Source organism: Spea bombifrons, chromosome 4 (assembly GCF_027358695.1).
Source record: "Spea bombifrons isolate aSpeBom1 chromosome 4, aSpeBom1.2.pri, whole genome shotgun sequence".
Taxonomy (NCBI): Eukaryota; Metazoa; Chordata; class Amphibia; order Anura; family Pelobatidae; genus Spea; species Spea bombifrons.
The window spans coordinates 100,318,821-100,390,909 of NC_071090.1; the positions used below are offsets into that span (position 1 = coordinate 100,318,821).

Genomic DNA, 72,089 nt, shown 5'->3' on the forward strand with positions numbered 1-72,089 from the left:
CTTTAAACTCCAAATGTCAAGTCCATACTGTGCCTGTTGCAAATAAAATCACATAATAGCTTAATGGCCACATTATTTATCCAAAGGCTCACACAAGTCTCTCTGTCACACTGTTATATTGTGAGAACTCCAAGGTTTGGGTGAAGGTTCAGGCTTTTGACTGATTTGACTATTTTTGATGAGGATCCCATCTCTTCTTCATTTTCTTTATTAGAGTCTGCTACATTGTGGATGAGAGAGAATCACATGTGATATCACCATAAAGAGCTTCAGATCCCTCATTAAGATCTCCCTGATTCCCTTCTCATTATACACACAATGCAGTTATTCAGATACCTTCCATCCATATTGATGGAAACCCATTGGCATTCCATAAGGGGAACCACCAAGCAAGCACCGTCACGTGACTCACATACAGATACATAGGCATATCCATGTGCATCTGTATTTATAATGTGTATAAAATATAATTGGGATCTACTATGGATCTTTAAAATGAATGCACAGGACAGCCTAACACATACTGTATGTACATTTACAGCACACATTCACCCCAACATTACAATGGAAATGCTTTACTGTGCTTTCCATGGGGCAGCTGGGCGCTGGCTGCAGATGGCAGGTCCTTCCTGTCCCCTATAGAGGGCCGCTCTGGGTGGTGCTGAAAGGGACAGCGCCTGGAAGGTAAAGCAAACCCTCTCCTCCCCCACCGTCTGTGTGCCCTCCGCATGCTGACAGCCACAGCCCACGGTCCTGCTGAGTCCTGCAGAGCTCGTTCCTTTTGTTCCTCGTCAAGGATCTGATCAGCACCAAGAGTTAATCCAGCACCGCAGTGCAGAGAGCTCACCCCCCACCCTAAGCCTCTGCTTCTGCAGAACTGCTTGCTTCCGTGATATTGTGCAATAATCCCATAGATGATCTATGACAGCAGATGCTTAGAATCCATAGTCATCAATACTGGCTATTGCCCTGATTGTTACAAAAACGCCTTAAAAATAACACAATGCGTGTTGATTTTATTTAATTATTCACACACGCTTATAGGTTAAATCATATCATATACACAATTTATAATTCAAAAAAGGACATTGTTTTTTGCATCTTTCTTCTTCTTCTTCATTAAGACACAGGGGTAACAGTTACAGCCAGTGACAGATCACAGGATCACCCTAACCACACATAACCCAGGATCACCTTAACCACACATAACCCACTCACCATCTGAATCATTCAGGCAGGAAGCTATAGAATGTTATCAGCAACTTGTAGAATCCATTCTCAATCATCTATTTGTCAATTGCTTGCTCACATCACTTCCGGGTCCATCTCTTTTTTTTCTGCTGCAGATCTCCCCTCCCTGCTCCTTAATTCTATGAACTTGGATAGCAGGCTGTGCACTAGTGATCTGTAAGGAGGTTCTTAGCAGAACCTCTTGGTGAAGTATAGAGAAGACCCAGCATGGTGTAAGGAGCAGTCGCTTCTATTGTTCCTTCTGAACCTGCAGTGCCTTCTCCTCCCACCTCATCACAGTCCTTCCCCTGCAGCTTTATTTTTTCCCCCACATTTTTTGATCTTTTTTTTTTGTCTGTAATAACTGGTCCATCCCCAGGGGCTTGGGATGGCTGACAAGAGGCAACCTGGCCGGCAGAATGAAGGGGAAGATGTCCCAGCTTTCTTCAAGAACATGGGATCAGGGAGCCCCAAGCCCAGGCAGAAATTCTGTGGCATGTTCTGTCCAGTGGAAGGGTCTTCTGAGAACAAGACCATAGATTTTGACTCTTTATCTCTAGGAAAAGGGAATGGGAAAGTCATTGCCCAGCAGAAAGATGTGACAGGGTCTCAAAAACCAGGTCCTAGAACGGGTGAGACACCTACTGACTTTGGAAAGAAGGTAGAAATCAAGTGCCCATCTGGGAAGGAAGCCCTTCAGTATCTCAATGATAAGGTGAGTGATCAAAAAAGGGGGCAGGTGACATGTATGGAAGGGTTTTAACCCTCCCCAGAGCCTAAAAGAGGCTCATTGTATTCAAAGTTTGCAGGAGAAATGGTGGTAGTCTCTTTGTGTCTCCTGTATTAATTGTTAACCTGGTGCATTTGTACTTGAAGGACTGTGATGGGGTTATTTTTTTTTTGTATATGTAATGCTATGATGTCATGACTTTTGTATCTATCCCTGCTTGAACACAGGTGGATTAATGTATTGCTGATTCTCCTCATCTCAAATGTATTCAAAAGCCAATCTTTTTGGGATTCCATGCAGCCTTTGATCATGTGTTTCTTTAACTGAAACCCTTTTCTTGGACACTAGCTATTTCCTAAGGACCCCACCCTGTATATGGAGCTGTTGTTATGCAGGTCTGGTATATACAGCATGTCCATCTCCTGGTGATGTGTACTTTCAAAGAGAACTGATATTGTGTTCTCATGTGTTGAATATGATGACCAGGCTTATTTATATGAGGCTTTGGGAATGGCAGTAGAAGGTGCAAATGTGTAGAAAGCACCAATTATAGAATGTAGAAAAAATAAATGGACTTGTCACTTGTTAGGCTGCTCAATAAAGAGTCTGTTGGTAAAGCCATGATGATCTTAAACATAGGTATTAAAGAAGATTCTACAAAAGAATGGTAAGGATGGGTCCAGTTATTTCATGAAGAAAGGTGGCAAGTTTATTGGAAGTCGCCAACTTTATAGAGTGGGTACTATAGCATTTCCGTGTGCTTTCAAATCAAGATCAGTACAAGTTTAAGAGGAAAGATTATTTAATATGTAAAAAAATTCCATGAATATTAATGGTTACTAATATCTTCAAATATCATTTAATATAATAAGTCCCAAACCTAATTACACCTTGCAGATGCGTCTACTAAAGTCTAAATGCTGGGTTCTTCTTAGATACATATTATTGATTAATCTCCTAATTCTCCCATGAGATACACGAATACCATACAGAAATAGGGGTCAACTCATCGATCACTCACATTTTTGATGCAAAAAAGTATTTACGTATAGTAGACCGGCATATACTATTTTGAGGGTACTTTATATTCAAGTAGATGCCTGAGGTCTAACAATTAAATTATGCTGAGTCCATTACTGGGATGCTCTTTGGCACTAGTTATTCTACTAAACTCAATGGAAAATCAATTTACTGCTACCATGAGTAACTTAGGACCAACTCCAGGAATGGTAGGTCACACCTATTTCCACAATATCACCAGGAGACCTGTTTGGACACTTTTTTTTTTATCTAAACACATTCAACGGTGGTTTTAGTTGCTTGTAGTGGATTCTGGTTTTACCTTAGAATCTCAATTATTATACATTCCCATATTAAATAGCCCTGGGAATTTCAGAACTAAACTTGAAGGAAACTTTATATGCAAGTAATGTTGTTACATAGATTTTACAGTAAATATGTAACCATTAGTCTGCACTGTTGAAACATTTTTAGTGGTGGATGAAGCAGCCCCATATTGGGACACAAGGCGAGCCAGAACCCATCCAGAAACTTCTTTGAATCATCATGCTTGTGCATGAGGCAAGGTGGACCACTTTTGGAGAGACTGGTCTTAAGATACATCCAGATGGATGTGAGCCATGACCCAAGTTTCCTTGCTTATACCTTCTCACTTGGTTCTGAATGATGTCCCTCCTTCTTTGTGGGCCTGACTTCAGTTTGTTGAAGCATTTCAACTCATGGTCTTCTCTATGCTTTATAAAAGGAGAAACCCAGTGTGTTTATCCTGCATGAAGAACCCTGCACAACACATTTAAATGGTGACTTGAGATTGCAAAGCTCTCTTTTTACTTTATGGTGGGTCAAGCCTGACAAGCGAGTTGGGGTGCCCTCTATAATACACAGTTAACTTGAGGAGAAATCTCAGTGATATACCTATGCCCTATATAGGGCAAAATGCAAGCAAGATCGTTTGGGTACGCCACCAACTGCCCTAGATATCAACTTCAATTAAGTAAACTAGACCTGTATGTTCAATCCAAATATCCCCAATTGATTGGAAAAAAAAAGAAATGGGAGCTGGCAGAGAATTGAAGAGAAACAGCTTTTTGGGTGGCTTGGCAAAAGTAGCTTCCTCCATCTATGAGGCTGGTCTTTGTAGAAGAAGGAGAAACTTAAGCACTTAAGCTTCCTTCAGGGTAACCATTTTTTTCAAATATACATTTTGCTCTAAACGTTTTATAAAAATATCAATGTAATGGACTTCTGTTAATTCTGGTTAAAAGGTCACGGCTCTGACCAACTCTGTCCAAATTTATCAAACCATATGTTTATGGACACCAGTATATGAACAAAAGTATTGGGACACACCGCTTAATTATTGAAATCAGGGTGAAGGACAATCTTAAGGATTCAGAATACCAAGACATTTTGGACAATGCTATACTTCCAACTTTGTGGGAACAGTTTGAGAGAAGGCCCATTTCTATTCCAGCATGAGTGTGCCCCAGCGCACAAAGCAAGGTCCGTAAAGACATGGTTGGATGAGTTTGGTGTGGAAGAACTTGACCAGAGCCCTGACCTCAACCCCATCAAATACCTTTGGGATGAACTGGACAGAGATTGTGGGCCGGGCCTTCTTGTCTAACGTCAGTGCCTGAAACACAGAAGCACTCCAAAATCTTGTGGAAACCCTTCCAAGTAGAGAGGAAGCTACTATAGCTGCAAAGGGGGAGAACCAACTACATATTAATGTCTATGTGTTTAGAATGTGATGTCATCAAAGTCCCTGTTGGTGTAATTGTCAGGTGTCCCAATACTTTTGTCCATATAGTGTATATTTTCATGAAGACATAGAAAACGGTAAAGGTTGATCCCACCAGCAGATAGAGCTGGCTTTGGAAGCTAGTCGGCCTTGCTTGTGGCTAGTGACTTCAAAGATCATATATGAGGCAAAAAGAGGCTTCCCTCCAGGGTTTGTAGAACCTGTCCTGTTTTCCCTAGTTTAGTCAGCATTCAGCTGGCATAAGAAAGCATCCTGGCAGCAGGATTTCAGATGTGTCATGTAAAGTGAGCCCACAATACTAGTAAGGTAGCACCACCAAGCTCTGATAGGACAGTAGCACAGGATGGTTTGGTTACTTTCTGTTACACTAGTTTATCAGCAGGTCATTTTAAGGATATTTGCTGTTCCTCAGTGCTTGCAGTGTGTAACGCGTGGTTTTAGGGTATGTGTTTCTAGAAGAGGAAATTGTGACTGGGGATACTGGCCTTTATGTTGGGCTTAACTCTTCTGAATGCGTTGCAGTCCTGATGACAGATAGGAGAGTACATTTTGCGGTGTGTGTCGTGTGTGTGTCTGACAAATGTTTTTATACCACTAAACCCCATTGTTACCTTGCACTAACAGCACATTGGGATTGATCCACATCCACCTATATAATACATATGCAAAAGCACACACAATTTAGTTTCAAGGGTAACCAGCACACATTTGATTTCACTTTCATTTCCCATTTGGCTTTTATAAAATATAAAAAATTTGATTAACTATAAATTGGCCTTAAATTCTAACTACTAAAACGCTTGAAACAGAATGTGCAAGCAAGAGGCCTGGTGCCCCCACAGTTATAGCTCCATGTTTAACTTGAACCTTCTGTATCCATGCCAATGCAGCTGTTTGCAATGGTAGAGTAAATCTTGTGGTGCGTTGTGGTGCAACTGAAATGTGTGATTTATATCTTTGGGTGTCACTTGGTTGAGATTGAGAATAATGAACGCATTAGTTTGAATTTGTGTTAGTTTGGTTGAGGGTTTCAAGGAGTTTGCTTTGTTGTAGAGCCCTGCGTGGGACTGTTTTCTAAATCCCGCTCCTGCCCGCTTCTGCTGAATTTCTGACCATTACCGCCTGCCAGATCCCGCAACATATATGTTCAACCCCGCCCACTCCCGCAAACATCATTCACAAACATTCATTCACTCTTTCATATACTCATTCCCCCACCGCCTTACCTGAACTGCAGATTTCCTGTGCACTCCCACAAGGCTGTCTTCGCGTTGCCCGCGCACAGCGTCTCTTCTCTTGTCAGAGTCATGTGACGTGACGTAAATTCACGTGACTCTGCTGGGTTCCTGGGCGGAGAAGCTAGGTGCGAGCAACGCAAAGGCAGCCTTGAGGGAGTGCGCGGGATTACTGGGACCCGCAGGTACATTGTCTGACCGCCCACTCCCGCCAGCGACACCCGAAAAAATGTCAGCACCTGCTCGTTTTTTTGCAGTCCTCTTATTTGTTGCGCTGAAGCTTGGTTAGTATGAGTGTGCAGACTTTTAAAAGATGTTTAATTAAAATTGAACCTATATTTTTAATTCTCCCTTTTTTAACAGTGTACATGGGAGATTTCTTTGGGGGCCATCTGGCGTACAGGGCAAATGCCATTAGGGCCATACTTACCCGATCCAGAGGTATAAATCTAAAAATGTAGCCCGTGTGCCCCCATGTACGTCATTTGGAGGGTACTGGCCTTAATTGCCAGGCCGATTAGTCATCCAAAGTCTGGCCCTGATGTTATAGGACAAGTGGGAATGTCTAAAAGTGATTGGTCACCAGTGAATGCTTATTGGCTACAATGCTGTAGCACTGCTGCCTTTTCCCAGCCAGTAAGATGTTGCCGGCCTCCTGTACAGACAAATAGTGAAGGTAGTCAAACAACCTAGTAAATTAAATAAGCAAATGAATAAAAAAAACAAACTATAATATTTTTATTAATAATAAAACTTTTTTTGAATTTGAATTTTTTGAATTTGCTTAACATGTAATTTTTGTGTTTGTATGTATTATAAACACACATAATATTATATATATATATATATACCGGTATATATATATATATATATATATAGTTTCTATAGATCATAGACATATTATAGATAATTAGACACATTTTTCTTGTCCGCCACTTGCAACCACATGACAGTTTTATGTAAGAAAATATGTGAAGGTTTTGCCAGAATTCCATTATGGTTGCTATAGCAACTACAGACAGTTTAGGTTCTAACCAAAGTAAGTGCTTTAAATCACGACTTGCTTTGGATGGTAGTTAGCAGGCAGTCAGTGATTACACACTATACATAATGATGGTTTTTTTTGTGTTTAATGATGTATTCACTGGAAGTATTTTTAAAGGATGGGAAAACTTTTGCCATACCACAGTTTTACTGAACATGTAGAATTTTGTATAAAAGTGCCATCAGCCTAGAAATACTTCATATGTTTTCTACTTTGGTGTGAATTAGAAAAAGGAGATTCCCCCAACCTTCCTACCAGTCTGTGCATTGTAGACTAAGCTGGACAGTGGTGTATTTAAAGGAGCAGTCCCATGGAAACAAATGCACTGCATGACCAAAGGTATGTGGACACATAGGCAGCCATCTCCATAGTCAATGAGAGGTAGAATGCGTCGTACTGAAGAGCTACAGTGCCTACTGAACGTCTGGTGCAGGAGGGATAATGTTCTTGGGCTGTCCTTCAGAGTTTGGGCCTTTAGTCCAGTGAAGGGTAATGTTAATGCTACAGCATACACAGACGTTACGGACAGTTGTGTGCTTCCAGCCTTGTGCCACCTGTTTAAGGAAGACCCTTTTCTGTTCCAGCATGACTGTGCCCCCAGTGCACAAAGCAAGGTCCATAAAGACATGGTCTGAAGAGTTTGGTGTGGAAGAACTTGACCGGCCGCACAGAGCCCTGACCTCAACCCCATCGAACACCTTTGGGATTAATTGGAATGTTAATTGTGAACCAGGCCATCTGGTCCAACAACATCAGTGTGGGCACAAATTTGTAATAAGATGTCCAACAAGCTCATATAGGCGTGATGGTCATACGTCCAGATACTCTTGTATAAGAGTGTGCATGTGTATGCATGTATGTATATATATAAACACACAGATGGGGCCAGACTGGTCCAGGGACTGGTGGAACAGCACTAAGACTGTGCTGACAGCCGTCTAATCTTATTCCTACTTCCCCTGGGCGATAAAAGAGAGGTTGCTTGCACAGTGCGTGAGCGCCACAGAGAAATGAATGAGTGAATGAATGTATACGTGTGTTAGCATGCATGTGGATGTGTGAGTGTTTGTGTGTTCATTTGGATCTATAAGCGTTTGGGGGCAAAGACGATTCCCAGCACTCAACAGGTTGAAGTTGAGGGAGCTGGGGAGAGGAGGGTTTTCTTTTTTAAACATGGAGGGCATCTTCAGGGATTAGCAAAACACTAAAGGGTTCAAAGACAATTTGGGTGCGAAGTTTTTAAAGTGATCTTATCACCATAGCAACCAGTAAAATACCTATTTTCCTGCTGATCGCATCATTGGCTGTTGAAATTTTATACAAAACATTGTCCATCATAAATAATCCTCACAGAAGTCAATGGCAGGTAAGAACTGTTTGGCCCGTTTAATTCCAACTATAAAACTTCAAACATACTTGGTCCGCATGTTATGTCACTTGGGATTGTGTAGACCCATGGCACCAGCCAGGGTCGGACTGGGGGTGAAGAGGTGGTCCTGGCACTTTAAGGCCAGCAGCTTCCTGATGACATTAGTGTGGCAAGTATGGGGCGCTGCCGGCCAGCAGGCATTTGCTTGCGGTGCCAGCTGGCCAGTCCGGGCCTGGTCCCAGCGCGTTGTGTTATGATCAAAGCGAGTGTGTCGAACGAAGGCAGCCTCCAGCACAGCTCCAGCTATGTGAACCAAATCCCATCATGCTTAACCTAGTAGAGTGCAAGCCTGTAAGGGCAGGGCCCTCTTCTCCCTCTGTACCAGTGTGCCTTAACCTGTGTTATATTGCACTTTATATAGTGTAAATTTGAATGTTGTTGTTTTCACTTCCCTTTTGTAACAGTGTTTTGCAGTGAAGCGCGATTATGGTTACTGCTACGCATACGTCCCTTACAGTAGCCAGCCAGGTTTAATCTTGCTATAAACCAGCATTGCAATTAACCGTAAGGGGCTGCTCTGAACTTTGAGGGGCTGCCATGCTGTCCAGTGCATCATGGATGTGGCCTTAGCTACAGTGCAGTGATGAAGCCGGATAATGAATTGTGTCTAATCACTTATTTGCACCTTATCGCAATGCCAGCAGGAGAGACTGTTCTTTGGGACACATCCGTAGATTGTGTCACAAGCTTTTCTGGACTGTGTGCACCTCGGCCACTGCAAAAACAAAAAGGCAGCCTCCAGCACTGCTCCTGTGAAGCAAACCCCATCATGCTTTGAGATCACATAATGACCAGTGCAGTGTCCCAGAATTATCAGTGCAGTGTCCCAGTATGATCAGTGCAGTGTCCCAGTATTATCAGTGCAGTGCCCCAGTATGGCCAGTGCTGTGTCCCAGTATGATTAGTACTGTGTACCAGTATGATCAGTGCAGTGCCCCAGTACCAGTGCAGCCTCCCAGTATAATCAGTGCCAGTATCCAGTATAATAAGAGTAGTTGTCAGCTCGCTGCTCTGTTATGAAAGTCAGTGTAGGCTGGCAGTGTACAGCACTGGAGTGAGCTGCTTTGCCTTTGACTGCCAAACACTGGACAGAGCAGGCATTGTAGCCGAGCCCTGACAGTGTCGTGCAGTCGGCGCTGGGAGACTGGCATTCAGTTGCAGTGTCACCTGAGCGCGAGGCACTGGATTATTTGCAGCGCATCAATCTCAGCCCCACTGCATTGCAGTCGTAGAATCCTCTATTGCAGCCCCGCCCACTACCCGGGATTCTGATTTGCATAGCGACTCCCTTCTCAGCCAATCAGCGCCATACGGAGATGTCGCCTCGGATGAGGCCAGGGAGTGGCGCTGCGCATGCGCAGAGAAGCCTGCTGCAAGTCTTTTATTGCAGCCTGGGCAGAGGAAGAGCGGGGGCAGCGCATCCTCATCCTCCTTCTTCTTCACCTTCTCCTCCTCCTCCTTTTGCTCAGCACCCTCCGTCCGCAGCATCACCCCATAGCCAGCAGCCTCCCAGCCCTGCCCCAGGGGGAGATCCGCAGCCATGTCTTACCAGGGCAAGAAAAACATTCCTCGCATCACAGTGAGTAGCAACCGACTCCCCCGATGCATCCTGTAGAATGGGTGGGCTAACAATGCATAGCTCATGCCACACTAGCCCTAATGGCAAATGCCCTTATCTGTGTGTGCTCTTGTGTAAATACCCTGCAGGGGCATCGCTGCACACTGTGCTGTAGGTGTTGGCGAAGGGGTTCTCTTTACAACCATAGTTTGGGGTCACCCCCCCATTTCTACAAACAAACACACCCCCTCCCCTCCCTCCCACTAGCAAGGGACACAAAGAGTGCAGTGTAGCTCCTGGGGCACTGGCAGGTACTGAGGGGCATTGTGCAGTGTGGACAGATGATGTGCAGTGTTAGGCTGCCTGCAGTGTAAGCGGCTGTATCTCTTTAAACAGTGCAGGTATTTCTATACATTAGTATATTAGGTGTGCAGAATAGGAGATGATGGTATGTATTATTCGGATACAGTGGATTCAGTATAAAGCTACCCCACTTTTCCTGTATACTGGAGGAGAGTATGGAGTATACTGTCAGTGTACACTAGACTAGATCATGATGATTTTTCTGTATCCAGTGGAGGATGTTAGTGAGCATTGTGTAGGAATACAGTGAGGCTTGGGGTTCATTGTCTCTGTGCACAATGGGGATGGGGGGCTTTGTCTGTGGGTACAGTTGATCATGTAGTGGATACAGTGGATGCAAGTAGGGTGTGGAGGGGGCAGTGCACTGTATGATTTGGGAGAGGTGTATTAAATGGTGTAGGGGTGGCAATAGTAATTAGGGGTGTAAATATAGCCCATGCAGTGTGTTTCCAGCTTGCTGTTTGTGTAGCGTCGGGGGTAATTGATCTGTTTACTTGTTGTATTCATAGTGATGGTAAAGATGCAGTGTTCATAGGGGTTATATAATGGTTTGGCTGGCTACATGGATGTGATGCAGGGGGGGGGGGTTGTTGTTATCTTGTAGTTCCCAGCGTCTGCCCCTTTGCTGCCTGAGCGTGATGTGAGTAATAGAAGAAGGGAGCTTCGGGTTGAATGATCTGATAGACTGGTTGCTGGATGGAGTGTTAGCATGAAGCGCCGGGTCGAGCTGGGCTGTGATTATGTTGCATGGACTGTATGATGTTTGGCTCGTTAGATTAGTAGGTACAGGGTGGGGACTGGCGCTGGTAGATTTTTGCGCTGTGATTATGCGTGAACAGATGGGGTTACTCTGACACACTCGGGAGGAGGGGGCAGACCTACATTCACCAGCCAGTGCGGAGAAAAGCAGGGTCCCCGTTGTACTCGCTGCAGTGAGACCCATGTATCTTGCCACCATGCCAATCATATATTGCGCTGTGCTCCCTGCTAGGCGCAGGTGTGCGGCTCTCACTGCTTGGCGCAGGTGCATGGTGCTCCATACCAGCAACAGAGGTTTGGTTTCCTTTCCCTGTCATGGGTTTAAGAGTCTCTCTGGCACAGGTGCACAATAGTCTGCCTGTCACAGGTGTGTGTCTGGTTGTCATGACTCTGTCACAGGCGCACTGTACTCTCTGCCTATCTCAGGTCTGTCAGCTCCCTCCCTGTTGCAGGTGTTTGGTGCTCCGCTGCCGCCATGGCAACGCGGTGCTTTAGTTTTCTCTAATACACTGCCCCCCCCCACCCTCTCTTATTTACTGTGTACCTTTATATTTGGGTTTTGGGTAGCTAGTAGAAAACCCAACGCACTACAGTTTTAACAATACGCGGACGGGGGGTCTAGTTTCCATGGCAACCGTTGCTGTCTAATGAGAGAGGCTTCTCTACTGAGTGTTCTCCCTTCACTGGTGAAATCCAAAGCATTTCCTTTCTTTCTGGAGCATTCCAGCAGAGCAGCCAATCACTGCGCGTGTATTTAATTCGCCTGACCGCCGAATATAAAATACAGGGAGCAAGCTAAAAATCTGAAATGTTATGTAATTCAGAAAAAATGATTTTTGTAACACCTTCCCTGTATAACGTTATTTCCCCTTAAAGGGACACTCCAGCCATTGTATACATTCTGTAGAATCTCCCATATGCATTTGCCCCTCTACCCCCCAGAGATGCGATATACTTACCTCCAGTCAACTCCAGTCAGTTAGAACCCGCACCGGGCATGTGTGGAAAGTCCTTCCCTTTTTAATAGGCATTCTTCTGTAATGGGAGTGTCGGGAACTTTAAACTGTCCCTTTAATGTCAAGTAGAGAAGATCTTGACACTGTGGAGTGGTCCGTCCGTACAAACAGGTCTTAATAGACCTTACCGCTGGATCGCCAGTATCAGTTAACTGGGTTTGCCTCAGACTCGCCTCTGCTCAGGTAGGGCTGTGCTTGAGGTACAGCTGTCACTTTCCTTAATCCTATGTTTTTCAGTTCTCTACACTAAATAAAGCCACAAAATAGCCTTTAACGATGAAATCAGAGAAAAAAAAACCCATCTTGGATAAATATCATGGGACCAGCCATCCAAAAGGGACAGTCTGGTATCCCAGAACAGCCTCCTCAACAAAGAATGCTTCTTACAATTATTTGTAAGTACTTTACTAGGCATTCTTCAACCTATAAAAAAAGCAAATTTCTTTAGGTGAAGCTGCAGCGCAACGACTCATCGAAGGTACCACTTTCTTCACATGCACACTAACCAAACTATTACCCTTTATTGACAAACCCAAAGCACAAGCTACAGGTAGTTTCAATATAATGAATTCAGCGGCAGTTCCCATTGAACATCTGGTCTGTGTGTGAGAGCTCAGTTCTTCTTTGAACTTTGAAGCCTAGTTGATTGGTTGAAGTTGTCGGATCGGCTGGTAAATTTACCATGTCGAGCGCTCTAATCTCAGATGAGGGCTGCAAAATTTCAGCATGGGGCAATCCCAGCAACATACTGTCCTGAAATACACACACTCAGGCTACTACCTGTCCAAGAGCTCTTTAGATTTGGCATGTAATTAAAGGGACACTCCAGCCATTACATGATAACTGGGAGTCCCCTTTAAATTATTATTTCTTCTCCTTGCAAATGCAGGAATTCAGCAGAATCTCCTACGTATTGTCTGGATTATAGTTTGGTGCTATTTTAAAAGTTAATTAAAAAATACACATTAGTAGAAGGGTATAACAGTATTCTCTCATTCTCCCTCTTACTCACACTCTCACTAACACTCTCACGCTCTCTCGTGCCTTCTCAACCGGCCGCTTCCGTGTCATTGTCTCCTTTCCCGCAGCTCCGCTTTTCCCCTTGCATTGTCTTCTGTCTTCGCCCTCTTCTCCGTGAACCTGGCCTCCTGCGCACTTCTGCAAAAGGGCGGAGCCTCCAGGCACACCCAGAATAATACAGACAGATTCACAGAGAAGTGTTTTTGCACCGGTCTTCCTGTCGAACCATTTTTCTGGCCTATCTGAGTCACAGGGACAGCCTCTCGCTTGTTCCTGCAATCAAGGGAGAGGGTGTGCCAGGAGGCTCCGCCCCTTTTTGCAGAAGTACTCCGGGAGGCCTGGTTTACAGAGAAGCTGACGAAGACAGAAGAACAAAAAGAGGCAAGAGAAGAAGCAGAGCTGCGGGAAAGGAGGCAGGGACATGACGGAGAAGGTAGCAAAACAGTGCGGCCTATAATCGGGACGGGGCAGTATTTGTCTCTGTGGCCTGCAGTAGGTGTTTTCTGGCTGAATTGCCACTTGCACACACTTGGTGTAATGGGAGTTCCAGGGTGGGGTGTTACACGCATGCACAGAAAGTGTTCCTGTTGGGAGCTTGTTTCTGCCACCGATTGGCAAGCAGACGAAAGATGCATGGAAACCGGACTGTGAAGGGGGTATTTACTGGCGATTACCAATGCATTTAAAGTACTTATAAAGCATGTAACATATGTTAGTTTTTTCCTGTCTTGCAGAGGCTACAGGCTTCCCTGGCAAGATCAGGTAATGCCTTAATCTGCTCTCAGGCTGCAAATGTAAATACCGTATTATCTCTATGCCATGTCGCAATCACTATAATTAAAGTTAACCTATCACTTTCCCATATCCCAAATGTCACGTATTGCAAAGGACTTGTGTTCTCATATTTAAAAAAAAAAAAAAATATATATATATATATATATATATAACAGTTTAGCTGTCATTTTTATTGATAGCAAGAGGGATGTAGACGACAGGTAAACTCATGCACTTTTTGTGGTGATCACTTTGTAGCATGGAGGATGTTGAGTCATAACATTACTAAAACACAAGAAAAATAGGAAATTAATAAGCATCTGCGTCTTGTTCCAGAAACCTGACAAAGAGGGTTGGGGTCTTCTTTAAAGGGACACTCCATCAACAGATTACAATAAAAATATACACTCACTGGCCACTATATTAGGTACACCTTGCTAGTACCGGGTTGGACCTTCAGAACTGCCTTCATTCTTTGTGGCATACTTTCTACAAGGTGGTGGAAACATTCATTTGGTACTAAGGGCCCCAAAGTGTGCCAAGAAAATGTCCCCCACACCATTACACCACCCACAGCCTGAACCGATGAGACAAGGCAGGATGGATCCATGCTTTCATGTTGTTTACGCCAAAGTCTGACCTGCCATCTGAATGTCGCAGCTGGAATCGAGACTTATCAGACCAGGCAACGTTTGGCTGCACCAAATTACCTTCTCTGTGGACCACTTCCATGTCTTGTCTGCTTTTCTGCAGCTTTATTTCTTCTATTGCTTCTTCTTGTTCATCTTTCTTCGTCCGCTTCTCCCGGTATCATCTCCGTTGGCCAGGCTTCGCAGAGGCTTCTGCAAAAGGGCAGAATATTGCAGATGGATTTGGGGAGAATGAGAAGATTTTTTACACCTCTCTTTCTCCTGGAATCCATCTACATTTTGAAAAAGCCTGCTCAATGGCGCTGATACCAGGGAGAAGCGGACAAAGAAAGACGATCGAAGAACCAGAGAAGAAACAGAGCTAGAGGAAAGGAGACAGGGACACGGAATCGGTCGGCAGAGAAGGTAGGGAAACATTGAGAGCGTGTAAGAGAGAATGAGGGTGGGTGAGAAAAAATAGTTTTAGCCTTCTACTAATGTGTCTTTTTTTTCCTTAAAAAATTAAAGCTCTAGGTCATTTTAATTAATGTGTTTAGTTACCTACACACGTAAGTTACATGTCGGCTTCACAGACGATCGCTTGCTCACCAATTCTAAAGATGGGGGTTTCTCATCTCAGTAATCTTACAGCTCATGTTCGGGAATGCGGTTTTGATGATGTCACTCGACCGATGGGAGGCTTGTGAAAACACTCTGGCCATACTCCTCTGTGACATATATTTGTTGAACTAATTACTGCTGTGCGTCGCTACATAGAATTAATTGCTTTAATGTGTGTCTGACTCATTAATTGGTTTCAGTGGAATTCACATTGTGTTGTATACTCTCTTTTATCAATATCTAAATAATAAAATACACTCAATGACTTCATCGTCAACATTTTCTCAATCATAGAAAATATTACCCGTGGCCCTTTTTTCAGGAGTTATTTCGATGTTTTAGTAAATGCAATCTCATTTAGCTTGGTCAATGTAGACGGCTGTCTCTTTCTACAGCGGTTTTTTTTTCATCTAGAGAAATTAGTCCATTGGGTCACGATAGAACTTACCCATTCTGGAATCTTGGTTGCCTTTACTCTTGAAAGCACCAGATGGGTTTTGTAACCTTACTATGCTGATTAGAATAACATGATTATTCCTCCCCATGTACTTATTCCACCCATCACTGACATGTTGTGGAAGCTCCATATGGAGGAGTGAGAATTAAGGAGGTGAGGTCAGCACAGCTGAGGATTTGCCATACAGGGTCAGAGGTAAAACAAAAACGTAACTAATTGGTCTAGTATCACTAGTATCTAGTATCACTAAGAGTATTACAGCCTGAAAAACAAAGACTTTAATCACCCTCCTCCCAAAAGAACTTTAAATGATGGGACAGAGTTCTTTTATCTCAAGATTTAAGGAAGTCTCAGCAGGAAAATATATGAAAAGAATAAATAAATGACCCAATTCATACAATTTAAATATAATAAAGATACTGTATATATTTATACATAATAATAGAATTAAATACCTTCTTTTAATTCTTGCTATAAGTTTGAGGATAGTTAGTGAGGTATTGTAATACCGTGCTGTATATATAAAGTATGTATATTAAATTGTAAAAAAAAAATAAAAAAGTTTCAAGAACAGCATGGGGGAAGTTAAATGCCCCGGACCCTGTAAACTGTATGTGTTGTATAAAATATTAACAGCCACTTATTTTAACTATGTTACCGTAGTTTGTTATTTCCGGTAAGGCGAGCGTGTGTTCTGGCCCTGGTAATGTCTGCTGTAACACTTAAGATAAAAAGGCAAATAAAAAAGTAACGAAAGTGGACCTTCATGTTTGCCACAAATAAGTGCTTTACTTTATTAAAGGGAAACATATCATGAGTACTTTAATAAGAATTCTTCCAAAACGGGGGGTAAGGGAAGCAATTACCTGACACAGAAAATGCAGCCCTGTTGCAGCAGCTGCCCTGCTACTCTATGGAGTATTCTTGCCACAGATTGGCTGCTTTAAGTCAGAGTCCCATCTGGATGTTACTGTATACTGGGCTACCAGAGGATCTGTCACTTTGCCCAAATTCTACATTTTATAGTTCAGTTAATGTTTATGGGAGCAGCCATCTTAACGTTGAGACAATCTGCATGATTATTTCTCCCCATGAAGTTATCTCTACCCTCTTGTTGAGTTGCTGATTGTTGTTGGTTGGGCCAAGAGAGTTGGTGAGGAGAACTGGACAGGACACTGTTCACATAGTTTGGCAACATTTTGGCCCATACTCCAGCCACCATGGGGTGAAATAGTCCCTAAACCAAATATCCCTAAAACAATTACACTGATTAAAAAGGAATATGCAGCTAGTTTAACCTTTAACACAGGTGAGGTTTGATTAAACAGTTCCCTATTAAGATTTATGTAGATTTATAACAATGTGATTCATTCATGTAGGATTTTTAAAAATCTTTCTGGAGGACCCTTAAAGTAAAGTCTCTGTTATACATATTTTTATTAAATATTTTATATTATTTTTATTTGCCATTAGCACATTTACTCGCTTGAAATAGACATGAATGGTCTGCAAGACCATCTCCAGACACAGCGGACAATTAGGCTGAAGAATAAGCTGTTACAAGAGGATTTTCCATTATAGTAATATTAATGCCAATTTTAATAATAAATCCAGATATTAAATCTAGGGATATATGTATTATATTTGTCATTAAATGGTAAAATGCAATAACCAGAAAAAATGGTAGCAAATACAGATTTTAATCACTTTATTCAGTTTTTTTGTTAGAGGTATAAGGGCATTTTGCTTTACTGAGAGGGTGGTAGAAAAAGGAAAAAATGAGTGGAAAAGGCATAAAGCTATCTTGGAACTAAGACAGGACTGATTAAGGTCTGAGTGGTCAAAATGGGTCTTATCCAGCCAGGGGCGTACCTGGAGTATTTGGCACCCGGGGCGGATCCTGTATGTGGCACCCCCCCCACACACACACAAAAAAATGTTGGCCAGAATATTTATTTCACAAATGTTTATCTGTATGTCAACTGGAAAAAAAGAAATCTGGATTAAATTAAGTTGAAATGAATAACATTTACTGAACAGATATGGTACAGAGTATACACTGAGCCAGACACTGACGGTAGTACAGCATAACCCCTATTATTATACACTAAGTCAGACATTGACGTGGTAGGCCTCTGCCCCTAAAACAGACTGTCTGTGCCACTGCTGCCCATTTAGCAACCTGCCTGTGCCACCACTGCACCTTGAATAGTCTGCCTGTGCCACCTCTTCCCCTGAAACAGTCTGCTTATGCCACTTATGCCCCTGAAGCAGCCTGCCTTTTCCCCGAAACAGCCTGCCTGTGCCTCCTCTGCCTCTGAAACAGTTTGCCTGTGCCACCTCTGCCCCCAAATCAGCCTGCCTGTGCCACCTCTACCCCCCTAATCAGCCTACCTGTGCCACCTCTGCCCCACTAATCAGCCTGCCTGTGCCACCTCTACCCCCCTAATCAGCCTACCTGTGCCACCTCTGCCCCACTAATCAGCCTGCCTGTGCCATTTCTACCCCGTACTACTAATTCATTCATAAACGTAATTCATTCATTTACCCTCTAACTAACATTCACTCACTCACCCATTCACTCTCCCGCACCCCCTTACCTCTCTTGCTGATTTCCCTGGTAGGGGGGCCGGCCATGCAGGGCCAACGGACGCCTAATGCGGGCCCGCAGCTTACTGCTGTGGTGCCTGCGCACTATATGTGAAAACTCTATTGCCGTGCAGGTTCCTGCTCTCCCTGTGCAGGAAAAGAGTTTCCTCATACAGTGTGCGGTCGCATTAGTCGCATTAGTGACTATGTGCCATCCATGGTTAAGTATCAGTATAGCTGGATTAGTTTGAAAACTCATATGGAGACAAAGTTATAAGTTCATTTTTAACACAAACACTATTTAGGGCTTTTTCAGCATTTTGTACTGCCCGGGTACTATTATTATACAACAAATAAATAGTGTAACTATCATAGCCTCTTTATACAATAGAGCACTGTTACTTAGAGTTATATCCGGCACAATACGTTACTGTAAATTCAGCTCAAATAGTACTGATGATGTTTCTTTCACTCTAAGCTAAGTATAGAACAAAACATAAATTCCAGGCTGGGTATTGTGGGCCGGACAGAATCTTCATATCATGTCTGCAGGTGTCCCTTGTTCTCTGGAGAGACCCTTACTAGTATAGAGCAATTGTTGAAGCAAGTGACATCCAGGAAAATTAAGTCGCAGATTTATTTCTCAATAAAAAAAATATCCTATACATGTCTCCTTAGGTACGGAAACGTATGTCCTTGTGATATATCCCTAAACATTTTGCAGTGGCAGGCAAAAGGAGAAATCAGTTCCTTGACAATAGGCAAGTCTCCAGATTGGAGAAGAAATGTCAACATCTTAGTTTTTAGATTCCTTTGCTGGTAGGATTTATACCTAGATTTATGCCAGCCAACGTGTATCCCTTCATAATGACTAATGATAATTATGTGTGAGTCCAAGAACAGCCTTCACAGTTACCTCCTCGAGTCATAATTCCATAAATGCCATTCCAAAATAGTGGAACGCGAGTTATGGCTTTAGTTGAGATCATATGGTTCTGAGAGTAGCGTTTTATTCTAAACAGAAATATTAATTCAGGGGGGAAAAAACTGCAGATTCAAATCGTAATTGATTCACAAAGTTTGCTGGAAAAAAGATGTTAATTAGGAATTAATCAGCAGGCACTTGGTAAACAATGTTTACTTACTTTGGGAGCAACAAATATATCTAGAACTTTGTATTCGAAGAATGGTAAAGCAGTAGAGGCGCTAAATAAAACACGAGTCAGCTGAAGGCATCGAAGCTGGGTTGCGTCTGGAGCTTATAAATTATAAAAGAGTCTTCCAAAAAGTTACCGCGCCTACCAAATCCAAAAAAGATCATCCTCCAAAATAAAGTGCAAAAGCATTAGCCAAAAAGCCAGGGAATAAAAGACTAATCCAAGGGAAAGCTGGCCAGACCAATGAGTCTTTTGGCCACACTTTTAAAGCTATTTGGTCTGTCTGCCGATTTTGCATTGGCACCGTCTGCTTCATAGTCATGAGTTCCAGTTTACGTTCCACTATGTGTCCAACAACAGTGAATCCAAAATAAGCATCGGATGGGACAGTCCATGATGTCATGTCAGTGAGATGTGATATCATGATGCTGTTTATGTTGTTGGTGGACCTGCATCTGATGTCACACTTGGTCTTCAAGCTTGGGACCCTGGAAGGTTCGTAATTAGGAATGCAAAATAAAGGGACCGTGTCACCAAAACGAAACTCTTGCTACCATGCATTCAGCCAGGAAACAAACTCTAGCTAAATATGATTTTTATCGGTTTAACACAGGAAAATATAATAGAATCACATTTCAGCTTTCTGGACTATAGGGAGCCACCTGGAGAAGAAATCTCTGAGGTTCCAAAAGCATTTCTTTGTTTTTTATTTTTTGTGTTGATCCAAAGAAAAGTGTCACCTTATATAGTGCATGTGTGTGTGTGTGTGTATATATATATATATTCTTCTTGGTCTCAATGGGTAATCTTGACTTTTTGTGCTTATGCCTGGTGGACTCTGGACTGTATATGCATCCACCTACGTTGGGTTGATGGTCCAGGGTTCTCATCCATATAGCAGCTCTGCAACTGTTATTCTGCTTTGCCAGCTTTTACTCTCTAAATGAAAACAGCTCCATATGTTCAAACTAAATATATGTAAGAATTGCCCCTACTGAAAATGGCACATGGAATAGGCTGTTTTAATAACTGAATTTGGTTCTGCTAAAAAGCTGTAATCGTGACAGTTCCTCTTTAACGATGCCTCTGGAAACAGCCGATTCTGATTAGCGGATACATCATGTGCAGCAGCCATTCTAAGAATCGGTCTGAGATTCTTCTGTTTGTTTCTCAGTTTCCAGTGGTTACCAGACTTTGGGTTTTTGTCCCGCATGTGACTCACACACAAAGTAGTGTTTCCTGTGAAGCGCTGGCACGGAGTTCCCACTTGTCTCTGTCTGGCGCGGGGTGTCGTGTAGGAAACCCACGCCCTGACCAGGCCCTGGCAGTTCTGACTGTGCTACACAGGGACCCTTTCAGTCCATAAGCGAGGAGTGAGAGTGGGCTCTGAGCAGGTCTTTGTTCCCATACGTTGCACCACACTGCAAGGGGCTCAAACTGCTTGTAACAATAGAAATGTCCCCTCTTGTCTCATAGTCTCACTGACATACACAGTCCTAGAAGCAGCCATATTAATGCCTGTTATTCCTTTCCAGTGACAGAGACATCAGCCTTAGCTTCTTTCACTAAATGGGGGGTATTTGCTAACCCGAGAGTGCATGCGAGTTGTCCAAAAATATGAGTGAGGCACAAGTCTTATTCGCTAACTCACTAAAGCCAACTCTACGTTGTATCTTTTTTTTTTATGCAGTAGAAAGTATCAGCTCCAACTAAGGACTTTAAAAATATGTCACACGACGTCCTCTGTTCAGTGTCAGATGTTTTAATGTCATGTAAACAATATATAGTTACAAAGTACCGCAATTTACAAAAGAAAAGAGTGACTGTTTCACTTTCTGGAGTTCCCAGGAAGTGGTAGCGACTGGTAGAGGAAGATAACAGAGCTTCCACCCAGTAGCCGTACATGTTTAACGCACTCATCGCCGGAGTGTCGATCAATGCACAGTGGCCAAGTGGTCGCCAAGTCAGGTTCCGTGATCTGGTCAGTTGTGTGAGATTTTAGCGTGGAAGCTGAAGCTTCCAGCACTTAGGTCTGGAGGCAGATACATTGTCGCTTTTTGGGCGAATGAATGCTCTAGGGCAGGGGTGTCCAAGTTTTTTCTGCAGTGGGCCACTTCATCAGAATTGTATATGTGTGCGGGCCGCACTCATTTTTCACTGTGAGAAAATATGGCCTTTAATAAAATATGCAGATTAAAATAAAGTAAATGACACAAAACCTTTACTTTTCCTCTCACTGATTTCTGGGCCTAGAAAGTTTTGTGACTACAAATTCAGGATTCAGGATAAGTAAAAATGAAATAGTTCTATTTATTCTAGGGATCCACCGAAATGAAAATTCTGGACCAAAACATACACGGTTCACTTAGCCAAAACCGAAAATGACCCCCCACCTTTAAAAATAATTATAAAAACTCACATTTTTAATAAAAGTAGGTAACGCACCACAATTGGACAAAGAAAAATTAGCAATATGACTTGGCATGATAGGAGTGTGATTGCTAACAGCAATCACACTCCTATCATACCCAGGCAACCAGTAAATGCTGGTACCTAGGCATGATGGGACTGTGATTGCTGTTAGCAATCACACTCCTATCATGCCAGGTCAGCCAGTACATGCTGGTACAGGGTGGCTGTAAGTGATGTGCAGACCCCATACTGTAGGCAGCATCAATACACAAGGGGGGCAGCTAGCCAGGTTTCAGCATGTACTGGCTGACTTGGCATGATAGGAGTGTGATTGCTAACAGCAATCACAGTCCCATCATGCCTAGGTTCCAGCACTTACACGTCCATGCTATGACACACACACACACTCATTCATTCATATACTCATTCATTCACAGATTCATTCCCTCAATCACGCATACTCATTCAAACGACCTCACCCACCCCCTTACCTGCACTGCAGCTCCCTGATGCCGCTCAGACAGACCTGCACAGACTTCAGCAGGGGGCGCGGCCTCCCTCTGCATTCTCTGTTACTGCACAGAGGAAGCAGGACTGGAGCAGAGTCATGTGATGTCACGTGAACTCTGCTGGGTTCCGCTTCCTCTGTGCAGTACAAAAGACCCTCCCACAGGTAAGTAGCGGGGCTCTTGTTGTAGCAGGGCTCGAGGTGCGGCCCGCATAAGATCGGTTGCCCTGGCTGCCGATCTTACGCGGGCCGCACCTCGAGGTCTCGCGGGCCGCATGTTGGACGCCCCTGCTCTAGGGGTTTTGTAGAAAATAAGGTTTCTTCTAAACCATACATTGTTACATTTTCTTATGCCAGCAGTTGGGGGAGCAGCAATATGGGGGTCTATCCACACAAATGCTCGATAGTATGGCAGATTTGGTGTAACAGATTTATAATTTGGGGAGGTTAATTTATTTGAACGTCTAATGTCATTCTGATGAGAGAATGAATGAGATTTCCTTCTGTGTTATTGACTTTTCAACAGCAACAACCTCAGCATCATTTGAAAACCATGGGATTTATGGCCTGAGGCATATTTGTGAGAATTGTGCAAAATTTATTGGCAAAATCATTGTGGGTTTTTTGTTTTCTAGCGTGCTGGGTGGTTTGACTAGCGAGTACCGTATTTTAATGTTATTAGTCAGTAATTTCAATAAGTTAATATTATTTGGTGGCATCTATTGTAATCGTGGTGTTTGATCTTTTCTTTCAGAGCGATCGTCTTCTGATTAAAGGCGGTAAAATTGTAAACGATGACCAGTCTTTCCACGCTGATATTTACATGGAGGATGGACTCATTAAGTAAGTTACGGCGACTTGCTGTGCAGCTGTGCGAAGTCCAGTAGAATAAAATGAGAATAAACCCAGGAAAAATGCATTTTCTGTATTCCAAACAATTCATATTGAAGAACGCTTTCAAATATTTTAATAGGCATTCTTTCCCTGTAAAAAAAAAATAATACACATTGAGAATAGAACATGTAGTGTGGAAAATATGATAGGATAAAATGGTACCATGATCTTTTCATTGTGAAGGACCTGGTGCCATTTTTAATTCTAGCTATTTGACAGAACCTATAGATTTTCTAGACAGGATTGTGAAAAAAAGGGGCTAGCTGGCTTCCAGCTGTACAAAACCTCAATTACTTACATGTAAAAGTTGGAAGTTGTGTTTACTGGGAGGAGGGTAGATATGTGGAACAGCCAACCAGGATCAGTGGTAGAGGGTAATACAGTAAAGGGATTTTAAACATACATGGGATAGGCATTTGGCTATCCTGAATCCAAGACGAGACCAAGGACTGATTAAGATCTAACCCTTTACATCAATTAAACAGGTACACTAGAATATAAGAAACCTAATGGTTCTTATCTGCCATCCAAACCTTTGTTTCTGTACAAAGCATGGGTCACAGTGACTACGTAGGACCGAGTTATTTACCACACGGGCTCTGCTTCAGTTTTTCCAGCACCTCCCAGCTCGGCCTCTCTGAGGCTTTGTCACGTTCCCTCTGGACTCCATTTATATTCAGAGCATGACCTATTGTTCTTGCATTTTCGTTCTTTCTGCAAAACATGTCCACCCCTGTACCGCTTAAACCTACTGACTCAAATTTGTATGGAACATCTTATGCTCCTAACTTTTTAGGACATACACACATTTCTAGTTATTTACCCTGTTTGTGGGTAAAAAAGGAACCAAAAACGGTTATTTCGATGGCTGTGCCATAAAGCGTTCAGACTAGACACATAACTCTATGCGTTGGGTTTTATCTGTGTATGATGATGTATGTATTATAGTAGTAGGTTGTGAAATGATGCAAATGATTGATGCGTGGTCCCTTTAAATTTCTGTTGTGCTCCTCCTGAAAATGCAGAATCCCCTTTACTTACCACCAGTTAGCTCCAGCACTGGGTCAGTGAGCGCTGCTGGCGGGGGTCTAACCAGAAACCGCTTGGAGGAGAGCAGCTCTATAGCGGCAGCTTCTCCTTCCCATAAGTCAGGGGAGCCCAACCTGCGGCCCTCCAGCTAAGGGGCTGGCTGAGGAGTATGGGAGATGTAGTCCTGCAGCAGCTGGAGGGCCGCAGGTTGGACACCCCTGCCATAAGTGCAATATTTTCTCCCCATGTTTTAAAGAATGCATATTAGATTAGTCATAAGGTACTTTAATATACTTTCTTTGGCTGTCAGGACATTAAACTGTCATTTTAATGCTTTCATTAAAGCTAGAGATTCCTTTCCCCCTTCTTCCTACATAGTGACTGTGTGCATGAAGAATAGACTCCCGAGGTGTTACATGCTTAATTGTGCCCAACATCGTGTTGTATGTACATGTTGGTCTGCCTAAAAGAATCGCAACCTCCGATTAGAAGGAAACTCTCATCTAATGAACCATCTCTCATCTATCTTCTTCTCTCCAGGGCTTGGTAGATATTGGGAGTTAGGGAGCAAAGTTTTAGGAACTCTTTTCCTTACTCGTGCATGGTGGTAAAACGTTCATGCTATGGATTTGTACCTTTTTCGCTATTTAGCGTTTCCTCCTTGTAACACATTACTGGGGTCTGTTCTAGGCAGATCGGCGAGAACCTGATTGTGCCCGGCGGTGTGAAGACCATTGAGGCTCATGGCAGGATGGTAATGCCAGGCGGGATCGATGTCCATACCCGCTTTCAGAAACCCTGTAATGGCATGGTCTCTGCCGATGATTTCTACCAAGGAACGAAAGCCGCGTTGGCCGGAGGCACCACCATGATCAGTGAGTGATGATTTTAGTTGTGGCTGGTGCCGAGTACTATTACTTGTCCTTTAATGCCCGTGATGACATAACTACACAACCTTTCCTGCATAGTGGTCATTGTAGGTCCATCTGTTCAGCTTTCTAGAAGTGACAGATTGCACAACCTCCTATTCAAATGCTGCTCTCGCTATCAAGGTTCCGAGCTCTCTGCTCACTTCTTTACATTGAAATTATTTTATTACAATCATTTTCCGTCAGCATTTTTTTTTTATATACTTTTTATTTCTTTTATAGTTAGAGAGAAAAAAAAATTACACATGACATCTACATAACCACAATAGATCGGACAGTATGGTATCCATTAGTATTAATACAGTACATATTATTAATTCACTGGCCGAAAATAAACAACATTAACACATAAAAAAAAAATAAAAAAAAGCAGTTTTTTTTAAATAGCTCTTTAGTTGTAGACAAGATGACACAAGATGTTTTGGGGGAATTCTTCTGATCGTTCCAGATGATTGTAACACTATTCCAAATTGATTCCATTGAATGGGTCACTTAACTCCCACCACGACTTGTAGGAAATGTGGTCTCTTGGGCATTTATTTAAATATAACAAGCAAAACCCTATATGTGCCGCACGTTTTGAATAATGGCAGCTGTTCTTGCTGTTCCCAGTTGATCATGTTGTACCAGAGCCCGGGACCAGCTTACTCAGCGCTTTTGATCAATGGCGGGAGTGGGCAGACAGCAAGTCGTGCTGTGACTACTCCTTGCACGTGGACATCACTGAGTGGCACAGGGGCATACAGGAGGAGATGGAGGCCATGGTGAAAGATCATGGTGAGTAGCGTCAGCCTCAACCAACAGTACATTCATGGACCCGGGGCACACTTGAGGCATTATCGGGAACAGAAGACAAAATACCAAAAAAAAAAACCATTCTTCCTGAACATTCTTCTCGTTACTTTATGCGTTTGAGCGTAAATCATATGTTGATGCCTTTCTCCACAGGAGTCAATTCATTTCTGGTGTACATGGCCTATAAGGATTACTACCAACTAACGGACTCTCAGGTAATAACCATTGTGACGCGAAATGCTTAAGCCCCCTGGTTTTTATCTGCGTTTTTGGAACGTCACTGCGCACGCACAGAATTGGTGCTCAAATATGCTTATGCTATGGAGCAAAACAAGCCACAGGGTATCAATTAAAAACTATAAGCCAGTTCCATGATAAGCAACGCATGTTGTATACGTACAGTATCTTTCACATGCCCGCTGATAAATAATTACATTTTTATAAATATATTATTATAAATAAATAATTACAGACACATATGATTAGCGTGAGCTTCGTAGAAGCTGTAGACGCCTACATTTTGCCTCCAAGGAGCCTCAATATTCAGTCCAGTAATGTTTTGTGGGAACGTAAAACAATGTTTAAAAGTTGTTTCTGGTAGACTGTCCTTCATATTTCTGAGTGTCTGATAAAGGTTAGAAAGCAAAGATGATATGGAAAAGCATTAAAATAAAATAAAAAAATATATTTTACTACCCAAAGAAGGGCTTATTCACTAAAGCAGATTTGTGATTTCGGCTCATCAGTGTCCCTTTACATTTGCGAAGGGCTCAAGCCTAATTAAAGGGCTTGGTTGGCCTTCAATAATTCATAGTTAATCCTTATGTCTTGATTCTAGCTTTAAAATATTATATTATATTTTTTCCTTCATCACTGCTAGATATATGAGGTTTTCAGTGTGATCCGTGACGTCGGAGCTATCGCGCAGGTCCATGCCGAAAACGGGGACGTCATAGCAGAGGTAAGAGTCCGGCTATTAATACTAACGAACTACACCGGCCTGTTAATGATAAACTGACGGGGTCTGCGGTTAATTTCATAACGGCATAATGTATTCATAGAGATTTAAGTTCTCGGCGCCGGAGGGTTATGATTCTCGTATACCAAGCCATTGTCAAAAGAAGGACATCTTTCCCTTTATGGCGGCTGAAAAGAACAGGAGAGCGTTTTATCAACCTAAAGCAGAAACTGCAACCCCCAGCTTCAATTTTCATTATTAGCAATAACCCATAGGCATGGATTTGTGTACAAAATAGCCCTTCTGATGAAAGGTTTATATATATATATATATATATATATATATAAATATATTTGCCCCCAACTCTCCCTGATTCTAACCAATAAAATTAATATTTTTTTTACATTTTTTTGTTTTTTTGTATGTATGTATGTATGTATATATATATATATATATATATATATATATATATATATAATGTACATATTCCGAACAGTAAGCCACTTGCAAATGCAAATGTGAAAAGCTGTATTTTTCACATTCCAAAGAGAATGCCTTTAATATAAATGGAAGTAAATGATAAGAAATAGAAATAAAATGAAAAAAAATGAAAATTTGAATGAAAATAAAGTGTGATTGTGTGGCATTCACAGCGGGAATTAGGACATTCTTGTATAATGTTATTACAGACAAATCATCTGCCAGCTATGCCATATTTTGTCAAATGATGGCATTTTATGGTTATTAGAATGTCTAATCGCTTGCATATCATAGATATCATATGTTGAAGTACTTCCCGTGCCGTGGTAATGTCATAGCACTTTTATCACAGGAACAACAAAGGATCCTGGATCAAGGGATCACTGGCCCAGAGGGACATGTCTTGAGTCGACCTGAGGAGGTGAAACTTTATGTATTCATAACACGTTTAGTCTCTAGTGACGACATGTGAGTTCAAGCTTTTATGTTATTGAGCATATAGTTATGTTACCGCGTCATGTACAATGAGCTTTTCCTTTCTTATAGGTGGAGGCGGAAGCCGTAAACCGCGCTGTCACCATTGCCAACCAGACCAACTGTCCTCTCTATGTCACCAAAGTGATGAGCAAGAGTGCTGCAGAGGTCATCGCACAATCCAGGAAGAAAGGTGTGTGTGTGTCTGGTGGAATTCTAAGGTGGAATTCTAAGGGTTCTTTGAATTCTCTAGCACTGGGAATACACATACAATGAATTAGCTGTCGGGTAGTTAGCAGCATTATGGTAGCTGGATAAAAGAAGATGGACGCATCCTTTTCTCACTGTCTTTTAGCTTGAGGCATATAGGATAAGGTGTTAAGGTCTGGATTGTATTGTAAGTAGTGATTGTTTTTCTTATACTCCAAACTCAAGAGCAAATTGTAACTGTCTATCATCACAGGAGCTGTGGTATATGGGGAACCTATCACTGCTAGCTTGGGAACTGATGGCTCTCACTATTGGAGTAAAAACTGGGCCAAAGCAGCAGCGTTTGTCACTTCTCCACCTCTCAGCCCGGACCCCAGTACCCCAGATTTCCTAAACTCACTGCTCTCCTGGTGAGTTTTCAGTGGCTTTGGGGCTCCCAGAAGTTTTCCCTAGAAACACTGTAATGTAAAGTTCTACATTGTCTTCTAAATGTGTGGTTGTGTTACGCAGGTAAAGACTAACACGGCTTTGTTGCCATAGCAGCAGAAAAATATTTTTGTGTGTGTTCATATTTGTTTAGGATTGAATAAACCTGATTGTGATACATTTGCTATATATTTTTTTGGGTGGAACAACACCTTTTAATGTTATAATTTTAAAATATTGAGCCAGGCGGTCTTGTATGACAGAGTAGTCATTTCAATAGCAGAGGGGTCTTTTGAGAATAATAATTGTCTCCCCGTCTCCCAGTGGTGATCTGCAGGTTAGCGGCAGCGCACACTGCACCTTTAATACAGCTCAGAAAGCTGTTGGAAAAGACAATTTCACACTAATTCCAGAGGGAACCAACGGAGCTGAGGAGAGAATGAGCGTCGTGTGGGACAGAGCTGTGGTGCGTACAGGGCGGCGAGCTTCATTAGAGGAGCTTGGTGTGGTTGGTTGGGGTCATATGGCGGGAAAGGGCAAGATGCTTGGGTGTGTTTGAGGGAAGAGGGACACAAGGTCTTCATGACTACTATGTATGGGTGGGAGAAGGGGTAAATGAGGAGTGGTAATAATAATAATAGTAGTAAAAAACTAGAAAGCAACCTATTTGTGGTGGGTGGGATTGGCAAGCAGCTGTTGTAGGAAGCAGAAGTAGAAGATTTCTTTAGATGCAGGTTACGTACAGGCATAGTGTGCGTTACCAGCTGGGTCCGGGAGTTCCTTCTTGAAAAGGTAGACCTCAGAAGAAAAGTTGACAGGGTTTGGAAAGTGGAGATGAACTGGATGTGTTTCGGGGAGCGTTGCTGAAATGTGGTGACGTGTCTTTATCCAGGTGACCGGGAAGATGGACGAAAACCAGTTTGTGGCCGTCACCAGCACCAATGCTGCCAAGATCTTAAATTTGTATCCGAGGAAGGGGCGTATCGCTGTCGGATCAGATGCTGATTTGGTAATATGGGACCCAGACAGCGTGAGGACAATCTCTGCCAAGACACACAATAGCGTAAGTGTAGAAGCTTATCCACTTGGATAAAAACATTTAAAATAAACCAGAAAACGTAATTCCCATAATGTGTATTATAACATAACTATTAACCAATATATCCAGTGCCTTGCTTTCACTTTTTAATTCCCTGTTTTGAACCTATTAATCTCATACTGGTGACATCTCAATCCCAATGCAGTCTTTGGAGTACAATATCTTTGAAGGGATGGAATGCCGAGGGAGTCCCCTTGTGGTAATAAGCCAGGGAAAGATTGTGCTGGAGGACGGCAATCTTCATGCGACCGAGGGATCTGGACGATACATTCCAAGAAAACCATTTCCAGACTATGTTTACAAACGGATCAAGGCCCGAAGCAGGGTGAGTCCTCGGGGCTTGTGTTGACCAGGTTAAAGGGGAAGGGTGTTGAAATGAGGATTGTAAACATTCCAAATGTTTGCAATGTTCTGGAAGTAGGTGAAGAATTTTCCTTTGGCACAAGCCAGAAGTTTATTAAAATATGCTCTATTTTTTCTAGCTTGCCGAGCTGCGGGGAGTCCCTCGTGGATTGTATGACGGCCCTGTTTGTGAGGTCTCTGTGACCCCAAAAGCCGTAACACCTGCATCTTCTGCCAAGACTTCCCCTGCCAAACAACCAGCACAACCTATAAGGAATCTACACCAGTCTGGATTCAGCCTGTCAGGTAAGCATCTCCAAATTACATCAAACACCCAATTTAGACTTCGAACACCCACATTCCCTGTGAAACCCAGCATGCCATGTTGACCACTCAGATGCTTCATACAAGCACGTTCTCCAAGGATCTCAACAGCCTTGGGACGGCAGAGTCCATTTTCTGTCAATGGTGACAATAGCTGTATAGGGTCCAACCCAAAATGGGTTGAAAGTATAGGATACATGTGTGTGTTAGATCACCTGTTTGTCCACACAACTTTTTATTAACAAATATTCTTCATCATGCATCTCACATCTCACTATAGGGATCCATGTATAAAGTGGATATAGAGGCAAAGGTGATCATTGTTGACCTTATTTGCATGTGCCTACCCAGAATCCCTTGTGGTTGTGGCAGCACCATGAGATTTCTGAGGGAAAAACAAGCCTTCTGGCTTGTCTGGTGTCTGTAGATGAGTGTTTAATAATACTTCTACTATGACCATAAAGTGTAAGAGTAACATTATGATTTGGAAAGCCCTTCCCACCCATTGAAGCCTAATGTTAACCACCAAGTCCAAGGTGAAGTGGGCCCTTATATATATTTTTTTCTTGCAGGCGCACAGGTCGATGACAACGTTCCCCGTCGTACAACTCAGCGCATTGTGGCGCCTCCTGGTGGCCGTGCCAACATCACCAGCCTCGGCTAAAGCCCTGCCACTTCTCCTGCCCTAGGATTCCGCTCCTTTTTTTCGATATGAATAATTCCGAAAAGGTTACCAGTTCCTGACATTTTATATAGTCTTGTGGGCAGTGACTTCTCTAGGAACAAAAACAGACTATCCAGGAGATTGCACACTTACAGATAGCATATATTTATATATATGTACATAGTGAGATTTGTGCATGTATATTTATATTAAGATGTGGTTTAGTAACTCGGATGCACACGCAATGATGCAGATACATGCGTGCATCCTATCGTGTGTTAACGTGTGTAAATAAATATATAGTGAAAATATATTAATATACACACACATAATCTCCTGGCTCTTAACGTGTTAAATTAAGACACGAGGTCTGTATGTCCTAGGGCCACTCCAAACCCTTCCTCCCCCTAAACTCCATACTCTTTCGGGATACCCAGTGTTCTTCTGTACTGCAGAGGATGGTTATAAGGGATAGTTTTTTCAGCTTTTTCCCACCAAACACAAGATAGCCAGGGGTTACCATTCCTGTTAGGGGTCTTGTAAACAAATGCTGGCTAAAGGGAACATTGGTGCCTGTTAGATCTGGCCAGTCTCTAGGAATAATTATAGAGCTAATCGCTATACATGATGTGTCCTTGGAACAGACCGTCAAGCAAAGGAGCAGCCCTGGATTGAGGATGGGCATAACTAAAGCGCAACGTGAACTGGACGCGTCCGTTTCCACTATGGAAAGCAACCTCTATAAACTGTGACCTCAGATTTCTTCCTTGTCCTCCTGTATTTGTTCTCGTCCAGCAACAGATAAAACTCCTAGCGCGCCTCCTAGACTGGGTCCAAAGGCATCATTTTGGCCGGGTCCAACTGGTTGAGACGTCACGGTGTGAGGCGCCCGTCTTTGCAGTTTGTGGAAGGGTAGGGTTTTTAGAGGGGATCTAATAGTCCAGGGTAGGTGTTCCATTCAGCCTGTTTTTAACCCATTGTGGGAATTGTGGTTGTGTACCTGAGTGCAGGAGGTGTCGTACTAATGCTTATACATGTGTCTAGAATGAGAATGTGCTCTCTCTCCAATGTCTTAAATAGCAAAGAGATAAGTCTTGTGTCTTTTTCCCCTGTAAACACTTTGTGTTCTGATTTCTTACCACAAAATCCACTAATAAACTGTTGTGCTTTCAAACCCTGACCATTACATGTTCCATGTCGGTTTATACTCGCAAGATATAAGGTATGTCAAGGTTTTAAACTGCTGTGAACACGTCTTACTCGCTGCATCGGTAAAAAAAAAATATCCATGTTCTTTGGTGAGCCTGTCTAAAAAAGCTGACTATGATTTGGAATGGATACACAAGAGGGAAAAATCTGGGTAAAACAAACAAAAAAAATAGGAATCACAACATATTAATGTTATTGCAAATGAAACTAGCAGCGTGCTATAGTTACAACATTTTCTACAGGATGCCTAAAATATCTCTATGAAAATATAATGAATGAATATAACCATGCAATATCATCAATTCTTTTGTCCACTGTATTCAAAAATTGGTCTTTGGACAAAACTTTCCAACTTACAAATTCACCAAAGCCAACACGCATATGCACTTGGTCAGGTTTCCTTTGGTATATCCATTTAAATCACTATTTTTGTTTGAAGGCGATAGGTTCCATATTTTGTGCCCCCCACCCCGGACTTGCTGCCCTAGGTCTAGTTGGCCTAGGCCAGAATACACCAGGGATTTTAGCATTTGTATACCTCTTGTATAATCAAATTAATTGCACACCACCTAGGCGAAAACTACTACAATATACAGTATATTGGATATGATAAAACGCCCTCTAATGGTAATATAAATGTACTGCAGATCTGAATTCCTTGTTTACCCTGATATTGGCGATTCTACATTTTTACGAATGTACGTTTTCATCTGGATTCGTGAGTATAACACGGTACGTCGTTACTGAGCCTGATCCTTCCCGGAAAAAATATCCCCAGGGCGCTCTCAAATCACCCTACCCCAGCAGGCCTCAGTGAAGCACTGCTGAGAACCTCCAGAAATTGCTTAAATTATGGAAGACTTAAAACCTCAGAAGGTTACGTCGGCTCAAGGAGAGACTCCAGATTATGATTCTTTGAAAATAGCAATTTAAACATGCATAGGATAGGCATATGGCACCTGAATTTAAGACAAGATCAAGGATTAATTGTGGTCTCTACAGCAGGAAAAAAACAGGCAGACTAGGTGGGCAGAACAGGTCTAAGCTGCTGTCTAATTCTATGTTTCTATTGCAAGCTTGTTTGACCTAAACTTTTGTTTCTTTAAGTCCAGATTGTTAGTCGATGCACTATTGGTTATGGCCTGTTTACCCTTTGTACAGCGCTGCGAAATATGCTGGCGGATTCAAATTAATTGATATTAAAATACTTTGAAACCAGATAGACCGTGGGGTAATATTCCATCTGGTGGTACTTGAGATGTACAGCAGGTAACAAAACAAAAAAAATGCCATCTTGTGATAATATCCGGGTAATGCAGCTGTTACAGTACTGTAGGTAAATTGCACCAGAGCATGAATGTTTTCCTGTAGCATTTTTATGTCAAAAAGGAAGCCCGTGAACATAAAATGTGTGCCCTATACAATAAAGAGCGGTCTATTTCATGTATAATTATTTATCAAGATTTTGTGGTAAAAAATGAACCACTGTGTCTGAGCAACAGCAATATTACATTAAAATGTTCGTACATACTGTTCAACCTTTGCAGGGGCAGATTAACCAAGGGGCACATGGAGCAACTTTTTCAGAGCGGTTGGGGGCCCTGAGCCCCACCTTGTAGTAGATTTGCTTTGTAGTAGCCTGAGCTGCTCCACTGTTGTCGTAAACTGTGCTGCCCGTGAGCTCTGGAATAATATGAGGGTCTGTCAGACCCCAGTGGATGTGTATTAGCGTATTAACCCAGTGCGGAGCCGGCTCCTCTACCCGAGTCCAGCTGCACCCAGCCGGGAGGAGTAGGAGGGTTGTCGGCCACAGAGTGCGCTCCGGGACCAACAACAAACCTGGGAACTCTCATGGTTTCGCCCAAAGACAAACGGTAAGGTTCCGCGCCTCCGCTTTCCTGGTGGGAAAAGGCCAGCAACATCCCAGGACCTCATACCCGCATCCCGCAATTGGGGGCTCTGGTTGGCCGAAGCCGGAGAGTTCCCAGGCACGCAGATTGGATGTCATATTTCAGCGCTCCACATCACTCATAAGCATGAGAAAAAGGTAAGCAGCAGAACTTTGGGGCCCTTCTGGCCCTATGGACAGCCCTGAAATAATGACACTATATAAGTATCCTATTAACTTATAACCATTGATTAACGATTCCCTGATTTGTTTGTTCAGTTCATGTTTACAGTTTTACATTTCACATTTAACTGTTGCCATTATGCAAATACACGTGAAATATAGGTGCACATATACGTATACATATACATACACATAAGCACCGTCACGCTCTCATTTTCCTTCTTTCAGGGTAGAAAAATATCCATGCAAGCCTTGGAACCCAACCCATGCTTTACCTCAGGTACAATAAAGCTTAATTAAGTGTAAGGGTAGGGGCAGCTCATCCTTTTTGGATACTGGTTATTAGATACCCCTCAGATGCATAAATAAAATGTTTCCCAAACAGCCACTTTGAATACATTTTTGGAAAGCAATGATGAAACACGGACATCAGTCTGGATTATTTCACTTTCTCTTCTTGGATGGTTGTCCAAAACACAGGTCTGAGAAGGATGCGGGTTCACTATCTGCTTGGGATCAGGAGCTCTGTGTAGCTTGAAACGTTTTATCTCCAAGTTAGTTTTGGAGTCTTCTGAAAAGGGAACATATTTGGCTATATATGAGTAAATGTTGCCCTTATGTGATCAAGTCCGGAGAATTTGCTTCTACTGTGAATAACAAAGCCTTTCAAGATCATTTGCTCTATCCATAATGTAATTGATTTGGTCAATTGTGAGACGTGTAAAGTGCAATATGTTGGACGCACTGTGACTGAACTTAGCTACCAAAAACCTCAATGACTCAATTGATCGTATGACATTTTCTGTCATTTGGAAGAACAGATTTGTGACTATTAAATTATTTTAGGGTTATTGTATCATTTTGAGATTGGTTGTTTTAATTCATTTACAACATATCTTACATTGTAACATACATATTTATATTATAAATGCCATTTACTATATAGGCTTTGTGGGTATAATAACATTTAGATACATGTTAATACATGTTGGTACATGATAGTCCTTTCTGGACTTGATCACTTTGCTGCCATCTAGTGGCTTAAATGATTAATTGCATTACCTTACAGTCAGCTGATTTAGTGAATTAGTAATTGTTTTAAATGTAAGGAAAGAGTAAAAATAATCTTGAATTTGGAGTACTTAATTATACTTGCATACTTATACTTGCGTATAATACACAATCGCACATATTCTTCATTTCACTTTCTCATAATACTGGAAGTTACGAGTAATTAACCGTGCACTACTGATTCATTTTCCAGCAATTCCAACAGTCCCTTTTTCAATTACTGGTGGTTTGCTCAGTTTATTATTTAATGTAATGTTAATTGCAAAGAACATTGTAAATGCATTAGTCAGATATCTAAACAAGAATTCAGTTTGCATACCCAATTCAGTAAGGGGCTTGGGTGTCAGAAGACAGACAAGGTAATGAGTTCCATCCACCCTTCAAAACTGCGGGCCAATTTGAACCAATTTATGGTTTGAAAAGAAAAAGATAAATGACTGAAATAGTGGGACATTACATTAAGGGAAGACTTTCTGAAGATACTCATACTTACCACATTACCCAGTTTGGTAATTCTATCAAACTGACATTTACTTTGGCATTTTTGTTACACTTGTTTTTTTCATGTTTTGTATTTCTATGATCTTTTCTATTATTTGTATTTTATTTTATCCTTAAAATGCAAATAATTTATGATTATAATCTATAAATTCTGGTGTATGCACTAGCTCCAAAACAAAGAAACAGATTACAGAGTATAAAAATAAAATATTTAATAGATGCATCAAAATTTAAAATACATAATTGAACATATAAAAATAATTGATATAATATACAATCAATTTGCAAAACAAATACACAAATGTCAGTGACCTGATGCGTTTCGCCCTTAAGGGGCTTCTTCAGAGGATTTTTAGAGCTGGCTTAATAATATGGACACAGTAACCTGTAAGGCCTGCTTTGCAGAGTATAAGCAGTATAGTATGGCTGGATTCAGTATAGTGCGGCTGGATTTAATTCAAAACTGTGGATATCCCTCACCAGGTTCGATTCTATTTTAAAAGTGGGGCATTCATAGAGGTCTACCAGCTACCCAAATTATAGAGTCATCAGACATTCTTTTCTCTCTTGATTTTTTCTTTGTTTCCTTTATTATATTTTATTTTTTATTTCTTGTTTTCATTTCCTTGATTTATATAAAGCCAATACAATGTTGAAGAATACATGATTATAAAGGTGATGCAGTCCATCCAATACCATCTTTACAAAAAGTACTATTAACTACATTAAGCTAACATAAGCCCGGCTCTTCAAAGGCAAAGCGATGATGCCTCTTAAGGGGTGAAGCAAAAAACCTTGTTAACCACGATTTTTCACAAGAATGGAGAACAATTCTTATATGGCTGCAGGGGCAGTTATACTCATTTCAACAAACTGCTATAACAAGTACTCGTGATCACCCCTCTTCACAAATAAGAATCTTTTTTTCATACTTTTTCCATCTTATTTAGAAAGAACCTGTAGTAAATGTGTATAAAGAACACAAAGTAAACATGTATAAAAGGAGAAAACATACCTATGTACTCATTCCTTGTGGACAATTTTTTTTGTGGTTATTGAGACTCAAGATCATTGACTGACTATCCTTCTCATTGCCTCTTTCACATTCTTATTTCGAAAACTATAGATCACAGGATTTAGCATGGGAATGATATACACATACAGAACAGTTAGCACTTTTCCCTGATTCAATGAAACTGTAGACTTAGGTCTAAAGTACAAATCAAATATTAAAATATAGAAAGCACTCACGACAGTGAGGTGTGAGGCACAAGTGGAGAAGGTCTTGTACCTTCCTTTGGTGGAACGTATCTTCAAAATAGAAGATACAATGTAAACATAAGATATTAGCGTGAGTATAAAGCAAGTCATTACTGATAAAACACCATAAACAAGTATAACAATGCTTATGTTTGTGGTGTTGCCATAGGAAAGTTTTTCCAGAACTTTAATGTCGCAAAAGAAATGGTTAACTATATTGGAGGAGTGGTAAAGTGCTTTGGAAGCGGCAGTGGTTGGAGAAATCGATCCCAACATTCCACCGATCCAGGTTCCGGTGGCTGCGTATACACACGCTCTTCTATTCATGATCCCAGTATAATGAAGGGGTTTACAGATTGCTACATAACGATCATAAGACATGACCGTTAACAAGAAATACTCAGTGTTCCAAAAAGCTACAAAAAAGTAAAGTTGGACGAGGCATTCGGCGAAGGTCATTCTCCCATTGTTTGTGGCGAAGATGTCGATGAGCTTTGGAGATGTTACAGAAGTGTAAATAATGTCAAGAGATGAGAGATTACACAAGAAGAAGTACATTGGCGTGTGAAGAGAGGGACTCCAGCATATCAGTAATATGAGTACCAGATTTCCCAGCAATGTCAACGTATAAATGGAAAGAAAACACAGAAAAAGAGGGATCTGTAGATCTGGAACATCAGAGAATCCAACAATAAAGAATTCAATTGAATCATTCTTAGTTTTTGACTCCATAATCCAAGGAAACTCAATGGAAACGCTATAGTGAGCAGAAGCTCTTGGTTTGACTTAACTCAACAAGGTTCTGGAAGAAATGATGTTTTAGTATAGAAAAACAGTATTAAAAAATATAACGCAGCATCCAAGTAGTTTACTATAAATTAACTGAGCCACAAACTTCTTCCTAAATTCTATAAATCAGATTATTGGGGTCCTTTTGCAATATATGATTATAATTGCAGCGTACCATCTGTGCAATATTACAATGGTGTGTTTTTTCTTTTTCTGCATCTTGTGACCCTCCATAGCACATTGTTTAGTATGATAGGATGTTTAATCTTACACGATTACTCAATTAACATTGCATTTAATAACATATATTCAATTTTCCATAATTCACCATATTCAGACCAATGAGAATATTATGTAAAATGCTGATCAAACTCATTATACAGATTGATTCTGGATTAATAAAAGCCTGCTTCTAAGGGCAAAATACATCAAACGATTTTTTGATAGCCCGATTACACTATTTGAATGCCGGATTTGCACTTTTTTAGCATTTTGCTTTAGTTATTCGGCTTGAAAAACTGCAATCAACGCAACCGGTGAGTAACAATGATTCTCTATTAAGAACAATGATTGTCTATTAAAACTGTATAAAAAAAATAAAACTGCATTTGTCTTAAATTACAATTATTAAAATACATTTGTTTATTAATGTACTTGTGCATGTTTTATATTAAATAATACAGTATTTTTAAATGAGTTGCTTTGTTAATTGCCATAAGAAAGCAAAAAAGGCTTACCATGTATGTGCTAATTTCCTGCCAGATATCCACTTGTCATGTGCTTATCGTAAAGCAACAAACATGATTACCTTTCCATGGAAAAAATATTTTCGTGTACTACAGAACTGAACAAAAGTAGTTTTTTTTTATATTGGTCCAATAAATGTCCTTTAACTGCAGATATGGATGTCACCATTGGAGTCAAGCACTAAAGTTAGCTGAATCTTTATTGCAGTGCTAATAAAGCCCAATTTAGCTCATAGTCTTCTGCTGCACAGAATATACAGATGTCAGAAACACAGGATTATGTGAAAAATATTATTGTTTTATTTAAAAACGTTTATTAGTGGAGATGTCCTTCTATGGGAGAATATTCCATCAAATTTCCTCCAGCTTTATATAACACACCCTTTTATCAGGCAGCGATTCCCATGCGACATCTAATAATGAAGCTCCCTATTGGGTAATTCTCATGAAACCTGAAATGTTTTGGAAGACACCAGTTTAGGGGATCTCAGAATAATAACAATAATAATAATAATAATAATAGTAATCGACCTAGAATGTTGTTTTCGGGCAACAGATTACGTTCTCTTTACACTTGGATCAAATAAAAATCACAGATTATTTTTAATTTGGGAACAAAATTTGTTTCCCGGTGCCCACATTCACTTGCGCTCTCGTACTCGTTCACTCTCTCAATCTCTGCTTCCCTACCTTCTCTGCATACCGCTTCTGCATCACCGAAAGCGCCAGCATTTTGGCTTAAGTTTATTTTATGGCAAAATGTTAGTGCTTTCAGTGACATCCTCTTCCCCGTGTGTTTTCTTCTGCTTTGTGAGGGTCTGGCCTCGTTTTCGTAACTTCATACGAATCGCTGAACTTGCCTTAAGTTTCTATAAGTTAGCAATTGTAAGAATCCAAATGCAAGTCTAATAATTGTTAATTTAATTGACAAAGATATATGGAGAAATACAATTTGTATGTGAAATTGTTACAAGAGCAGTATAACATCATACTTTTGTAAAAAAATATTAGAATAGCAGAACCTTTTTGAGATGTATACCTATTTCATATATGGACCCTGACAAGTAGCTCCAGGGTTATCTGCCATTAGGACTTATATCTCGGTGGCTCCACATTTCTTTTCTCTTCTCTAGTTTGAAAGGGGGACCTATCCACCGAGAGATTATCCCTTTTATACACGCAATAAATTTTAAACAGGGTATAAGGTGTATTAAAATAATTGTTATTAAGACTTAAGGACCCAGCGGCTGCAGTTGGAACAAGGTTTTAAGGTACATAAATGAAATGTTTTAACTAACTGACAAGTAACCAGCTTTCCCTCCTTGTAATGACCCACAGTGTAATGGACTGGGTCCAAACAGATGACTAAAAGAACCCAGCGCGCCCAAAGATTGTGTGCAGGAGTTACGGTGCAGTAGTGGAGTTAAACAGGGCCTGGTTGCAGGGTGACCACACTCACCTGGGTGTTGAGTATCCAGGGTTGTGCAGCCAAACACCAGTGCCCTGATATAGCAGCAGATGTAGTCCAGAACAAAACGAATCCTGCAGGCACCCTGGAACAGGCATGAAACTTCACACAGGACTCATGTGCGGGATGCTGAAGGCTGGGAGTATGGAAGCTAAGCAAAGGGTAATATAGCAGACACATAACAAGCAAGGGAAAGGGAGACCAGGCAAGAAACATGACATACAAGATACACAAGATACAGGGCACAAGACAAGGAAGAAACATAACCAGACAAGATATGCATGATACAGGGCAATACATTGAACAAGACATGAACAAGACAGGACATCCCTCTACCGGGGATACAGACAGGACAGGTAAGGACACCCCACAGGTTACATCACAGACTGACACACATGAATACAGAAACTAGCCTAGGACTACATGATAACTATTGGAGATTCCGTCACATCATGTGGCCATAGTATGCTTAGCCCACCACTACGCCAAAGTACTCCAATGACGGTGGGTCCTAACGCTAATCCCTGCTGACAGTGGTACAAAACAAACCAAACATGTAAACCAAACACATAGTACTGAGACATACCTTAGACTGAAGACTGAGACAAACAGAACACACAGGTGGGGCAAACCTTATCAAGGAAACAGAGCTGAAGCAAAAAGCTGAAGCAGAAGCAAGGAATGGGAGATCAGAACAGCGCAAAATGAAATCCAGGAATGGATCGAAGCAAAGCAGAGAAACTAAAGCAAGACAGATATGCAGCTCCGCAGCCTGGGCATAACGTGACACACAGCGGGTCTGGTGTTGAGAGAGGCATCCAGTACCAAAGAGATAAATGTCAGCCATATCTGCAGGATCCGTATTCAGGCCTGGTCTTGTGGTAAGGGTGCCTAGGCAGATCCAGATGGCAAGCAGGCGTGGCAAACAGGAGTGAAACACATGGATACAGGCAAGTAGACGTTTGCATTTGGATTTGTTCCCAACAAAACAAAGAAACAAATGTCAGACCTCAGAAATTGTGTTAACCATCCTTTGTTCATCTCTCCCTCTCACACATTTTGTGGGATGGTTGTCAGTTAATTACAAGAAGTTACTTTTGCTGTGGTCACACAGGCTTAAACAAGCTATGATTAGCATTTAGCAATTGTTTTATGACAGGTTTCTTTGCTACTACACATGTGCATGGCGAGCGAAATTGATTCAGACAACATTTTTGGTTCGTTTCCTGGCCGCTCCTTTTGGCCAAAATTTGGAAGTCTTTTTTCATTCGGAACGACATGATCACTCAGAGTAAGGAAGCAGACAGAGCAGCAGCACTAGAGCTCACTAGTTTGAATATTGAGTTTGAAGACTGACTTTCAACAAAACCATCTGCTCAACCAGTTCTGGGGAGAGCTGTGTTCTCTGGGGGTTGTGTATGTTGCTTGTCACAGAGAAACCCATCTCTCTTTGAACACTGGTGGATAGGAATGAAAGCAACTGCTAGGCCACTTACGAGAGGCCTGGCCAGACAACAGCTTTCTGGTCCCAAAAACATAGAGGCTCAGTACCAGAAGGTAGTGACAGTTCCTCAAGATAGACTCTATTGGTCGTTCGTACGGACCTTTAACTCTTGGAGTAGGAAGACCAGTGGTCTCTCCCGTCCAAGTTGTGGCACCAGGATTTTAAAAGACTGTACGAGTGACTCTATTGGTCGCCAGCAGTGGGCTTGTCTGCCATCAACCAATGAAATACAGTTGCACTTCATTGGTTGATGACAGAGGAGGCCCCTGACGGCGACCAATAGAGTTGCTCGTACAGACATTTAAAAACCTGGCGCCAAAGCTGCTGTGTAGTATGTACAGCATTAACCCCGTATTAACCCCTTGTACAAAAAACGTAAAAAATAAAAAAAAACCACAAAGAATGTACACGAATATTCGCCCGAACCGAACACAGGAACGAGCGAATATTTGTGGAATACGAACATTTTTTTCCGCACGGAGACAAACACGCAGAGTTGGCTGGCACCCAAGTCTAGTAATAACGAATGTCTGAAAAAATGCTATGCTCTGAAAAGAACGGAGAGGAATGGTTGAACCAACACGGCATTACTTTAAGGCATTAGAAAGACATTTTGTAGCTTGGAAAAGTTTCTGAAAGTACCTACAGTTCTGTACGTTTATTTTTTACATTATAGTAGTTTTTTTCATATTTTATATTTCTGTCATTTGCATTTCATCCTTAAAATGTAAATAATACATGATTAATGGAGTCGATTCAGTACCATCTTTACAAATATTTTTTAACTACATTGATCTAAACTGAACAAATCTCTTCAGATGGAAAGCAATGATGTCTCTGAATGGAGAAAGTGAACGCCATTCTTAATCACATCATTTACTTCTCAAGAGCAGAGGACAATTCTCTTGTCACATCGAGGGCAGTTTATTCAAGTTGCTGAACTGCAATCAAAAGGAGAACTCCCGTTTCACAAAATTCAATTTTCAAGCACGCCTACGATCTCATTTAGAAAGAATTTTGCATGTATGAAAAAAATAAACATGTATAAAGAGAGAAAGCATTTCTATGTACACATTCCTTATAGACAGTTGACTACAGGTTATTTTTTAGTTGTAAACCATGATAATAGTGTGACGGATCGTCCTGTGCCCCAGACTGGACACATCCGCCCGTCAGCTCCTTCCCTCTCCCAGTAAGCGGACACGCTGTGGCTGTCCGAAGAAAGCAGTCACAGACCAGCACTTCCCTCAATCATGAGACAGAACTTCATGCTTTGAGGTTAAAACAGAACTCTCTTTATTACAAACACACAGAACTTATATACAATCTCAATTCACTGTGCACCGAACCCAACCCCCAATCCTATCAGCCACATCCCATCACAAATCCCATCAGCCACATCCCCTCACAAATCCCATCAGTATACAGGGGATGTATCAGGTGAGGGGATTAAGGGATACAATGGGTTCCCCCACCTGTGTTATTCCCCCCTGTAGTGCGGGTGCCGTCTGGGCAGATAGGGCTGTGCTGGCTGATTAAGAGCCCCAGCCAGATTATAGGATCGTCTCTTTGAAGGCTGGAGCTGCAGCCGCATTCAAACAAGGTACACATAAATATAATAATAATAATAACAGTGAAGATCAGACAGGGTTCTTCACAAATAGTTTATGATGTTATTGTGGTGAATAAAACACAAGATCATGTTTCACCTTTTGAAAAATGTACCGAGCATCCTTCTCATTGCCTCTTTCACATTTTTATTTCTAAAACTATAGATCACAGGATTTAGCATGGGAATGATATACACATACAGAACAGTTAGCACTTTGCCCTGTTTTAATGAAACTGTAGACTTAGGTCTAAGGTACAAATCAAATACTAAAATATAGAAAGCACTCACGACAGTGAGGTGTGAGGCACAAGTGGAGAAGGTCTTGTACCTTCCTTTGGTGGAACGTATCTTTAAAATAGAAGATACAATGTAAACATAAGATATTAGCGTCAGTATAAAGGATGTCATTACTGATATAACCCCGTGAACAAGTATAACAATGCTTATAGTTGTGGTGTTGCCATAGGAAAGTTTTTCCAGAACTTTAATGTCACAAAAGAAATGGTTAACTATATTGGAGGAGTGGTAAAGTCCTTTGGAAGCGGCAGTGGTTGGAGAAATTGATCCCAATATTCCACCGATCCAGGTTCCGGTGGCTGCGTATACACACGCTCTTCTATTCATGATCCCAGTATAATGAAGGGGTTTACAGATTGCTACATAACGATCATAAGACATGACCGTTAACAAGAAATACTCAGTGTTACAAAAGGCTACAAAAAAGTAAAGTTGGACGATGCATTCGGCGAAGGTCATTCTCCCATTGTTTGTGGCGAAGATGTCGATGAGCTTTGGAGATGTTACAGAAGTGTAAATAATATCAAGAGATGAGAGATTACACAAGAAGAAGTACATTGGCGTGTGAAGAGAGGGACTCCAGCATATCAGTACTATCAGTACCAGATTTCCCAGCAATGTCAACGTATAAATGGAAAGAAAACACAGAAAAAGAGGGATCTGTAGATCTGGAACATCAGAGAATCCAACAATGATGAATTCAATGGAATCATTCTTAGTTTTTGGCTCCATAATCCAAGGGTCCTTAATTAAATGCTATAGTGAGTAGAAGCTCTTAGTCTGAATTTACTCAACGAGATTCTGGAAAAAAAAATATGGTTCAGTAAACCCAAATAGTTTTAAAGTAAGTAGTTTACTTTACTTTAAGTGTTATGAGAAATTTACAGAGCGGCAAACTTCTGCCTAAAATGTAAAAATTACAACTGCAGTGTATCTTTGGTGAAATATTACAAAAAGCTTTTAGTAATGCAAAAAAAATTAGTCATGCAACCTATTATCAACTCGGGCAAGGAAGTCACGGAGGAGCCTAGTCGCAGATGATACAAAGGACTATCTGTACCCAACGATGCATGATTCATTACTGGAAGGTACAGACAGGACTGATTAAGAGATGTTGACCACAATTACTGCTTTTTAATTTGTTTTTGAAATTTTGCATTTTGTTTTCTTAAATTACATTTATTAAAATACCTTTGTTTGTAAATGTACATGTGTATCTTCTATTTTAAACAATAATTTTTTTATTTAAACGTCTGGCATTCCTATATTCTCCGAGCGCTACATCATTGAAGCACCATGTATCCAATAAATACTTTACTGAAAACCAAAAAAAAAACTTACCATGTATGTGCTGATCTCCCGCAAGATATGCACTTGGCATGTGCTTATGGTTAAGCAATGAACATTTTATTCTTAAAGAAGATGGAAAAAATCAATATAATGTTGTATACAACGATGTAGCATAGAACTGAACAAAAATGGGGTTTCATTCATATTGGTGCAAATATTGTGGTCACTATTGAAGGCAAGCACTACACTAAGCTGATCCTTTATGGCAATGCTAAGCAAGTCCTGGTTATCTAATAAAGTCCTACTCTAGAATATAAAGATTCCAGAAACACAATATTATGTGAAAAACATTACAGTTCTAAGATAATTTAAGATAAAAAAATAATGTTGTTTGAGATTCCCCTGTAAGTCAGTTTATGTAGAAATATTGCAGAAAATCTCCTCCAGCTTTATATAGCTGAGCCTTTTACCAGTGATTCCCATATGATATATTTCTCATAAAGCTCCCTAATGGGTAATTTCCATGAAACCTAAATGACTGAAAACAAAGCCGCTTGGAGATTTTCAGAGTTACAATAAGTAATATCTACAATTATCAAGTACAATAAAGATCAGTAAAGATACAAAATTCAGTAGCAAATAACATTTTCATGTTTTTTTTTCCTTCTTCTGGATAAACCAAAATTATAATGCATGTTACTGGGTTACTGTGCTGCTTATGTTGGTCTCTTGGCATCTTCAACAATGAAACTGTACTCAGACCCTAGCGGGCCATCAGGCAAACTAGCCTATTGTCCAGTGGGCTGGTGTATCATAGTCCTCCATGGTATTGCCACTAGTGAGGCAGATCACAGCCTTTAGTGCAGCATGTATCCAGCTGGCGGCCACACATAGCACTGCTTCTCTGGGTTTGTAGATCCCCCACATCCCCTCCAGGAACAAGGTTTCGCTGCAAGTGGGCTAGCCTACCGACATCAGTGGACCACCTACCCGCATCCTGAAAAGGGAGCGCTCCAGAGGGAGTCAGGTAAGGTGGGCCAGGTCAACTTCCTCCTCTAGCCACACCCCCAGCACAGGTGTCCTGATTTGGACACCTGAAATGTTGAGAAATATCTATGCAGACTGCTAAGTATGTGGGGCAATGTAGTGGATGTTTATGTATTTTTTTGTAACTCATAGGTTACATTACATTTTATTTAGCAGCACTAAATTCTGTAGCATTCTTACTTATTAAATGTTTTGCTCCCCTTAATTATTTAACTCGTTTAATTATTGAGTAGATGGGACTGTCCACCCCCATCCCGCGGTAGCCCGATCCTGACGGTTCTTGGGTATGGTCATATGTTGGGCACTGCCCTTTAAGTGCCAATTTTAATCTCCTCTCTGGACATGGCTGTACTAATCCCCCATTCCAAGGGGGGCATAGGTATATAATTTCAACCCATTGGATGGGGGGTCTGGATGGGGGTCATTGGGGAGGCACAGAGAACATCATATGCCTACCCCAATGCCCCATAGGCTTATTTAATAATTTTTAAGCCCCCCAATCATATTGATAATGCAATAGGGAACAAGAAGGGTTGTACTTGGGTTTTGTAGCCTTCATCTTCTCTTATTCATCTCTCTCTTTCCCCTCTTGTAGCTTTCCAGAAAAATCCTAAACCCACCCCTGTGTTCGTTTTATTTATACATCCTATTTTGAATCCTGAAACCAATTAGCCCTGATTACTAGACTTGTGCATTCATATTCTGGCGAACATGAAAACGAACACGAAGGGTGCGTTTTCGTTGTTCAGCCTCAATACCGAAGAAACAAACATGGTGGCCAATGACCAATGATCTCCCCAGGCCAAGTTCCGTGCCAGGAGTTTAGAAGTCTGTACGAGCGACTCTATTGGTCTCAAGGGCTCAAACGACAAATGGGCCACACTGAGAGACAGAGGGGACACAAAAGCATAAGAATTAAGGTTTATAATTTTGGAGAAGAAGCATGCTTAAGATGAAAAAATTGCAAGCGGTAAATGCAAGAGCTGGAACTTGTCAACGTCATTCATTATCTGAAATATGTTCATGTGCTGTGACATAAATGTCATGATGCATTTGATGCAAGTGGCCACAGAAAGTACACTTTATGCTGCAATTACGCAATATTTAAGAGACTGTGGAGAGGTACAAGCTGGAAATGAGAGAAGAAAATAGGAAAAACAAAGAAGACTGCTGCAAAATACAATGGCAATAGTCACATTTCTATTTATTTTTGTAAAATTTACTTTTGTTGATGTAAAATATCATTATGGCAAATTTCTTTACCTCCTTTCTTACTTTTAAAACAGATGTGTTTATAGATTTTGTTCACGGCTTTCATAACCTCTTTATTTCTCAACACGTAGACTAATGGGTTTAACATGGGAACCAAAGCAACATATAACATTGAGAGGAGCTTATCCTGCTCTTGAGAACTCTCCAAGGTTGGTTTCATGTTCAAAGTGATAGACGTTACGCAAAATAGTATGACAACAGTGAGATGAGAGGAGCAACTGGAGAAGGTCTTCAGTCTTCCTGCGGAGGTACGGATCCTTAGAATGGTAGATATTATATACACATAAGAGATCAAAATCAATATAAATGGAACAAATCCCCACAGGGCACCTTCCACGGTCATTATGGTTCTAATGTTCTTAATGTCACTGCAAGAGATTGACATTATAGTTTTGACATCACAGAACAGATGATTAATTTCCTTGATTTTGCAAAATGATAAATCGGATATCAGAGCCGAGTACATCACAGAGTTTAAGGCGCCAAGAAGCCATGAGAAAGTTGCCATCAGAGCACACGCTCTTTTGTTCATGATCAGAGAATAACGCAGAGGGATACAAATAGCCACATAACGATCATAAGCCATGGAGGCCAACAGGAAAAATTCAGTACTGACACAACAAACAAACACGAACATTTGCGCAATGCATCCTGGGAAAGAAATGTTGGTGTCACGCGTTGCTGTGATGGTCATTAGCTTTGGAAGGATGGAGGTCACATAAAGAATGTCTTGGACTGACAAGTTACATAGGAAGAAGTACATTGGAGTGTGTAGATGAGACGTGAGGCATATGAGGGCTGTAATAGTTATATTTCCAAGAGTAGCCAGAAGGAACATCAATAAAGTCACAAGGAAAAGTATCACCTGGACCCCAGCGTACCTGGAAAATGCTATGAGTTGGAAGTCTCTGCTCCATGTGCTGTTCTTGATGCTTTCATGCATGGCGCTGTCTTAGGAGAAGGGAAAGAAAAAAAAAGGAGGGAAATTTCCAAATTTCACGTCTACTGTATTTTTTTTCATATTGGTTGATTTTTTTTTTGTATTTAATCCAGATTATTTTAAGTAAAACATTTCAGCAAAATATATCATGAATTGTTAAAACCGTATGAAAATATGCTCATTCCTCAGATGTATGAAAGAATATAAAAACTAGCAAACATCGTTTTATATACAAACAAAGGCAAAAAAATGTATGCGCCAAAATTTATTTATTACAAAACCATGATGTCAATTATATTTTACCCAAGAGTTTGATGTCAGTCTATAAAAAGTAAAACGATCAGTAAGCTAGGTAATTAGGGGTGGTTCAGTAAACAAAACATTGCAATAGATTTTTTGACAAGCTGTGACAAATACTTCAGGTTACCCGTCACTTCCATGGCTAATGCATGAGTACATATCATTTCTTCTACCTATTGCTTGTGGATTTTTTTATCCAACCCTTGCAATTGACTTGGAGCGTTTAAGACGAAGGGACTATTTGATCTCATAGAGTTGCACAGGTTGGCCACAGGTTGACCACTGAGCATTTTTGTTAACTTTGTAAATTTTTTGTCATTTTTTTTTTTTGTCATTTTAGTAGCCTTGCTGGGACAATGTTTGTAGTTTTGCTATAGTCATACACATTACACATTACCTAGTGAAACCCATGTATAAAAAGTAAGAATAGTTTAAAAAAAAAGACATGTTAATAGTTTATTCTTATCAAACAAGATGCAAAGTGAGTGAACATAAGAATAATTAAATCAAATCCATATTTGTTGTGACCACCCATTGCCTTCAAAGCAGCATCAGTTCTTCTAGGTGCACTTACGCTCAGTCAGGGATTTTGTAAGCATGTAGTTAGCCGTATGATCAAACTATTATACCAAACAGGCGCTAAGGATCATCAATTTAATATGTCAGCTGAAACATAATCATTAATTGAAACAAGAACAGCTGTGTAGGAGGAATAAAGCTGGGTGAGGAACAACTAAACTCACTACCAAGACTGAGCGCAGCAACAAAACGTAAGTTACACTGAATCAGCAAAGTCTCTCCCAGGCAGAAATTTATAAATAAATATATATATATATATATATATATATATATATATATATATATATATATATTAGACCAAGACTATTTCAATCTAATTATTTTATATCAGTACACCAAAATGTCACTGAAAAAAAAAACAAAAAAAAAACAATGAATAGTCCTTAATTGAAAATATTTGAAAGGGATACAAATATTACATTTAAACTATTTATATATATAAAAAAAAAAAAAAAAAAAAAAAAGCACAGTACTATTTGTATAGCAGGGAAGTACCAAGCATTTAAACGTCATTACCATCATTAGCAAAAAAAAGAAAAAAAAAAGCTAATCTTGGCTAAAAAGTCTTAATTTGCTCTCCTTTAGCAAACAAATACCATATACTCCTAGTAGAAAGAAAAAAAGTTGCAGAATAAAAAAAAAAAAAAAAAAAAGGTGGTACTTTCGTCTAATAATTTGAGACCCGCACAAAGCAGGTAAATAATGCACAACTACACCCATATAGCCATGGGTTACAAACAAATGCCTACACGGTTGAATTAGAAATAAAATATAACTTTTGGTAAATCATGCAAAATGAAAATATACTCAGGTGAAGATGACCTGAAAATAGGGGAGTTTTGAACAAAATCTATTATGTAAAAAAAATGGAGCTGCGATACTAGAAGAATTTCACTACTGATAAGCATACCTGGGAACTAAACGAGCTAATTCTGAGATTTGTTAAATATTAACCCATTGTGAAGATTCTAGGAAGCGAACTGTGTTAATTAAATGGCTCTAATAGCGATCCTTGTGGAAACCTTGACTTGCCGTTATTTAAAGATACAGTTCATTGGGTCACCTGCATTCAAGCAGGGATATTAACCAAAATGTACTGGTAGCAAAAACACGAATTGTCAGTATTACCGTATTTGCTCGATTATAAGACGAGGTTTTTTCCAGAGCAAATGCTCTGAAAAATACCCCTCGTCTTATAATCGGGGTCGTCTTCTAATCAGACCCCAAAAAAATGCTGGCGCCATGCTGCTTACCGGTCGCGAGCAGCGTCTCTTCTGTTAGAAGCAGGGCAGGAAGCTTGCAGCGTCCTCACAGAACTCTATCTCCCCCCTCCCTCCTCTGAGGGCGGGGCCAGAGAAGTTGCTACAGCCGGTCCCCTGCAGAAGTCTGCGAGTGGGAGATCTGCAGTTCAGGTGAGGGGGTGGGGGAGGGTTTTTGAGTATGTGTGAAGTGTGTGTGATTAAGGGAATGAATGAGTATTTAAATGTGTTTGTGTGTGATAGCATGGATGTGTAAGGGGGGTGGGGGTTGTAGCATGGCATATGGAGGCTGTAATCCCACTGCTATCATCCCCAGGTTCCAGCATGTACTGGCTGCCTTGGCTTGATAGGAGTGTGATTGCTGTTAGCAGTTTGATATATATATATATATATATATATCAAACTGCTAACAGCAATCACACTCCTATCAAGCCAAGGCAGCCAGTACATGCTGGGTTAAAAGGCATATCATGGGGCTGAGAAATCTGGACCTCCAGAAATGCATTTTAACCCCCTATATGCCACTCAGCCCTATGATATGCCTATATACCTCCAGAAATGCTTTATACCCCCCTATATGCCACTCAGCCCCATGATATGCCTTTTAACCCCCTATATGCCAGAGTGGCATACAGGGGTATAAGGCATATCATGGGGCAGAGTGGCAAATAGGGGGGTATAAAGCATTTCTGGGGGCAGAGTGGCATAACTGGGGGGGGCAGGTTGGCAAATAAAAGGAAATTTAAAAAATATATTTTTCTCAATCATAGCTTTTATTAAACATGAAAATAATTTACATTAATATTTACTGGTAAAACTTTTTCCCTATAGGGTAGTCTTATATTCAGGCTTTTTGTTTTTTTCCTAAATTAATATTTTGATTTTGGGGGGTCGTCTTATAATCGGGGTCGTCTTATAATCGAGCAAATACGGTATATGTGATTGCAGCGGTATAGAAGAGGAAACAGTTAGTTCCAGAATGCGTGACCCTGAGAATCTGCCCCTTTACCCCGAGACAAAAGATACTCGGCATGATTAAAAAAAGGCAGATTGTGCACCCAATATGATTTATACTACCGGCTCAGGGTTTTGGTCAATACTAGAGCTTCTTTGAAACCAGTGAACCCCTATAAAAATGTTAACACCATATAATAGTTTTTCCACTGCAGTCTCATTATTAACGAGGACCAAATAATTCATAGATTACCTGAGTAATGCGTGCTCATTGTAGCGGGGAACATTTCTGCCTCTTTTTATAAAGACTGTGGGTATATAAAGACTCGGTAAGCCTTCTTTGACAAAATCCCAAAAGACTTCTTGCGTTCTGCTTACAGCGATTCATTCGGGAATTTTCTATAAACCTGCAACATTTACATTAAGTTTTACATATATTGACAAATAGCATAAGCAATTAAGCAAGAACTGAGATTAATACTGGAAGAAAAAGGATGAGCAGGCTGTTGAGGGATACGTTGGTCAATTCTTGGGAGCTAGTCGGGCAGGACGCCCAAGGAATAATCTGTCCCTGAGAAAAGTTTAATAATGCCGCGGATTAAGCAATTAAGCGTTAATGGAAGGGAGCAAAGCCGAAATTCTTCATAGCTTTTATTAGATCAAAATTAAAAAAAAACAATAAAACATGGGAGCAGATAAGCACCATCAGAGAGCAGCCTGACATGTTTTGTCCAAGTAGGACTTAATCATAGGCACATTAACCTGCATGAGGCAAAACCTTGTGAGTTTACCCCCACTGCATAAAAAAGAAATGCAAAAGTCCTCAGAAACCCCTTTTTTAACCAAGGGGTATGGCGATTGACTACTTTCTTCACTCACCTTGTGGGTGGTGGGAGGTATTTTAATAGCTTGGGAGAATATATTGCCTACATGTTGGCCATTCACAAACTGGGGGCCGCTGGTGCCCCAGGAGTACAAATATGTACTTGATTATGAGCAACCAAAGGCTTTGCCATAGGTTGAAGATAGACACTTTTTCTTTAATTGGGTCAAAATGAGAACCACTTTATTGTACTTTAATCCCTCCATCACATAAAGCAAGGGTGATAGAAGGGGAGTGGTACTGGATGTGGTCTGTGGCCCTCTAAAGGAGCATATGCAAACTTTAACCTTAGGGGGCAAGGAAGCCAAGATGGCTTCCAAAGGGTATTTATTTTTGTTTTGATCCCACCCTTCCTACTGGGTTGGGGATAGGGTGAAGGGTATATTTAGGCAACATCCATGTAACTGTTGGTCCTTTGTTATCCAAAACAGGAAATTTGACCATGTAGCCCATTTGAGGGAGGGAACAGTGCCCAAGTAACACAGTTTAGGGATAACACAGACCTTGAAGCCCAGTATGGGTGTGATAGAACCTTTACATCCCTCTATTTGGTCTTGTAAATTATTTGAGATCCTTTAGGGCCATCATAGCCTTCTAGAGACCCACAGGTATGGATCAGGCCTCCATACTTTAGTTCTGTGCCAGGCTCCAAGGTTTCTGATGGCAGCCCTGTTGGGACATATCACAAGATTTTGAGATTAGCAATCCAGGACATGCGGTTCCCCTCCCGTGTGGGTCTTATTCTATTTATATAAAAAAGGTGACATTTAGGGCTGTCTTTCGCATGAGCCCCCAGGCAGACCTCTGTTGTTCGGTATTTTGGATATTTGATGGATTTGGACAAACAATGCATGCCCTTATGTTCATATATAATGTTTTTATAGAGCAGCTTTCCCCTTTACGATGATGATGATGATGATACATTGAATATGTACAGAATATGTGTGTGTCTATACCAATTAGTGTTTTTAAATAAAACATATTTTCTGTTGATGGATAATAAAATATACATAGATTGCTGTAGACACAGTAATACTCTCTCAAACAGTAAACAGTTTTAATGGTGCATGGCAATGACTTACCATGGTTATAGGAGAATGAGACAGAATGTGAGGAATGATTTGGTTGTTGTAAAGGTTATACAGAAAATCCATGGCCTGGAGATCATGAATGCGGGGGAATAAATACTATCTTTCAGAATGTAAGAACTAAGAAGCTAGATTGTGTAATTCTCTGAACAGGTGTTTTTTAGTGGTCATTCAAAGTTGGAATAAGCCAGGAAGAGTCTCATTGAATCAGGTAGACCATGCAGGGCAGGACTGGCCCACCGGGATAACGGGAAATTTCCCGGCGGGCTGGCAGATCCGTGGGATCCGTGGCAAACTAACATTGAAAAAAGCCCCCCAAGCTGCCTGAAATCTAATCTAAAAGGCCGCTGTGTGCTGATACGGCTGGCTGGCGCTACTTTAATTATTTTAATTTATTTTTTTATTAATTTTTTTTTTAAAAAGTATTAAAGTAGCTCCGGCCGGCGGCATCAGCACCCAGGGGCCGTGTGCGATGGCCGCCTAGTGATGGGAGCAGCGTGAGGGGTGAAAGCTCCGCCCCCTCGCACGGACCTTTGACCCCTCACGCTGCTCCCATCACTATGCGGCCATCAGATTGCTGGAAATCGAATCTAAACGGCCGCTGGGTGTTGATCCCGCCGGCTGGAGCTACCTTAATACTTTTTTTTTTTTACTTAATATGGCAAGCCGATCCGGCATATTAAATTAAAAAAAAAAAAATAAAAGGATTAAAATAGCTCCGGCCGACGGCATCAGCACCCAGCGGCCGTTTAGATTAGATTTCCAACAATCTGATGGCCGCATAATGACGGGAGCAGTGTGAGGGGTGGAAGCTCCTGTTACGTAGAAAAACAGTCTGCAGCTACCAGAGGACGAAGGTCAAGATGAAGAAGCCCCAAAGTGGAAGAAGTAGAAGGTCAGTAAACTAATTTATTTTTTGAACAAACTGTATAATATTTTTTATGTAAAAGCCTTATGCCCGCCCTATATGCCACTCTGCCTCCTTGATATGCCTTATACCCTGCTATATGTCACTCTGCCTCCAGAAATGCCTTATAGCCCCTATATGCCACTCTGTCCCATGATATGCCTTTTAACTCCCTAAATGCCAGAGTGGCATATAGGGGTATAAGGCATTTCTGGAGGCAGAGTGGCATATAGGGGCTACAAGGCATTTCTGGAGGCAGAGTGGCATATAGGGGGTTAAAATGCATATCATGGGGCAGAGTTCTGTCGTTTTATCTCTTTGTCTCCACAGGACAGTTGCCCCTCACTACTATAGAATATATGATTACAAACAGACCTTTGTCGTTTTTAATCTCTGGGCTAAAGCTTCATTATTGCTTCAGAACATAGTATTTTTGCCATCTGGCCCTTCGGAATTTTCTTCTGTTTTGACTTTCTTCTGAACTTTTGAGTTGATTTACAATTACTTGGCACTGAGCCCAGTGTTCTTTAGCTCGTTTAGTGTATCTATGAGACTTTCAAATATGATAACAAGTTTTATCTATGATCATTCTTCATTTTATATTCGTATTTCAACACCTACTGGAGTATGCATGGGATTCTTCAATGTTACCCTTATTTCAGGGGGTTTGCAAATGACGTGTGTACCCGCGGGCCCATTTTTATGTTAATATCAACCTTTTCAATTAAATATGTTATAGCTCTCGAAACCTCCTTGTTTCTTAAGCTATATACTATCGGATTTAACATCGGGACGATAGCAATATACAGCAGAGACAGCAGCTTGTCTTGTTCTTGAAGATGGTCGGGGTTCGGCTTCATGTACATAGTAAGGCATGTTCCATAGAGTAGTAAAACAATGGTCAGATGAGACGAACAGCTAGAGAAAGATTTTAATCTCCCAGATGAGTTATGTATCTTTAGAATGCTAGAGATAATATATACATAAGAGGTCAGTATCAATAGAAAGGAAATTATTCCTAAAAGGACGCCTTCCAGAAAGATTAAAAACAGAATATGTGTGGTGTCGCTACATGTGAGCTTCAGCATGGTTTTCAAATCACAGAAAAAATGATTAATTTCTTGAGATGGTCTGAAGGATAAGTTCGCCATTAACATACAAAACATCAAAGAATTCAAAGCACCATTAAGCCAAGAGGTGGTGGCCAGTAGGGTGCAGATCTTATTGCTCATGATCACAGCATATTGCAGAGGCATACAAATGGCTACGTAGCGGTCATAAGCCATAGAGGTTAGAAGGACAAACCCTGTTTCCACACAGGCTACAAACAGAAACATCTGAGTGAAGCAGCCAAACGAAGAAATACGCGAGTCATGCGTAATCGTGACGACCAAAAGTTTTGGCAGGATGGCAGACACGTAGATCATGTCCTGGACTGACAAGTTGCACAGGAAAAGTACATTGGGGTGTGAAGATGGGACACCAGGGAGACAAGGGCAGTAATAGACAAGTTTCCAATCATAGAAAAGAGGTACATTAACAGGACACAAAAACATATGGGAAGCTGCGCATCTGCGTACCTGGAAAATGCCAGGAGATTGAACTGTCTACTTTGGATGGTTCCACTCATATTTGCTACGTGGAGGAAGAAAAAAAATTAGAACATTAAAATAGAAGTCATGGGAGTTTCCATTGATGCTACTTACATTCATTGTAGTTGTGCCCTGCTAGCGTAGCAGGCTAGCTTGCAATCCCATGCATGTTTAAATTCCCATTACTATATTAACCTCTAACACTTCTGCTGAGAGCCAGGTGCCATAAAACCAGCGGGGCAGCCTCTAGTACAGTGAACGGTAATTCATTTGACTGCATAAAATAGTTTTCATCTCACTGATGCTTGCACAAAAGGTTGTTCATATAAATTCAGTTTTTTTTTAAATGGAATTCTTTTCACTTTACACTGTTATTTACAATTCCAGTGGTAGAATATTTAAAATATTTATGCTTGTCCCACAATTTCTATGTTTTATTTTTAAAAAAAACTTCATACTGGACAAGCCTTCTTATCCAACAATGGTCAGGTGTCCCAATACTTTTGTCCATATATATATATATATATATATATATATATATCTATATATATATATCTGATACAGGTTCATGTTTAACATTACCTTTTAATAATAGCTTTTTTTTGGTTATTTTAAGAAACATATTTCAGTGAGATATAAAATTTTGAAAACCTGCAATTACATTTATTCTATCAATCCATCCATTAAGAGTGGTGAATATAGTGTAAGCACAACAATTAATTAACACGGTTCAGCCACCTCTTTCTATGTCAAAATGATCAAGTTAATATACGATGTCCATATTATGCAAAATACATTTCATAAAAATTATATTTAATTACATATTTCAAGCTTGTAGATGAATGATAAGAATAATTCTCTGCAATTTCAAAATTGGGTGCTTCAGACATTTTTCTGTACAAAATGATTGAAAACAACTTTTAAATCTATCTTTTATTAATTTTATAGTGGTCGCAGTAGTATAGTAGTATACATTACCATCTGCATACTGGTCGTCTTGACAAAAGGATCCTATCTGTCGTATTTTTGTATTCCATTTCATGCTGCATAGAAAATAAAATACAGCCCTGATGATACATTGAAAAGTCAGATTCAAATGATTTAAAGGTTCTTGGTTTTGCGAACACTTTTAAGAGAGGGTCCCATGCTAATTTAGACTCCTTTTCTAATATCTAATATAGTAACAGGTAATAAAGTATCATAGATGCACTAAGGGCATAAACATTTTAAAAAAGAGAAAAGTAATAACTGATCTCTGAAGATTACACAACTAAAGTAGGCCAATTAAAAGTTTGGAAACATGCTGCTGCTCATTAGAAGAACAGTTTGTTAAAATGATCTTAAAGTTGAAAACGTTTTTTGCTGATTAGTTGAAAAAGTTGTTCTTGTATGGGAAAAAGTTTTAATTTTTCAGTAGATCTCATATCATTACTAAAATTATTCAAATCATTATGAAAAACATAAACTTCTATACGGTAAATGGAAAGCAAAGAAAAATTGCTGTAACTAGTAATACATTTTTATTGTAATCACGTTCAATTTTAAGGATGAGTTTTTAAGAGTATCCCCGAGAGGGGAGGCAGCGACCATCGCATATAGCAGTATTGGGGATTTAACTGTTAATAATTGAGTACTCGGGGTACTCGTCTTCATTTTTCTATTGGATGTATGTGTCAGTGAATGAATATATATTGTACATACATATAAAAAACAATCATCTTTTAAGTAGCCCAACTAAAAATTAGGTCATTACAACCTCAGATGAAAAACACCACATGTCACGTGTGAAAAACTAAGTACACCTTATGATTCAATAGCTTGTAGATCCACCTTTCGCAGCAATAACTTGAAGTGATCATTTTCTGTATGACTTTATCATTCTCTCACATTGTTGTGGAGGAATTTTGGCCCACTCTTATTTACAACGTTGTTTCAATTCTATGAAGTTTGATTGGTTGAGGCAGCCTTAGTTGGGATTTAACACCAGTGGCATATGTAGGGAGGCAGGAACAGACCATGGTCACGTAACATGAGGTCACATGACCCCGTGATTAAAGTGAGGCCGCTTGCACGGTGCACAAGCAGCAAAGAAAATCTGCGGTTGAGCTGTGTGTGAGTCAGGGAAGGAGGGAGAGGTTAAGAGGGGGAGGAGACAAAGTGTATAAGTGTTTGGGAGCATGCATGTATGTATACATGTATGTGTAAGTATATGATAATATATGTGCAAGTGTGTGAGCATGGATGTATAAGCATGAAAATGGATGTTTATGTGTGAGCATGGATGTGTAAATGTTTGTGGGTGAGCATGACTGTGTATGTGTAAAGGTGTGTGAGCATGTATGTGTAAGTGTGTGTGACAATTTATGTGTATACATAAATGCGTGTATGTGTGCATGTATGTTGGCATCATTGTCTAAGTCTGTGCAAAGGTGAGTGTGTGTGTAAAAGTGTGTGCCACTCCATATGTAAGTCACTGAGGGAGAGGCAAGGAAAGATGCCAAATAAAATAATGAATAAGAGTAAAGATAGGGAGAAAGGAAAGAGATAATGAAATGCAGGAGATATGGGCATAAAGGGATATTAAGATAAAAAGGGGAGAGCTAATAAGAAGTAGAAAGGATAATAAGAAGGGGAGAGATAATGTGAAATCGGAGGAGAGATAAAGAGGAGGAGAGATATACAGAAAGCAGAGATAGGAAAAAATGTGAGTTAAAGAAAGGGAAGTGATAAACTGAAGGAGACGAGGTAGAAAGGAAAAAAAGAGAGAGAAGGAGACATAATGAGAAGGGGGATCAAAGAGAGGGGACAGATAAAGAAAAGGGTAAGAGATAAAGTTAAATAGGAGAAATAGGGAGAAAACAGAGAGATAAAAGGAAAGAGAAGAGATAAGAAGCAAAAGGAGAGATGAAATAAAGAGAATTAGAGGAGATAATGAAAAGGGGGAGGATCATGAGGAGACCTGAGACCATAAGAGGAGACCACTGTGGGTGCAATCTGGGTGTGGGGTAAGTTCTGTGGGTGTAATGCTGGGGCAAGTCCTTATGTAAATATAATAGAGTTCAAATTGGATATTTAAAGCAGATAGACTTAGTTGCATATTTCACAAAGCCTGCTAGAAATAAAGAAATGAAATTTCTGTTAAGTTTTGCAAATATTTGTGTGTGTGTGTATATATATGTGCAGTGCGCGCAGCAATGACTTCAATGCAGACTCCACTGTTATATTTTTTTTTAAAACAAATATATAAAAAATTACTCTCATTTCAGAGGAAACACAGGGAAAAAATTACAAACTAAATCACACCCCTTCATGAAACAATTTTTTTTTGTTTTAAAAAAAGTAGAAGATAAAGAATTTTGTCAGATATCTTTATGTATTGCGTAAATCGATTTTAATATTAAATTAAGTTAAAATTATCTCTACATATTTTTGTCAACCACAATAGAACTTCTATAGAACACAAGGACTAAAAACTCTGATGATCTTACAAATAATTTACCCTCCTTTTCTGGTTTACAATAAATTCTTCTTCTGCGTTCCGTGACCCCTCCACCTCTTCGTCTATATTTCCAACTTTATTCATAAGTACAGCAGTCTAAGATATGCTTTACTACATTAATATTATATGATACATTTACATTATTTTGTGACAAAGACATCCTTTAGTGGACAGCTAACTATTCTCCATTAAATGACATTTGAGTAGAAAAAGTTATTTTTTACAGCAATCCGAGTCCAGCAGCAAATGTATCGTCATCAGTAGTATTTTTCCACTGGCTTTTTTCAGGGCATTTAAAACATCTTGGTTTCTCAGGCTGTACACTAGTGGATTTAACATCGGAATCACAGCAATATATATCAGTGAAAGCACCTTGTCTGGTTCCTGGAAACCTTCTGAGTCTTTTTTGAGATATACAATGATAGGTGACACTGAGAATAGTATAACAACAGTGAGGTGAGAGGAGCAGCTGGAGAAGATCTTGAGTTTGCCTGCAGTATTCTTAATCTTTATAATGGTGGATATGATGTTAACATAGGAGGAAAGTATCATCAGGAAAGGAATTACCCCTAAAAAGACAGCTACAATGTATATTATTGTGTGAATATGTGTTATGTCACTACAAGAAAGATTTAATATGGCTTTCAGATCACAAAAGAAATGATTAATTTCTTGGGACTTGCAAAAAGACAAGGTAGATACAATTGACGAGTACATTACTGATGTTAATATACCAATAAGCCAAGAAGCAGTGGCCAGTAGGACACAAGTCCTCTTGTTCATCATGAGAGAATAGTGCAAAGAGATACAAATGGCCACATAACGATCATAGGCCATCGATGTAAGAAGGAGATATTCAGTTACGATGCAAACCATGAAAAGAAACATCTGTGTTATACATAGAGAGAAATCAATATTGGTGTCACCTGTTATTGTAATGGTCAACATTTTTGGCAGGATGGAAGATACGTAGATGATGTCCTGGACTGATAGGTTGCACAGAAAAAAGTACATTGGAGTGTGCAGCTGGGACACCATACATATAAGTGAAATGATGACCAGGTTTCCAAGAAAAGTTATAATGTACATCAATAAGACCCCAATAAAGATCACATACTTTAACTCGGCATGATTGGAAAAGGCCAGTATGTGAAATTCTCTGTTCGTTGTCCAGTTTTTTGTCTCTTTGCTCATGTTGGAAAAATTGATGATGTTTTGTTATTCAGCATGTATGTCACCCTGCAATGTTTCTCTGAAAGAGCGATTTGAAATAATTCTTTAGGGACGTCGAAGGTACTTGTGACCATAGATCTTTGTTTACCATTTTCTGTTTAGATAAAAATAGAACATCATATATAAAAAGAATGACTTTAGGAAACATTTAAACGATGACCACATCCATGCATTTTCCAGTCCAATGTGTGTTGGATTGGACTAAAGTTCATGTTAGTTGTGGTGTCTGCTAGAGATGTCTTGAATTCCATCAATACGGGGCCATTTGGATTGGATTGCCTCCCAGGCTAAATGTTTTCAGGCATTCCTTGCTGGTCAATTATTTTTGGGCTTAAAATAATTATTGTACAAAAAAAACTTAATAAATTGTAACATCAAAGGCATCACTGTGATGTATGTTAGGCACCTCTTTAGTATAGCTTCGAGACAGATTTTTACACCAAAGTATCCTTTTGTTCTAGCTTTTGGCAATAAGCTTCCAATCACCAATACTTACAGTAAAGTGATTTTATTTTTAAAAGGGAGAAATGTTCCCACACAAGATCATAATCTGAAATTAGAGTGTCAGAGGCTTCGGTGTGATGCAAGGATGTTTGTCTTAGCCACGTGGGTGATAAATAAGTGGAATAGTCTACGGCTTTCATGAATCTAAGAGGAAACCAAGTAGTGATTAGGGTTGCAGTCTTTACCTAAGCTGCCAATTGTTGATTGACTTGGTTTTGTTAAACACTGGGATGATGAAAATTCCCCTTTAAGTTCTAGTAATAGAACATTTTTGGTGAATCTGTGCATTGTAACATTATTACTTGTAACGCAAACATACACCACTTACTATTGATTTTCCTGACAATCAGCAAATAATGTAAGGGGAACACTTGGAAAATATTAGGATTTAGGTATACATAACATAGTTACTTGAAAATCACATACTAGTGATTAATATTCATCATCAATTTACCTGAAAAATCCTAAATAATATTAATTAAATTAGTAAGGAGTAAATAAATAGCTGTTCTTATGCTGGCAGTTACCAGGCCTGTGAATAATGTGAAAAGATATAGTGTGCAAAGAATGACAAAACTCTCCATAAAATGGCATGATAAGAATAAACATTTATGGACTAAGAACAAAAAAAACATTTCTTTACCCTGACACGTTACTCAACAAAATAAGGTTAAGCAAAATTATAGCTAAAATAATAATATACCCCCTTTCATGTAAATAAATAAATGAATAATAAAATATGGGGAAAACAGCCAAACCAGTGTGAACATCTACAACCTTCAGTACCCTGGAGAACAAAAACACACAAAAAAAATCTTCACCATGATGCGTTACTCAACAAAATAGGGTTAAGCAGAATTATGGCTAAAATAATAATATACCCCATTTCAGAAAATAATGTAAGTGGACTCAGGTATACACGCCAGCAATTAGCTGCATTTACGTTTCCTTAAGTAAAGAAGATAACTCTTACCTGAGAGCTTTCTGGTTAATATTGTCCATCAATTTGCCATTTTATACATTTGCAAAGTATGTTTAGCTTTATGCCATACTTGAGGGACATTATCCCAAAAGTATTTAGCTGTGTAAGCCGCTTGGGAGTGAAAGCCACTAAATTAGTATGAGCACTGTTTTTTTTTGGTTTTTTTATATATAGAATGTACATTTTAAAGCAAACACATTTGATATAAAGATACGCTCTGTGAATAAACATGTTCTATGGTCAGTGGGACTACGCTAATTTTCCAATACAAACCACTGCCATTGTAAATTCATTGTAAGCCATTCTCTACAAAGTAATCAAACCAGGCAATATATAGTTTATTATAATGATATTAGGTTGATTTACCATATTTTGAAATGAAAATATCACATACTAGTATTTTATATTTACCTCAGATACAAGGTTTTTACGATTTGCTTGAAAAATCCTAAATACTATTGATATTAATTTAGTAAACCGTAAGAGAAGGGCTATTGTTATGACGGGAGTTACAAGGCCTGTGAATAATGTGAAAATATATAACGTGCAAAGAATGAGAATGTTCTTTACAATATGGCATAATTAGAATGGACTAAGAACAAAAAACACAAAAAAATCCAATTCTTTACCCTGACACGTTACTCAGCAAAATAAGGTTAAGCTAAATTATGGCTAAAATAATAATATACCGCCCCCCTTCAAAAAAATAAATAATAAAATATGGAAAAACAGCCAAACCAGTGTGAACATCTACAACCTTCAGTACCCTGGAGGCTTCAGTTGAACCTCGTGCAACTGGAGGTCAATGGACTCTGCTGGCAAGGCAACTTGAGACTGGCACATATCAGAGGTCTTATAAATGCTCTGTCACTGATTAATTTAGGGAAATAGTCCGTTTACAGGAACTCCATCAATGTATTATTTTCCCTCCGTAGCTGTCTGGTTTTTCCCTACAATTGTAGTCCTTTGTTGCTTGTGTTCAAGCTGCATTGTACAGAATGTCTGGTCTCCATGTCTATAAGTCTGTTACTCTTGCTTTTACCCTGTATCTTCTTCAAATTCTGCTCCACTAGTTCTTCCTATCTTGTAGTTGTACTTCAATCGCCAACCTCTGAATTGTTGAACCGTAGAGGAGCTGCTGACTGGAAGCTGTAACTTCTCCCTAAGGTCAGTATTTTCTCACTTTTTTAACAACCCATATTAAAGTACCATACTAAGTTGTGTAAAACAAATACACAGGGTGACAAAATGACGGGTCCAAAGATACAGAAAGTGGTTTATGCCATTAAACATTTTAAGGAAGTTTTTTGGAAACACCCTTAATTTGAGTAAAAAAAAATAAAGCTATCAGTTTTGCTGATTAGTTTTTGTATGCACATAATTTTATCGATTTCATATCACTATTAAAATAGTAGTAGAGTCCTATGGAGTAAATGAAAGGCAAAGAAAACTATTTTTGTGGTAAATAGTAATATATTTTATTGGACTCACATTTAGTAATAACTCCTTCACGACAAAACCCGTACATATACGGGCTCATGATGCAATGCATACACGACAAAGCTCACCACGTTTTCGCAGCGATCGGCGGCTTTGCATCATCCACTGAAACCTCACAAGTGAGGCTGGCCGTGGATTATGGCCCTCCCAAAAACGTTGACGGGCGGTCCCGTTGATGTCGGTGGGCGGTCCCAATGACATCGGTGGGCGGCAAAGAGAGAGGGGTGCAGAGTGGTTTTCGCTTACCGAATTGTCAGTACCCGCTCGCCGCCCCTCTCTCTCTCCTCTGTGGCGAGTCTCCCTGTTCGGTCTCGGTGCCGGCTTGTAATGCTGAGTGCCGGAAGATGACGTAATTTCGGGCGCTCAGCATTACAAGCCGGCACCGAGACTGAATAGGGAGACTCGCCGCAGGAGTGCTGAAAGGTAAGTACAAGTGGGGGTAGGGTAGATAATAGGGAGGGAGGGGTAGGGTAGATAATAGGGAGGGAGGGGTAGGGTAGATAATAGGGAGGGGGGGTAGGGTAGATAATAGGGAGGGAGGGGAAGGGTATATAATAGGGCGGGAGGGGAAGGGTAGATAATGGGGGGGCAGCGGGGACGGAGGGAGAGGAAGGGCTGCATTTTGTCTTGGGCCGGCCCTGACAGCTATGAATAAATGGCCCATTTAGTTGTTGGTTTTGTGGTGTAATGTTTGTTTTCCTTTAAAAAAAAATAAAAAATCCCAAGGCTTCCTATTACCAGCAAGTTTGCCCCCCCCACATACACAATTTGACCTGTAGCGCTCTTCATGCATATTTATTTAATTGATAGATAATTAAAAAAGCAAACCTGAGAACTTTATGGGTCCAGCTACCTCAAACCCCCTCTTGAGGAATTTGGTTGGATGGTCCAACTGATGGTAATGGGTGCTACTGTTGACTTTGCAGGACAGGACACTCTTTAAATTTAAGTTCAAACTCCTGATTCTGACCTACAGAGGCCTTAAAACTCAGCACCCCCTTATCTCTACCCTCCTATATTAATATACCTCTAACTGCCCTCCTTATTCCTCACACAACCGTTGTCTCTCTTCTACCATCATTACCTCTTCCTGCTCCCACACACAGGATTTCACCGTGCAGTACCCCTTCTCTGGAATTCCCTTCCTCGCTCTGTCAGAATTTCCCTCATATGCAAACTTCAAAAGATCTCTGAAAATCCACCTCTTTCGAGAAGCATACAACATTTCTTCATAACGCTCACAGACAGAATCCTGTCTAAACCACCTGAACAACCAACAACCTTGACGGCTCATCGTGACTCGACCAACTCATCCTCATGACAAGTCAATGCGTTCCACACCAGTCAATATAAGAAGGAATACATCCTCCAAACTGTTGGGAGCATTGGGCTTAGATCAGAATATTTTCTTTTTTATTTGTTTGCATTGTTTTCTGTTTTGGACGGCCCTTTTCCATGGGCCAAAATGAGGAGGCAATGGCCACATTTGACAATGGATATATTCTAATGAGGATTTCCTCTGTCCATCCTCCTGGCACTCAAAATGTGCTTGGATGGACCTCATTCCCCCACATCTGGGTAGGGTGGTAGGGAAGGCTTTTTTATTTTTTATCATACTCTCTCCATCCATGTCATCTCCAAAGTGTTTTTTTAACCCATCTTACCCAGCGGGCTCAGGATACGGAGCATATGGCCACAGCTTCCGCCTAAAGGTTTTATTTTACATTTAATGCGGTGGGGTGGGAGGGAGATGTGTTAGTGCCTCCTATAGGGATTTTTTTAAATAAGTTATAACCCCCATCCCCTGCTCAGCTGGGTGAGGAGGTTATTTTTCTGGTACTATACTCCCCTGGGATTATTGTATTTCCCTTGGCCACAGGGTTGGGGAGAGGGGGACAATTCCACTTCTTGGTAAATAAGTGGTCCTTGGGATTTTATAGACCTATATCAATGATTCTTGCAATACAATCCCTTATTTTCAAGTGAAAACAAGTTCAGTTTAAAAAAAATAGTTGTAATAATAATTATTAATTCATCCATGTATTATTTTTCTTTGTTAATTATTTTGCACCATCCTTTGTTACTTCTGTTCATCATTTTACTTTCCAACAAGCTGTTTTAATAGCTTTCAAAATATCGTTGTTTCTGATGCTGTACACTAAAGGGTTCAACACTGGAACCAATAAAATATATAACATAGAAAGCAGTTTGTCTTGTTCTTGGAATTCTTGTGAGTCTTGTTTCAGATTTAAAGTAAGTGATGTCCCACAAAACATAACAACAATGATGATGTGGGAGGAACAGCTGGAAAAGGCCTTGTATCGTCCAGCTGAGCTACAGATCTTTTGGATGGCAGATATGATATAGGCATATGAAGTTATAATGAGTATAAATGGTATTATTCCGAAGAGGACTCCCTCAACCAAAATTGATAGGTGGACATCTGTGGTGTTGCTGCAAGAAAGTTTTAACATGGCTTTCATATCGCAGAAGAAATGATTAATTTCCTGGGAACTGCAGAAGGACATATTAGACACTAATAGAGAGTACTTCAATGAACTGAAGATCCCAATAAGCCAAGATGCCGCTGCCAGAAGTGTGCAGGTTTTCTTATTCATTATGATAGCATAGTGTAGAGGGTTACAAATGGCAACATAGCGGTCATAAGCCATAGATGTTAGCAACAGAAATTCTGTTATGACGCAAGATACAAATAAAAACATTTGGAAGATACAACGTAGGAAAGCAATACTGGTGTCACCAGTTACTATAATGGCCAACAACTGCGGAAGGATAGCAGATACATAGACAATGTCCTGGACTGAGAGGTTACCAAGAAAGATGTACATCGGCGTGTGCAGCTGGGACGCCGTGTAGATGAGAGTAACAACAAGCAGGTTTCCAAACACACAAAACAGGTACATAAATAACACCAAAAAGAAAATCACAAACTGTGATCTTACATATTTAGAAAATGCCAGGATGTAAAATTCTTTGTGAAATGTTCCATTTGTTTCCATTTGGAAAACAAAGCAACGTCTAAAGGTATACATCCATGTTCTGTACTACTGACAAAGGAAGGTCATCTGTAAGATAAACAAAAATTCAGTTGTCAATAGTGTTCAAACAAATTGTGTAAAAGTATCATCTAAGCATACATTTTGCACTGTCCATTTCATGATACTGGGGTAAAAGCCCATCTTCAAATTGCACTGGGGACAGACTAAGCTAAATTGATAGCTTTTAAGGAAATCTGTGTGCAAACTACTTAACCCCTTCAGTCCCCTATAGACATACCGGTACGTCCAAAAAACGCATTCCAAGAATCCCATATGGACGCAACGGTATGTCCTGACAGCCTGGACTCCCCCTGACATCCGATCTGTTGCTGAAAAATGAAACGGAGGGGGGAAAAAAAGGTTAGTGATTTTAAATTTAATGACATTTTTTAAAAAAATCACTAAAATAATACAATAAATAATAATAAAAAAAAAACAATAAAGTGACACCACTGGCATTAATAACATGTTCAAGAGGTCCCTAAGAGGACCTCTAACAATTAAAAAAAAATAAAAAAAAAATATATATATATAAAAATACAATAAAAAATTAAAAAAATATATATATAAAAGATAATAATAATAAAAAAAGAAAAAACCTTTCATCCCATTGCCCTAACACAACATCTACCCAGTATAACCCTCCTGCCCCCGTTCACAACCCCCAAACCTGTTAAGCCATAAGCATAAAAATTCTATGAGTAATGTACACCTGATAGTATGTTCCCTATAATTACTGGAAAAGTATGGAAAATCTATATAACTTAGGTGTTTCTGAAATCAGGACACCTGAATTGATAAATTTGGAGGGGATTTTCCATCACTTTAACTAATTTTGTGAGGATTCAGAGGGAAAATGTATTAAAAAAAATTAGGTGTTTTTTTCTAATTTTCGCTAGTTTTTACTGAATTTCTCATTCTAAATTTTCAGTTACTCATCTAACTATGGTATCAAAAGAAAGCTCTATCTCTCCTTGAAAAAACAATATATATAGTTTACATGGGTGCACTATTCACAGGAACAGAGAATAATCGCTGAACCGACATAGCGCAAAAACAGCAAAATTGCTCCGTGACTTAAGGTACCAAAAACCCCTGGGATTGAAGGGGTTAAAATAGTCGGCATTGTAATGGTACCTAAACAGTTAAATTTAGAATCTTTTATGTCTGTTTTCTGATAACAGCCCCTGTGTTTCAATGTAATTAATATTTATTTTACATTTTAGAAAAATAATAAAGCATTTACTCTGTTTTCAATAAGCATAACTGGCCACTTTCTAAATGAGCGGACACTGAGACTTTTGAAAGATTAAACCTTTTAATATCCCATTGTGACTCACCAAACATGTTAACCACATGGTACTCATGCTGGTCGTTATTTATTGATACACTTAATTGAGTCACCTGCATTCAAGCAGGGATGTCAATCCTAACATACTGGCAGCAAAAGCACCAATTCAGAGTCTTATCTATGACCACAGCAGTGTAGAATAGGAAGGAATCGGTACCAGACTGTGTGTCCTGAGAATCTGCCCCTTCACCCTGAGATTTGGGCAAAAACTTGGAGACTCTGGGGCAAAACCTGAGAGTTCCCAGGTATGTCAATAAGTACTCAGTAGTTTAATGGAAGCTTTAAGGATGTGATGAAATCACATTAAACAGCAACTACTACTACTACTACTATTCCCACTATAAAAATAAACATGTAAGTTTGACATGCAAGGAGAAATATCTGACTACACTTTATATTTCCGTGCTTTATTTGAGCTGAAGATTCTCTATCAGAACTAGCAGTAAGCTTATGTCATGTATAATTTGTCTTTGGTTTGTACATTAACATTTTAACTTTTTTTTTTTTTTTTTTTTAGAAATGCTGTTATCTTGTGTTTATCTGTTTGATTAAGGAGGAGAATATTTAACATCTGCTAACTAGCTAAGTGAGAATTGCTGTTTTTTTTTTTAAAAAAAATAAGTGAACTGGTTATAGCTGTATAATCTTCCAAATTCAGTACTGTACCATATTTATTAATGACTTATATGACCTATTGCATTTACAGCAATGCCAAACCCAGTTTTTCTACATAAATAATAGTATTTAGTTGAATTAAAATAAATAGTATTTATTGGGCTGGCATAATAGGAAAAGATGTAAAGTTATTTGGAGGGCTCTTTTTAGTGGTAAGAAGAGACCTATGAGGAAGATTTGAAGAAAAGACCTCTGAGGTCCCAAACACTCGCGTAACTTTACATCTTTTCTTAAGCAAGCCCTATAAATGATACTACTGTTGTCTAAAGACGAGAATATGTATATATATATTTTGTTTGACATTGCTATATTACTAAGCTTTCAAATAGCTCATGAAATTATTGAAACACAATTATTTCTCTAATCCAAAATGTAACATTGTAAAATGTAAATAATATAATATTATTATTATTATAAATGTTATCATTGAATATCTTACATTACCTGACCGGATGATCATTTTACTCGGATAAAGCTGGCATACTAATTGTGTGTGCATTTAAAGCTGTCTATAGCTTTAGGGATTTAGAACAGAAAAAAGTCCTTGGAGAATAATCACATCTTAGAAAAGTTGTACTTTTGAAACGCTTACATACTTTCATAAGTCATATGTGTTTCTTTAAGTTTATTAGTATGATTAAAAGTTCTTTAGACTGAATTGCACACCTTAAAGGGGAACTTTTGAAACTACGTGTAGCTTTTGCTTGTCATTGTTTTAGAGATTTTGAGATTTATTTACTAAAATTTGGGTTGGCAGGAGAGTTTTCAATCGAGTTGTAGTTTCAGTTCAGCAACTTCAAAATGCATTATGAAGAGCCAACTCTGGCAAGTTTCTCCTACAAAAAAGTCTAAATTCATTACGGACTAAGTATCATACGAGGCATGCTCTGGCAGGAGCAGTTCACTGGTGTTTTTCCTTCATAAAGTAGTCATTTGTCATTTTAGTGATGTGTTGCTAGTACAAGATTTGGCAGACAGCGAACAACTTCTCAGTAAAAACCCAGGAACCAAGGGTACTGTTTGGATACTTACTGAGACTTATTGATTTCTCTTTTCATCTTTTTTTTAATTTTACTTTGTAAAACTGCAACATATACAGAATTAGGAACATATATATTAGAACATTGTTTGTACACATTCTCAAACTTCAATGCATACAAATGACAGGCATACATGACTATTCAAATATCAACTGACAGAAAGCAAAGGCCTAGCTAGCCAAGCTCAAATCACCTAGGAACTTCTTGGCTCCGGGTTGCGTCTAGGATTGCACACTGACGTCAGCGGGCGGTCCCGTTGACGTTGGTGGGCGGTCCGCTGATGGCAACGGGAAAACCCCCATTTTAAGGAAAAAATGGGCGAGGAGTGGGGTGTGTCAAGACCCCGCGACCCGGAGGATTCAGGTCTTGACCCAGAGAACCGGAGGATTGGTAAAGATTGGAAACCTCGGGCGCCTGCCAATACGATCGACCATTATAAGTGTCCAGAAAAGACCCCCAAACAGCCAAGTCGTCCCGCAGCGGACAAGTGAGCCGAATAAAATGGCGAGGCCGGACAACACCCGCCGTCGCCCTGGCTAACCGCTGGCTAAACACCCGACCCATCGGCAAACGTACTAACGTACTAAAACACTCAAAATAGGAACATGATATGGAACAACCCATTGGGAGGCACATATCCACATAAAACTGCTCATCAAACCGACAACCTAACAGATGATGACAGGCTGGGTGAACCGGAAGGAGGCGAAACGCCGCCTCAATATCCGTTTTTGCCAACAGGGCGCCTCGCCCGGCCGCCCGAACCATAGCAACAGCTTTATCAAAAGAAGCATAAACAACTTTAACCAAATCTGCTGAGATCCCATCATTAACCGAACAACCCCGCGGGTACGACAAGTGGTGAATTAAACAAAATTTACCAGGCTCCTTCTTGGGAACCACCCAAGCGGTGACACCCTCAAATTCGCTAGGGGCTGCAGGGCGAGAGGACCCGCCATGCGCCCCAACCTCACCTCCTTACGCAACTTGTCCCGCACCACATCCGGAAAATCAGCAACAGACCGCAAATTACGAAAAGTAACCGTTTGTGGGGCATCCACAAAGGGAATCCAAAAACCCTCAGTGAACCCCCGTAATAGAACCTCTGCAGCCCGCTGGTCTCTATACCGGTTTAGCCACGGGCGCATCGCGCCGACGTCCACCAGCGTCCTCGCCCTTCGATCCCACATCCTGACGCTTACCCCCCTTTGCCCGCTTGAAACAGCGGGAATGAGGGTGGGCTCTGCCACAACCGGAGCATTCGTGTTTAAAACGGCACGACGCTCCCCACTTACACTGCCCATCGTTATACTGATAGCAGCATCCCGGCCGCCGCTGACCGGCCGGGGAGGGTGCGGTTCCCAATCCCCCCCCGGCCCCCCCGAGAAACGACGAAAACCAGCCTTGATGAGTGGCAGGCCGAGTCATAATGGCCAGCCACAGACCAATATCCATTTGATACCATCCTATGGACGGCCGAACCGCCAAACGCTGGCGGAACTGCTCGTCATACCGCCACCAGCCCAGACCCCCATACGTCCTGCAAGCGTTCCAAATTAAATCCTGATACGCAAAAAGTGCCGAACATTTTTCAGGGCACTTTTCGCCTATCACGCTAGCTGGAATGGAAAAGGCGCAAATCCAATTACTTTTGCTGGTGGAGGAACCTCCTGCAGCGGCAAGAGGGAGAAAATCTCCAGAAACCCGCCTTTCCAGATTTTTTCTTTCGTCTCTTGCTTTAAGTGCAGGCCTAATGGGCCCGACCAACACATATATACGCAGCCCCACGGGCAACATCAGCTACACCCAGCGCCGCATCAACTACGGCAGCAGGGGCAGACTCAGCAGTCGCCCCGCCAGCCGGCGGGGACACCACCCCCCGAAACAACAGAACCCGCCGAAACCGCAAGCGCAGCCCCATCAGAACCTGCTACCGTCGGCGCTGGCAGGGGAACAGGACCTGCAGACCCCGCAAGGCTCCCAGACTGCTTCCAGCCAGATCTGACCTGCTCATCTAAACCAGCCCCAGCCGGCCCCGCGCTCCCCCCACACTCCCACGCGTCCAGAAAGCCCCTAAGTCCCGACAAAAATTCCCCCACACTAGAGCCCGGGCCCCACACCGGACCCCACCGGACCCCAAAACACCAGAAAGCTGAGAAGGTAACTCACCACCAAGCGACCGGCAGACCTCCTGCGGCGTCGTGCTCGTAGCCATGTTGCTTGAGCACCGTGTCTCATCAGTCCAGACAGCCGGGAAGGATCCTCCTGTGAAACTCCAGTACTAGCCTGCGCAGAAAAGGGGTGAGAAAAGATGCCCCTGGGCCACTGAAGGACCTGGAACCGCCAGCAGGGACCCAGCCACAGGAAAGCCACCAGCAGGTGCCGTAGAAAAGGGGGGGAGGGGGGTAGAAAAAGCCTCCTCACCAGAGGAGGCGTAACCCAGGAGGGAAGACCTCCCAACCCCAGTACCCAGAGGGGGTAAACGGGCCGAGAGCCACCGAGGTGACCCCAAATCGTCCCCGGAGGACCCCGTTGTCCTCAGAGTTGTCCTCTCCCGCACGGCCCCCAGCCTTCCCCCGTAAAGCCCTGCCGGGCCCACTCACCCCTCCTGCAGACTGTCCGGCAGTAGAGGCAGCGGCTGCTGCCGCCGTGACGTCCTCTTCGGA

General features: G+C 40.7%; 4 protein-coding genes and 1 pseudogene across 6 annotated transcripts; 1 reads left to right on the plus strand and 4 right to left on the minus strand.

Moving 5' to 3' along the window:
• The first annotated feature begins 1,602 nt into the window (after positions 1-1,602).
• On the plus strand, positions 1,603-31,476 carry DPYSL2 (dihydropyrimidinase like 2). Of its 3 annotated transcripts, XM_053465457.1 has the most exons (18): positions 1,603-1,807; positions 9,681-9,682; positions 9,860-9,931; positions 13,493-13,511; positions 14,145-14,165; positions 23,072-23,160; positions 24,931-25,115; positions 25,782-25,946; positions 26,118-26,179; positions 26,845-26,925; positions 27,755-27,823; positions 27,949-28,069; positions 28,340-28,496; positions 28,837-28,978; positions 29,405-29,575; positions 29,757-29,936; positions 30,094-30,259; positions 30,850-31,476. In XM_053465457.1, the coding sequence occupies exons 1-18, from the start codon at positions 1,619-1,621 to the stop codon at positions 30,939-30,941; spliced, it is 1,983 nt and encodes a 660-aa protein (XP_053321432.1). In that variant the 5' UTR covers positions 1,603-1,618; the 3' UTR covers positions 30,942-31,476. The 3 variants fall into 3 exon arrangements, with proteins under 3 accessions (XP_053321432.1, XP_053321430.1, XP_053321431.1); XM_053465455.1 differs by lacking the exons at positions 9,681-9,682; positions 9,860-9,931; positions 13,493-13,511; positions 14,145-14,165 and having other exon boundaries at positions 1,603-1,945; XM_053465456.1 differs by lacking the exons at positions 1,603-1,807; positions 9,681-9,682; positions 13,493-13,511; positions 14,145-14,165 and having other exon boundaries at positions 9,825-10,033.
• Positions 31,477-46,659: 15,183 nt separating this feature from the next.
• On the minus strand, positions 46,660-48,021 carry LOC128491492 (olfactory receptor 2K2-like). Its single transcript, XM_053463811.1, has 2 exons — positions 47,070-48,021; positions 46,660-46,688 (listed from the first exon to the last, which is right to left on the minus strand). Exons 1-2 carry the CDS (start codon positions 48,019-48,021, stop codon positions 46,660-46,662), a joined length of 981 nt encoding a protein of 326 aa, XP_053319786.1.
• Positions 48,022-54,641: 6,620 nt separating this feature from the next.
• Positions 54,642-55,618, minus strand: LOC128491493 (olfactory receptor 5B21-like; annotated as a pseudogene).
• A 3,674-nt stretch (positions 55,619-59,292) lies between these two features.
• On the minus strand, positions 59,293-60,273 carry LOC128491494 (olfactory receptor 1G1-like). The gene has a single exon (XM_053463813.1). The coding sequence runs from the start codon at positions 60,271-60,273 to the stop codon at positions 59,293-59,295; it is 981 nt and encodes a 326-aa protein (XP_053319788.1).
• Positions 60,274-65,391: 5,118 nt separating this feature from the next.
• LOC128491495 (olfactory receptor 13F1-like) lies at positions 65,392-66,318 on the minus strand. The gene has a single exon (XM_053463814.1). The coding sequence runs from the start codon at positions 66,316-66,318 to the stop codon at positions 65,392-65,394; it is 927 nt and encodes a 308-aa protein (XP_053319789.1).
• Between the last annotated feature and the right edge of the window lie 5,771 nt (positions 66,319-72,089).

What these genes read in the sequence shown, in the direction of transcription:
- LOC128491492 (XM_053463811.1), bottom strand. Translation starts at nt 48,021, where the DNA reads ATGCATGAAAGCATCAAGAACAGCACATGGAGCAGAGACTTCCAACTC. An exon ending in TTTTAAAAGTAAGAAAGGAG is followed by an intron (nt 46,689 to 47,069) that starts GTAAAGAAATTT and finishes TCTGTCTCTCAG; the next exon opens with TGTGGCCCATTTGTCGTTTG.
- DPYSL2 (XM_053465455.1), top strand. Translation starts at nt 1,619, where the DNA reads ATGGCTGACAAGAGGCAACCTGGCCGGCAGAATGAAGGGGAAGATGTC. An exon ending in CGGAGGCACCACCATGATCA is followed by an intron (nt 25,116 to 25,781) that starts GTGAGTGATGAT and finishes TGCTGTTCCCAG; the next exon opens with TTGATCATGTTGTACCAGAG. An exon ending in TCGTGTGGGACAGAGCTGTG is followed by an intron (nt 28,979 to 29,404) that starts GTGCGTACAGGG and finishes GTCTTTATCCAG; the next exon opens with GTGACCGGGAAGATGGACGA.
- LOC128491494 (XM_053463813.1), bottom strand. Translation starts at nt 60,273, where the DNA reads ATGAGCAAAGAGACAAAAAACTGGACAACGAACAGAGAATTTCACATA.
- LOC128491495 (XM_053463814.1), bottom strand. Translation starts at nt 66,318, where the DNA reads ATGGAAACAAATGGAACATTTCACAAAGAATTTTACATCCTGGCATTT.